Genomic DNA, 62,832 nt, shown 5'->3' with positions numbered 1-62,832 from the left:
ACTATCAATGCTTCACATCTAGGAATTGCACAAGTTATTATATTAAACAGCAATATTTTAAAAATACTGAATTAAAAAATAAACATTTTACAGTAGCTTCAGAGTTTTGACTGTCCAAAAACAACCTCTAATCAACAATGACAAGTAAGAGATTTATGCATTTTTTTATTCTAAATTTTTTTGAGAAATTTTTATCCAACTTTTTGTAATTCAATAATTCCTACGTTTTAATGTTTAACGTTACTTTGCACAATCCGCCAGTCAGGGACTGCAGAAGCTTTGATTCTATGACTGATTCTGGCATGTTGTTGAAGGACGCGCTGAAGTACTCATTTTAACTAATCTGGATTGTTCTTTTTAAATAAATAAAGGATTTTAACATGAGGACTGCACTCTTTCTTTTTCTGCTCCTCCTTCATCCAACGTGTTGGTATTTTGGTGCAGCTGGTGGACTTTGAAGATGGCTTCCTGAGAATGAAAAATACCTGTCCTCAGGCTAAATCTGAAATTTTAATGTCCGCATCATCAAGCTGGGATGTTTTAGGCTCTGCAATTTATATGATGTAGTTTCTGATCATAATTTTATCATAGCCTCATAAACTTACGTCTTTAGGATGTGTTGTGTTTTCATAAATCCTACTTGAAGTATGAAAAAGTTCTCCTGCTGTTATTAATTTCCTGTCCTCTTCATTGCAATTATAGTTTGTTTTTTTCTTTTTCAAGCCCTGGCAGTTTTCATGGCAACTTTAATATAGCTAATCTGGGAAAGTAAATTTCTCCATTATGCATTACATTTGATTTAAATTAAATATGTTCTCTGGGGTTCTCTACATCCACATTCGCTGTAATGAATCAATCCATGTGTTTGTAGAAAGTTGAAAGCAACCAACAGTCACTGATAGGTGTTTTGCTTTTTTTTTAAAAACATTATTTATGTAATAGTACTGAACACAACAAAACTAGAAATAGCCCAGGCCTGGAGGGAAAAATATTACGTCAAGAGATAATTAGGAGAGCAGACTCTATAGCCATGCTTGGCTGTAGTGGTTCTCAGGACAGTTGACTACAAAGAGAAAAATGAATTCATCTTTAATGTAATGGGCAAATTCTGCTTTGCTGTTGGATATTTTTTTTTTAGTTCTCATTAATTAGGATTAATGCAAAAAAAAAAAAAAAAAAGTTGTAGAAATGTATTAGCCAGATTTCCTCAGTTTGTGTCCTTCAGATCTTTAAGCTAACTGTAATAACCACAGCAATGCCAGATTACTCCGTGACCTGCATCATCAAAAGAGGCTAAAACATCCCCGAAACACCACATCATGAAAGTTACAAAGTCATTTATAATACTAGGATTTATTATCCACAAATGGAGAAACTTGGAAGAGTGGACGGCCTCTGAGGAGCCATCAGGCAAAAAGACCTGCTGACCAAAAACAAAATGAAGACTCGTGCAACGTTTTCCAAAAACGGTTTTCAAAGAACTGCAGCATGGAATATTCAGATTATTTCTTAAATTTAAAATTTAAGGCATAAGACTGGCAATATTTAATAATTTTAATACAATATTGTGACTTCTGAGGACCCTGCAGCAACATTTAAATATGCCAACTTCTAAAATATTATTATTGCACTAGAAGCTGGGAATCAGCCTGTAAAACTGCTTCAAATCACATTAACGCAACATACAAGCTTTGAAAGTCTTAGTGAAAAAAATCTAAAACACACAATCAGTTATGTTTTGAAGAAATATGAATAATTGTGCCCAGGGAATAAAGTTCATGGGTTATTTCCTGCACGTCTTCTTCCTGTCCGGCTTCTAATAAATCAAGGCCAGTAACTGTAACACTGAAACTATCACAATGTTGCAAAATGTCATAGTTACTGTTTTTAAACTTTATTTAATGTGTTTTTGCTCCCTTTTCCCATCCACCTTTGCAAAGGACAAAAGATATAAAGGAATCAGTCTTGTATATTACAATTTACTTTGTAAATGTTCATTTTTATTTGCTTCCCCTCATTTTAAACAAACTAAAGGCATGAAATAAATGAATAAAATCAAGTGATTTTCAGAAAGAAGCACCCTTTCCATTTATCTTTGCTTTGACTAAAGAGAAAAGTCCTTTTTGTCCAAAAAAACAAAATTTATTACACTTTCTGCAAGTAACTCACATCAACATGGTGCAGATTTCTTTAGAAAAATATTTGACAGTGTATTGTACAACACATCTGAATAGTCTTCATTTAGATACAAAAATGAAGAGATCTGAAGGAAACTGTGCATATTGCAACCAAAACATTCACCAGAAAGACAAAGACATAATATACACAATAGAGGAAGACTCCATATTTGGTCACACAATCTAAAAGCCGTCTTTAATTTTTAAAACCTCTTCAATACCCTTTTGTTATGAGATGAAAGAAATGGTGAGAAACATTTAGAGCTCTTCCCTCTTATTATAGGTGTAAGATTTATTAATGAAAAAATTCTGAATGACTCATCTCTTTACAATATCTCTTTATAAGCAGATTTTTAAGATTCTGGATAGAGATTGGAAATAAAGTTGTGCTTCAAGCAGTATTGATGAACATAAGAGGAGCGTCTCCTCCATGTAATAGTGTTCAATCTGTCTCGTAGTTCAGGATTTTAACTGCAGCATGAACTGGGATATGTACACACTTTGAAAAAAAAATAATAATTAAAACGCAAACTCTAGGGTTGGTTCCTTTTTATGAATAATAAAAAAAAAAACTAAATCCATACAAATTCTGTCAACGTCAAGGCATATGCAAATGATTTCATGTTTCCAGTGCAAATGAAAGGTGTCACTAAACCAGATGTCCAAAATGAGGAGAAGGAGACGGCCATGTTGGAGAACAGATGTCTCCAACACACGTATTTGATACACGGAGTCTCTTACGCTTTGCTTCAGCTCAGAAAGCTGGCATGAAAGCTTGAAATCTGGCCACAAGCCAGAGCTAAACACACTTGCTCCCTGTTGTGCTCCACCTCCATTTTGGCGTGCGGCGGCCTCTAGTTGAAAGAGGAGAAGAGATGGAGAAGCGGCCCATCTCCAGATCGAGAATTCCAGCGGAGGCCGTCTGTGAGGATCGAGGGAACATGGCGGTGGAGGCTTCTCTCAGCAGGAGCAGTTCCCACAGCCCTTCACGCTGTTCAGGATCTCCTCCTGCAGCTTCTTTCTCTCCTCCTCCTTCTGGGACAGCCGCTCGGCCGGAGGCTCGGCTGAGTTCTTGCCGGCGCCACTGTTCAGGAATTTGCTGTTCTGAGCGTTCCACAGTTCTGCGTATAAGCTGCCTGGGGTGGCGAGGAGGGTCTGGTGGCTGCCTTGCTCTGCCACTTTGCCCTGGAAACACAAGAGAGGAGCGAAAGCTCAGATTAAAATAAAGGGGCCACGAGCACGGACACAGTCGGCGGTTGCATCGTGACCGCGCCGCTAAGAGTCCGCGACGCCTCCCCAACAACTGTTGCGTTCTTGCAAAAGAAAAGAAAAAAAAACAAACCCCCCCCCCCACAAACTCGTGGACGAAAACGACAAACGCTTCCCCTCCCACGCAGCCGCACACAAACGAGGGCATCCCCTTCCCCCACCTCGGCTGAGCAGGCAGAGGTGTTGGCAGTGTCTTTAGCACACCCAGGACGAGCATGTGACTGTACCCTGCTCGTTATTTTAATGAGCACCCCAGGCAGTCCTCTGCTGGTGACACTAGCAAACACTGTGGCGACATCACACGCAGACGTGCCTCCTCGTCACAACCCTCTGATCCCCGCCATCTGACTCCGGGAACACGGAACGAGACAAGCAGTTCAAAGAAGTCTCCTCTCATTTTATCCTCCCGCTCAAGCACTGGTGGAAAATGTCAGCTCACCTGCATCGCTTCTAATATTAACTCTTACTTTCTAGATAATAACCGACTTCACTCCTGGTCTCTTTTGTGTTTTACAGCCGCGCACGGCGGCGCTTGTTTCCGCTTGCCTGGATGCAGAAAGAGAGATTCACTTCTGCCACAGTTTAGAACAATCGCGGTTGTCAGAGGAGCCATCTGAGGAGCCATGTATAGCCCTGAACAAGGCCTCATCAGTGTCTGGGAAGATGGCCCATACATTATTAGACACGGAGACAAACAACACGAGCCATCTGACCAAAACAGCCAGTCGAGTCAGACTGCTTTAATGAGCCCTTATGGAGAAAATAATACATTCTCTTCTGCAGACAGTCGTCCTGTTGTTGTTGAAGTTAATGAGAAAAGTTAAATGAGGCAGGTTTTTATCACGTACAATGAGGAAAAGGTAACGGTGGGAAATAAATGAGTGCCAAAACCGGCGCGGCGGGCTATATGCTCATTGCTGGCAGATGCGGAGCGCTGAAGGTTATGCAGAGTGCAGGTCATCGTCCTTCTCTTCAATGCAAATGTAACTAATTGGACTGGCAATTAACACTGAGGATGTTTGGGCTCAGAAAGTCACCCATGATATGATTTGCTTTTCCATCACACCAATGTTCTGAATGAGAATGTTAATGAGTGAAGGTATGCAGCCACGCTGAAGACACGCAGGCGAGAGCTCACCTGATTGAGGACCAGAATCTGATCTGCATCTACGATCGTGGACAGCCGGTGGGCGATGAACAGCGACGTCCGGTCCTTTACTATCTCCTTCGTTGAACTCAGGATGTTCTGGAAGCACAAAGAAAATGATCGAAGTCTGCAGCAGTTTATTTTCTTGCAACTTCGTGTGATAAATCGACATAATATAGAGTACATAATTGTGATGTGGAGGGAAAAGGATCCACAATTTACAAACTGTACCCAAAGAAAAATCTGAGATTGGTGCTATGTTTTAATTTTCAGCTTCTTAAAGCATTTATCATTTCCCTCCACACCAAAGAAATTTGGATGTTTTGAAAAGAAAACATCCAATTTTCTTTCCACGTGTCAACCATACACTCTTTGGCGTTGGTCTGTCCGATAAAATCCCATCAAAACACATTGGAGATTGTTGTTTTAATGTGAGAAAATGTGAAAAAGTTCAAAGGAAGTGAATACGTCAGCAGGGCTCTGTTTAACATCCTAAGCCTTACAATAGCATCTCCTAATCCAAAGGAAAACAGTTTGCAATAACTGTGGTGTGAAAAAGAGCATGAATGACAGAATATATATGAAACATATTCCCACACCTTGATTCGACAGAGACACTCAAAGTCAATACAATGTTGCTCAGCAACATCCACCTTCATTTGCTTTTCTTTCCACTGTGTGCATGATAATCTAAAAACATCTTTGTTATGAGAGGCAACAGTAAAAAAAAAAAGAAAAAAAAAAAGAAAAAACTCAATTAACAGCCACGTTTGCTGCCCAACTCATTTTTTTTTTGCTTTTGTTTTTTTTTTCTGCACAAGTTCAGAAAGATCGTGCTGAACTTTCTCATTAGATGTAACATTTACAAAGACTGTGTGGTTTAAGCTGAGCTGGAGATTAAGTGGGAGAAACAGAGGCAGGTGGCGGGGAGAGGAATGCTTTGGGGTGCTGCGTGTGCCTGTGTGTGTGTGTGTGGGAGGGTGTGGGGTGTGTGTCACAGCAGGTATGTGACGCAGGACGGAGCTGAATTATTGTGTACCTACAGCAGGTGACTGAGTGGGTGTTTGTTCTGCTAAATGTGCATGCAGACAGTGTGAACTGTTATTATGCATGCATGCCGGTGTTTGTCTCTGCGGCAGGACCGACCTCTTCTGTGATGGAGTCCAGGGACGAAGTCGCTTCGTCGTACAGGAGGATGGGCGGGTTCTTGAGGATGGCGCGGGCGATGGCGACGCGTTGCTTCTCCCCGCCTGAAATAGACAAAGAGACGTTATTAATAAGAGGTGGAGAGAGCTGTGGTGTTTGACATACGCAAAGAGACAGGCAACAAGTTGCTGTTTGGCTCGTCTCTTCATTATTGCCACAAACCGAGGGGGCCACTGCTCACACAATAGCAATGCTGCAGGCTTTGAGTGTGGAAAAAAACAGACTTTCATTTAATTGTGAGGAAAAAAAAAAAAAAAGTCAGCAGGGCTCAAAGATTTCTCCCACTGTGTCTGACTCGGCCTTTATTACATGCGAGCGGCGTGTGGCCTCTTGAAAGAAAGCGGCTTTCAGCGAGTGTAAACATGGCTGGCGGTGGAGAGCGGCGAGCACCGCGACGCACGCTGGACCCTTCCTGATCCACAACCCCTCCTCTCTTTGCTCGCTGGCAGCTGTCACATCCAGCAGCAGTGAAATTAATGAGAACTTAGTCATGTCTTTATTTTGTCCTTTCTCTCACTCACTCCACATGCTGCTGGTAATTGCGCGTCGAAGACAGAAACGGTTCACAGTCTTGTTTACGTGGGCTAAGTGAGTGACACTAAGAACCCGAAAGCACAGAGTCTCGTGTTGATCGAATTAGGACAACTTACAGGCAGTCTGCACTTTAACACACTTATGGCCTTAAAATGAAGAAATGAATGACAGCGCAGCGATGGTGGAAGTGATTAAACTGAAACTTTGATGCAGTTTGTAGCCGTTTCTCTACAGAGAGAAAAGTTATTTTGACAAGTTAGCCGTTTGTGTATCCGAGGGGAAACATTTCTAAGCAACTGCTTAAAAACGACATCGCTGCCATTTCAAAATGTTTCATCAGAAAATACAAATTATTTTTAGAAGCAGGATGTATTTTTTTTTTTATTATTATTACTTAAACTCAAAACAAGCAGGTGTAGCTCACTAAAACTGTTCCAAGATCTGGTGCCAGTTATCAGTGACTCACGCCAACAAAATTAACACTACTCATTGAAAAAAAAAGAAAAAAAAAAAAGTTAAGTTCGCTGAAAAGTTATTTAATTAAATCCAAATGTCTCGCGTATGCCTGCGGAACTTTTGTAATTGGCTTCAACAAGAATTTCCTTGATGTGTTGATCCCCACCCACCTTCGAGGCGGCCCTCTGCTCAATGCAAACACCACCAGAACCGGAAAACAACAGGGTCAGGCCCTGCAGGGCAAAAAGGCCTTAATACTGCAACATAAAAATCATGCAACCCACCCACAAAACTGAAGCTTTTCAGCCAGTCGCACCCCCTCTATGTCAACGGAAAGAAAAGGAAACAATATCTGCTGGGAAACATGGAGGAGGCTCAGTGTTATCAAGAAGCACCTTTGCTGTATCTGACAAGAGGAAAGCTCTGTATTTATAAGATTCTATTTATCTATTTGAATTCAAGTCCATTTAACTTTTAATTAAATTATTTTGCTATAAAAACAGTTAGGTGATTTATGTGCTCAAACACTTTAACAGCCTTTCTTTGTCCAGAACTGCAGATCAAGGTCTGACAAAATTGCAATTTTGGAAAACATTTAGCTCTGAGAAATGATTTTTTTTTTTATGCTTAAAGCTACACACACACAGTCATGAGAGGAATACTGCAAAACTTTTCCTAATTTCCACATCCTCATGACAAATATATAAAAAGAACCAACTTATGTTCGTTTGTCATTTGCTCAGTGGAAAAACAGAAGACATCTGTGAACATGCATGAAGGTGTGAACCTTGGCTTTTAGAGATGGAGGAACGGCTCGAGTGTGTCGGCTTATTGTCTTCCTGGATGACCTTGTTTCCCAGGAGATTCAGCCCACAGACAGATGTCCTAACATTGTTCGTCACTATTTGTGATATAATGAGAAGCTGGTTTGTTTTGTTTTTAGCAGGAGGGAAGGTCTTTAGGGAGCACAGCATGGCAGGTTCATGGAATGAGCAGATTTAGGTAATTTTAAGTTTAATTAACAATGGTCATGTATTTATTTGAGAACAGCTTGCAGAATTGTATCATAGCGTTGCATATTAATTTGCCAATCCAGCAAATCTGGATTTCTGCCAACAAAGTATTTTTCACTCTTTGCACTCATGTTCAAAGTAAAAAATTGTAATGTCTGCCACATTTTCCTTTCTGTTTTGTCCTCCAATATACTGATGATTAACGCAAAGTACCCAAAACGTTGCTGAAACATTTGTCATTCAATTTTACAATGCTCAAGACAAAACCCTAAGTTTCTAAAGCAGAACATCATTTTCTGCAAGGTTTGTTAACAAAACATTCACTAACTCTACTGACGTCTTTTATGAGCGAAATTATCAACAAGTCATATCAAAACAGAGTTAACATGCTAATGTTAGCATAGCAAACGTAGAAATGCAAGCAGGAGGAGGACATGAGGCCAGATTAACAAAAAAACAAAACTAAAATACCGTAAAAGCTTTGCCATATTTTGGTGATACTTCAGCAGCCTTGTTGGACTGTTTAGCTTGCACTGCCAAAACTTTATGCACCCAAAAGTACAACCATAAAATATACAAAAAATACAGAGGAACTGAAATGTCAGGGAGGGTTTCATTAGGAACACACAAGGAGCCTGAGTTATAGTAATAATATATATTTTGTTACTCTTCTTCAAAGAATAAATAAGTGATTAAAATGTTTCAAATCAGAAAAACAAATCTCTTCAATTTTTAAGAAAATGTATAAAAAAGCTCAGTGTTTGTGATGTCTGATATCTGATACTGATATCTAGTATTGTTTAAAGTCAAAACTTGACTTTAAACAATAGCTGTCTCATATCTCATTATTGAAAATCTCATCAAACCCACAACAGCCTGGGTTTTGTTTCCAAGCCTTTTCTGAGCTTTATCAACAGAACATAAGCTATTAGTAGCTAATTAACTGGATGACAGCTGAGCTTTTAAATTCTTTAGTTAAGACTGCAATCAGGGGAGCGAGACAAAACACACAGCTCTGGTTCGTATCCAGGGGACCACATACAATGAGTAGACATAAATGTGGAGCAGACCTGACAGCTTGAGGCCCCGCTCTCCAACCTGGGTGTCATAGCCATGGGGCATCCTGAGGATAGCATCATGGAGGCCTGCTAAACGTGCCACTTGGTACACCTCCTCCGCTGTGGCATTTATGTTGCCGTACTGCAGGTTGTAGAAGATGGTGTTGTGGAACAGAACGGCATCCTGATGATAATAAAGTCAGGGAACAAAATGAGGCTTCAGAGGATATTTTCATGGCAGCAGAGAGAGAAACAGAGGATGGCAGATACAAACAACAGGATTGGGGCGCAGAGGAAGAGGAGCAGAGCAAATGACAAAAATATGTTCACGCACCATCTGTTCAGCTCATCCTCGGTGCTCGCAAAGCAAAAATGATCATTGCTAACAATTACTCCAACATTACTCGATGCTAATCATCGTCGTGTATAATTCCCCAAAATTGTTTTTATATTACATCGACCATTTATGGACAATGATATTAACAGGGATCCTATAGATTTCCCATTGAAAATGTTTTAAAACCTTCTGTATGAAATATATTGCATCTCATTTTCATTTAAGGATAATTAACAAGTTTGGTTTTATCATATGCATTTGGTAAAGGACAAGAGGGTAACTTTAAGAAATAATGTAAGAAGCATTATAATTACGAAATTCTGATCTTATCTTTTAAGCAACAATAAAAAAAAAAAATTCTAATCCATTTTCTTTTATCCATACGTATAAGGCAAATTATAAAAGCAAATTTCATTCTTTTCCAAACATTGTAGGAATAAACTACAAATCAATGTCATTTAAAAAGAACTCTAGATGTATATAACTTGGTAGGACAGTGATGCTATAAACACATTGTTTTGGTGCTTTATTGTGTTGGTGTTTGTCAAACCTGAGGTACGACTCCTAAAGCCTTCCTCAAGCTGTCCAGGCTGACTTCTCGGATATTCTGCCCCGCGATGTAGATGTTACCCTGGTGGGGCTCATAGAAACGGAACAGCAGCCGCACAATGGTGCTCTTCCTGCAGACAGACGAGAAAAATCTATGTTATTGCCTCGTCTGAAAAAAATCAGACAGCCACACCCCCTCGGGGTTTATTGACTATCCTTTCAGTCTTTGGAGGAGTGGCGACACTAGAGATGCACCAATCAACCAACCTGAGGTAATCAGCAGGTCAAATACATGACTTCCTTCTTACTATTCAAACAATATACCAAAAATAAGAACTCCTCCCTGTTTGTTCTATAAACGCAACAATCAAAGTACAAACTTTAGTGCAACATTTAAAAAAAAAAAATGATTGAAATCAAGTTAATCGGGGGACATACAGCAGCAAATACAGAATATTTGAGCCACCGGAGACCAAACACAACACAGAGGCCAATCTTGCATGTTGTAAAAACATCCATGATGATGGGTATAATATTCTGGACGACATGCAGTAAATGAAGGAACTATGAATTCTACTTTATAGCAGAAAATCTTGTTGTAAAATTTCCTGTATTTAGGTTGTAGAGCAGGACAATGAACTAAAGTGCACCTTCACCTCCACCTCCAAATGGCTAAGAAATGAAGCATTTCAACATTTTTTTGGACGGTGTGATGCTTTTTGACAGTTGTCCAAAAAACATGAAAGCAGTTAGTTCTTGATTTAATCGTAATTTAATATTGAACAAGGTGGTTTTGGATGCCCATTTTCCATTAATAAATGAAATCATCAATGGAAAACTGCATTTTGTATTTACTCAGGTTGTCTCTCTCAAACTAATTATGATATCTAAAACATTTAACGATGTTTAGATATTTTTAAATATATAAACATTTTTACAGTAGTAAAAATCAATATAATTATGCAAATACTTAATCTACGGCTTCAATCAACGGACCTGCAACACATTGGTCTCTTTCACATCTTACAGTCCTGAGAAAAACAAAGTTAAAATAGGTTGGCGAGTTAACTTCAATCAGAACCAGAAACTGGTATCATCCAGGATGTGGCTGTTTGGTGCATCTCGACATGACAACGCTAAAGGTTTCAGTCAATTTACTTTTCAAGCCGGAACCTACCCAGACCCGCTGCCACCAACTATAGCCACCTTCTTCCCAGCGGGCACCTCAAAGGACACCCCGTTTAAAACCTTCTGACCCTCGAGGTATTCGAAATAGACGTCCTCGAAGCGGATTGTGGCGTCCTGTGTTGTGACGATTAACGGTGGGGCGAGATCCTTCTCCTACAGCAAACCAGCGGAGGGTTGGCAGACAAAAGAAGAATGGGAGAAGGAGAGAAGCGTGAGTCAAGGCCTGGTGTGATGCAACAGCATCTTCTAAAGAGGCAGAATGCAGAGACATTCAGCGCATTTGTAAGCTGTTATTACAAAAAGCCCTCAGAATCTTCACTCTGCCCTTCATTTTACTCTGCTCAAGGATCAATAATAAACTTTAGCTTCATACTGAGCTCAGAGATGTGGCCAAGGTCAGCAGTGAATAAAACTTGGTCCTTTGCCTGAGAGTGAAAGCATTTTCTGTAAAACCTACAAGAAACATTATCACCCACAATCTGCCTCTCTCAATTCATGTAAATAACCCGGAGAGCTTTAGAACGCACATTATTCCACACTCGCCAACATGGAGAAAAGCCACAATTATTATTATTCTGTTTTTGGATTGTGTGGTGCAGTTTCAAGTGAGGGGGGGTACTTTTAAATAATTTTACATCTGCATAATGGGACAATGTGTTCCACATTTAAAAAAAAAAAAAAAAAGCATTCATACGAAAATGGCCTGCAGGGCAGCACCATTCCACAAGGAATCACAATGGAGAGGAATATTACTGATGAGTGGAAAAATAACTGGACAGATTCATGTCTAGCACTGTAATTACAGGCTGGAGATGGGAATGGCCTTCTTATTGTCGGGCGGCAGACACACATTTGCACTTAAGTGCACTCTTATGACGCAGGATGGGCTGTCATGTGTTTAAAAAAAAAAAAAAAAAAAGGGAGAAATGCAGCAACATTTCCAACACAATAAAACTGATAGCTGGAGAGAAAAAATACAATGCTATACATTTACACTTATTGGCACCTCTGGTAAAGATGTAGAGAAACATTGAAATGAATTCAACTTTTATTGCAATGAAACTATGCCACATTAAATAAATGAAATAAAAAAAAAAACAACTTTAATTTGAGTGCAATTATTCAACACATACTGAATAGGGTTGTTTTATTCTAAATCACTGGTGGAGCAATTATTGGCACTACTGCTAACAATCCTTTGCACAGACAGCAAAGTCTTTTCTCCCATGTAGTTTCACAAGGTTGAAGCATACAGAGAGGGTGACCTTTGACCATTTATTTTTGCACAAAATCCTTGGATTATCCAGAGTCCAGGAAGATGGTCTTTTGTTTCTGTGGGATTATTGCTGTGTTTATTTCTTCAAATGTTTGGAATTATTCTCCTAAACGAGGAAGTATTTTAAGACTTAGGCAAAGGATTTCAAATCCTTTAAAGTATTTCCAGGAGTACATGACACAAGGTACCCCTGACCTCCAGAACAGAAACAAGCATCACCATTCTTAGGAGCGTTGGACTGCGAATGGTTTATACAATGAGCTCAGCAGATACGCAGTTCCACCACATGTTTGCCAATTGCTGCTGCCACTAGTCTGAAGGAGCTGAGAGGGGAAGGCTAGGGGTCAGCTATAGGGAGCCTTTAGGCACCCTGGAAAAGCTGCCACAGAAGATCCCAGATATTCTCAAACATGCATGAAAGATTCAAGGCAACATTTGAGGTAGGTTTTGGATATAATATTACGTAAATCTAAAAAAAACCTCAATTTTACATAACATCCCAGCATGCAACACTATTTTTCTAAAATATAAATGAGCTTTGCAGTTACAGTTAATTTCAGCATACAGTCCAGTTTAATAAAGATTCAGTCACATTCCCGCCGAGCTCTTTCCCTACCAGTGCCAGATGCCACCAGTGCAGCCAGTAATGTCAGGCACTACAGGTGGTAAAGATGAAGCAGCCTTCGAGTCGCACCAAGCACGTAATTAGCTTGTTTGACTGCAACCCATCATTTTTTTATGCACACATCTTGTGGATAGATAATCTAAGTCAAGCAATTATGAAAACTCTTTCAGTCCAGGACTAAATTGTAGGTACTGCTCTCTGTGTTACTGTGGTAAAGAAAAATAGGGTCTTGCAAAGAGGCTTTTGTATTTTTCTTTGCTCTTTAATTTCAGTCCAAACTCTTAGCTCGCTTGCTGCTGTGCACAAATTCATCTTTTCTGTTCTCCTCTATTAGAGCATACCAGCATATGAACACAAAGAAATCTCTGTTTTAAAGGCAGAAAGTTTGTGTCAAGCTGACACGTTACCTTGATCTTTGTGTCGATGCTGAGCAGGGTGAACAGAGTGTTCATATCGATGAGAGCCTGCCTGGTCTCTCTGTACACTGTGCCCAGGAAGTTGAGGGGAAGAGAGAGCTGGAAGAGCAGGCCGTTCACCATCACCAGGTCTCCTACGGTCATGGTACCTAGACGATGGCAACAGAGCAGCTCACAGTCTTCACAGTGCTTTGCAAGACTATTCATACTCCTTCAGCTTTTTGTCATTTTATAACTGCAAACTGTGATGTATTTTATTAAAATTTTATGTGATACACTAACCCAAGGCTGTGTATACTTGTGATGTAAAAACAAAAGCATTCACTTGTAATCAACCCACTTTAGTCTGATAGCCTTAAAGAAAGTCAAGTGTAACCAATCTCCTTCAGAATTCACCAGTTTAATAAATATATGCCACACGTGTCTGTTTTAATCACAGTATAAATCCAGCTGTTCTCTGAAGGCCTCACAGATTTGCTAGAGAACATTAGTGAACAAACAGCATCTTAAGAAGAACAAAGCAGACAGAATCAGGGATAAAATTAAACAGAAGTTTGTGGTAGAAACAAGATAAAATGAGAGAAAATGATAGATTTGCATTACTTTTGAATAGCTCTATCATTGCATCCATCTTTCAAAGCAAGACAAAAACAAATAAAAATTGCCATCACTTTCTCTTTCAAGTTGCAGTGAAAGCCGACTGAGCAGCTCCTCACCCTGTGATTTCATTTTCTGCATCAAGGCCATTTTATTTCCTATTCATGCCACTTTTTCATGCATGCTGTGCTTTGTTCTCATTTAGTTTCTATAATGGAGTTCATTGTTGGTTTTATTTGACGGTTTCATCTGTCTGATTTTGTTTTAAGTTTTCTCTTCAAGCATTCATATTGAAAGATTTTATTTTATGGAAACTGCAGCAAACAGAGTTCAAATTTAGTTCAGATTCTTTTTTTCTGCTTTTCTATTTACTATTCCAGTAAATTCAAGGATGGCCTTAAATTAAGATAGTTCAGCATCAATGTCCCAAATTAAACCCACATATTCACATAATCATTATGAGCTTTTAAATTACTCACCTGCTGAAATGCCTTTGCTTGCCAACAACATGATTGCAGTGAGACCAACGCTGAAGATTGCACTCTGGCCAAAGTTGAGCATGGCGAGCGTCGACGTGGTTTTTAAAGAGGATGACTCATAGATCTTCAGGAATTCATCATACCTTTCCGCTTCATACTTCTCGTTATTAAAGTACTGCAGGGGAGACGACAAACATGAGGAGCGAGGAGAGACGGGAGCAGAGGCCAGGGAGACGAACAAATTCGCAAAAGGAACGAAGGGAAGTGCAAGTTTGCAGGGAAAAGAGGGGGAGACACAAATATGGTTGGGGTGAAAGGTTAGGGAAGCATGGAGAGCAGTGTCAGGCAGACACACACTTTAGCTGTAGTCTGCCTCAAGGCTGCATTTGTTCTCAGTGACCGCTCCGAGCGGAGACTGTGTCTCAGTTGGGCTCTAAAGCACTTTTTCATGTCTGTGTCTTCATCTGCTCCCAACAGATTTTAAAGGACATGAAGGCGATGGAAAAGAATCCAAAGCCTGCTTTGCTGAACTGGCAGCAGATCTGAAACTGTGACAGAGCAGAACGACTGTGGCACAGAACAACAGTTACACATATTAGACAGCGAAGCCTAATCATCACTTCTGAACAAGAATTACAGCCGAGCGTTCATCACTGGAAAATTTTTTCTTTGTATTTTCATGTGTAGCAGCTTCCACAGATGCTACATTAACAACAGGGCACATAATGCCGTCATAAGTGTTATCCTACATAATTATGATTAATATCATTAAGAGAGAATGGCTCGTGCATCAGCCACAAACACACTTTTACATTTCACACATAAAATAAATAAATAAAAAATAACAGTCCACAACTCTGCTGCCAATTACTAAATATTGTTGCAGAACTGCTGTTTGTTTAGTTTGCTCCATTGTTTTCCAGCTCCAGTTTAGTGGGCGATTTGCTCCTGTAGCTAACGGCAGTGAGGCTGCACAGCTACAGAGTTCCTGCGGATTTGCATATAAGAAAATGCAGTGAAATCGGAGAGGAAAATCAGAAAGTAGCACATGGAAGACAGGCGCTGCGTTCAGGTTCTCGTACAGCCCTTTGTGGAAGTGGAATGAATTTCTGAGTGGGTGGAGATCTAATTACATATGCACACTCACAGCTCAGAGTGATGCTAAATCTGGCCGCATTGACACAGATGACACAAAATAACACAGAACAAGATGTTAAGGAAAACAGGACAAAATTACACAGCAAGGAAAATAACACCAACAAAATATATTTGGAACGGCCACTGCAGTGCTCAAAACTGTCTAGTAAAACACTGTGTGCTGCTTTAAATTTTATTGAAAAAATAAGAGAAAAATTTGAACTCAGATATTTGAACCTGAGTTCACTGAATATTATTAGCTTAGTAATCAGTATTTATTTTTCATTCTGTAACTCCTCCAGATAAGCTTTCTTGAAAGCTCTTCAAGCTAGCGAGGAACTGAGAAATCAATTGGTGATCTGGCCAACTGATCAACAATTTGCTGATCGGTCCAGCTGAAAATCGGGCCTGACCAGCGACCAGCCCGTCAGAACCGAAACCAGGAGTTCACGCTGACAAAAACACTCTTTGATGGGGAGGCTGTTTCTGACGGAAGAAGATAGCTAATTTCAACTGTCGGTGAGACACAAGTTGCTATTTAAAAAGGAGATTATTTTTTTAACCAGGCTGTGCGGAGGTGAGAGAGAGCAAGACTTCAGATTCTTTTGAGTTCATACATCCATCACGGATTTAAGCGTCAGCACAATAAATCAATTTAGGTGTTTTTAGTTGTTAGCAGCTGAACAGTAAGAAGTGCAGCCCAGAGGTCAGACCTTTTACATGTGATAAAAGGTCTGAGCCTGGGAATCAGACCTAGGACAGCTGGGTTAAGGACTACAACTTCATGTTGTGTCTATTCTACCACTGAGTCACCAAGCTGCCCATCTTAATTTTGCTTTAAAAATAAAACTAAAACAGTTTTACTGCATTATATGCAGCTGTATAATGTGATACAGCTGCATCACATTATCTATGTCCCTGATTTATGTCCTCCCAGGGCAGGAACACAATATTTTCTTACACTGATGTTCTAAAAGAGAAATTAGAGTTGTATAATATCAGTACTGACAGATCAAAGCCTTACAAAAACCACACTGGACATAGTCCACAAAGCAAGTCCAACTATAAGAAACTATTTTTAGACAAGACCATTAAAAACTAACGCTGATGTAGAATGAAGATAACTATCTGACACAGACAATAAGAGCAAAAGCTGTAAAACAACGTTAACACATCACCAGTCGCTGAGCACCACGCTGACATTTCTGGATAAAAACAGCCTGAAATAGCAGACGGCTGTGCCAAAACAGTAACCTACAACATTTTTTGTATCACTGTCTAGACCAGGGAAAACATTTCATAGAGTCCAGAAAAGCTCTGTAGATTTGTTGTGGCTGGATCGACAAGAGCTAAAATAAAACGGATCATTTTAAGCTGGAATTAGGAGGAACTTTAACAGAAGAACAAAATAAAAAGTTACAGTTGAGTCAAAACAGGTTAAACTTGAAGATAATTTAACAAATTATTTGATTGATCATCAGTGTTTAAAAAAAAAAAAATCAAGAAAAAAGTCAGGAGACACAAGGCCAAGAAGAGCAAACAGATGGATGTAGGCGTGGTAACTTACCTTCACAGTCTCGTAGTTAAGCAGCGAGTCAATAGCTGCATTTCCTGCTTCATTGTCTGCTTTGTTCATCTCAATGCGGAAACGAGTCCTATGTGCCGACACACATGCATGGTGATCTGAGAGCTTTCATTATTACGCTGCAGCCAGTAGGTGACTTTTATTTTTTACTGGTAGCACATGGAGCCACTGAGATATTTACAGAGCTTGTCAGGGAATAACAATCCTAACCTACAGACAGACAGAAAAGTCACAGAAATCTTCCTACCTCCACTGAGTAACAAGAATTGTGAAAATAGTATACGCTGACAAGGTGCCCAAGGCCACTGCTGCAAACTGTCCGCCACACTTGTAATACTGTGGAAAAGAAGAGCAAGACAGGCCATCTTTATGTGCAGTAATTCAACATTTTTGGAATAAAATCCCCAAAACCCACACCATGCTCAGTGACCCAATGCTAGTATCACTCAAGGTTTTACGAGGGTCTTGAAAACTACAGGAAGTAATCGCATTAATACTTACAATTTGGGCAATATAAAAATTACAAATAGTCTGGTAGTTTTCCTTCAGCAACAGGATGAAATCATAGAACAGTTTATTTTGGCTTGAATGGGAAGCTGCTCCAAACTTTGGGATTCATCAGTGACACTAATGGACCACATTTCCAAAAAAAAAAAATTGAATTCCATTTGCAATGTAAATGAGACAACATCTCCGAAAATAATTTGCAGACAATCAGCTGCGAAGATTGTCAAGGTGATGCGAGGCCCTGAGAGGCGAAGAGCTGAACGGCACAGAGAGCAAGGTGGAACAAACCTCCTGACGCCATGACACCCAGAAATATCCAAAATGATGGACCTGACATTCTTCGGGTATCCATTCGGGGGATTTTTTTATTTTTTGGAAGTTCAAAACAACTAAACCAGAATTTATTTAGCATATTCTAGCTTTGTGAGTCATGGTCTAAAATGATTTTTAAAATGTAAAACACACATTTTATACAAAGAAGTGGAAATTAAGTTTAGTAATCAAGACCGTCAGGCATTTAAATTCAGACAAACCTTATAAAGAAATAGAAAATTATCTTTTCAAATGATCAATTTAGTCATTATGTGCAAAAAGCTTTAAGCCTGCTGAACCCTACGCAAGAAATGAATGTCTTCTGTTGACCAATTATCGTTAAACCTGAAGAATTAATAAAAATAAGAATAATGCTTGTATAAAACTTACTTACCTAAAGTAGGCTACAGACTCAAAAAATAATAATTCAACGTATCATGCTATGATTTACAAAGAAATCAACATGTATTAGTCTAAAAATGCTTCTAAAGCCTATTTCCAATGTATCACAGGAAACATTTTGTGGCTCTGTTTCAGCCAGCTGCACGACAGTGAGCAGTAATATTTGCGTTACTAAATCCTCTTCATCCATACAGCGAGAGATAACTTTGGTCGTGTCGACTCTGACAATGGTAAATATTTTTTGTTCTTAAAACAGTAACTTTTTTTAAATAAACATAAAATAAAGTGATCAGAAAACACATTGTTGTATCTAATCACTCATCATGCTTACAAAAACAAAAATTCTGTGATACGCACATGTATAAACACAGACAGTCAATGTAAGAAAACTGAAGGAGTGCCATCAAATACTTTTAAGGTTATGCCGTTTTAAAACTAAAACTGATAATTGCACACAGCTTGCTTCTAACCTAGTAAATAGTCTGACAGCCAACCTAGTTTTCTCTATATATTTTGAAAATTAAACATTTGAAAACTACTACATAGGAGTATGAATTTGGTTGGTGCCCATTCGACATTATTGTTCAAATCAATGTATCAAAAAACTCCCAAAACATTCTATTAATTGTCATTATCAACACGTTGTATTATTTCTGCAGCAGTGCCAATAATAAGCATCGTATATAAAAATAATGATATTGCTTTTTGCATAAAACTTTGGGATCAGAATAGTGAAACAGTTCAACTTGACTCACGGTTCAGAACCTCCCACTGGTCCATTATTACTAAAAATGCTCTGTGGTTGGCGAACACTTTCAGTGCAGGACTCCATTTACAAAGAAATGTGTAGTTTTATCTTTCAGGAAAAAAAAAGAGTATTCCAAGCAAAGGTAAACTCTGTAGTCATTGTGTCAAATCCAAACACTCACCAAAATACCACTGACCAGGCCCATCTCAAAGACTGTAGGTCCTAGGTTGAAGACGAGAGCGCTGAGGACGAAGGAGATACCCCTCGTGCCGCGGTCGATGGCCTTTGACAGCGCCCCCGTCTGGCGGCTGAGGTGGAACCCCAGGTCCAGGTTGTGCAGGTGCAGAAAGACGTTCTTAGCGATGCGTCGGATGGAGCTTTGGGCCACTTTGCCGAAGACCATGTTCCTCAGCTCGTTAAAGAAGGCTGCACAAGCCCGAGAGACGCCATCTGGAAAAGCAGAGATGGGGAGTTTTAAGACACCTGCTGTGAAAAGCAGGAATATTTAAACAGTACTGAAATTGTGTGTGACAGTGATCTAAAGCACACATAATGGTTCTGAAATAAGACAAAAATGTGATTTTAAACGTAAACACCCCAAAATAAATTACTATATCCGGAAGCAGATGAGATTTTCAGGCCTTTTGACTGCAGAAAGGAAGTATGAGTGGAGGTGGAGGGACCTATCTTTCAAATCATCTCTGGCCTGTAAGCGCTGCAGTGCTCCAGCAACAGCCTCCCACCAGTAATTACATACTATGACGCTCTGTAAAGCCTCAATACACTACAGACTGGAGACAGGGAGGATATCTGAGCGTGCTCAGAAATATTGTGTGAGCAGGTCACATGTGTGATCAGAATACAAGAAGAGGGAGGCGGACTTAAAGAGAATGTCACGGAAAGTTTTCAATTACCAGGATTAATCCCAACACTTTCTCTAAAGGATGAGGGTGGATGCAAGGGAGGCAGCCTTCTTTACACTGTTTTAATTAATGCCTAATTTTATACTGAACATAATTAATCTAAACTAGCTCAGTTAAATAAAATTAACAACTTAAAAATTAAGGTAATTATTTGATCTCACAAAACACATATAACTGTGCTACAATGACTGTCTCAAATTGATAAGTTTGTGTGCTGCCTCTAAGCTGTGCGAACACACGAGCAGTTTGTTGAGACCAAGTCAGAGTGATAATCTCTCTGTCTGTTGGTCTTCACGGGGCTGTAATGTGGCGTTAAATAGGAATGCTCAACTAATGAACAATGTGTCCACATCTGACAAGGTAGGACGAGCACTGTGCAACCTTGACAGCAAAATTACACCAGTCACTGCAGGCTTCAAATCCAGAGCCCAGAGTGTCCAAAAGAAGGAACAAAAACAACGATTTCTCTTATTTAGAAGGTTCCCCACGTTCCTCTTAAATGGGCAACACAGCATCTTATAAAGTTTTCATAACTTTCGCATTTCTGTCAAACCTCAAGGAATTTTGTTGAGCTTGTATGAGACAGACTAACAAAAAGCACTTTTTTTTTCAATAAATCTTAAAAAGAATGGTCTTTGGATATATTTATTCCAATATCCTTAAATAAAATAAAGTGCAATAAACAGTTTTTCAAATTTACATAACGACTTCATCGGGTAAACCTGTAATACTGCAAACATACCAAGGCATGACTCTATTCTTGTCAGCCAGGAATAGAGCGTTAATCTGACAAGCAGCCAAGAGGAATGTGATAACTCTGGAGGAGCTGCAGAGATTCTGTCTACTCAAAGGACAAATATTAAGCCAGAGCTCCTCCAATATGTGTGTTAATTGAAAAGTAGCAAAAACCAAGTCATTGTTGACATAATGCCATGAGTAATGTTAGCATCAAACGAGAGCTGCACATTATATCAAATCACAATTGCAATATTAATGTGTGCAACATCACAAAGGACTGTTCAGATTTAATGTTTGGTAGAATAGATCATTTTAAGTGCCGTGCATTAACACTCAGTACACCATTAATACATTTTGCCATCTGGACAGTCTAACGACTCTTGATGTTCAAACATGATGTATACTTTTAATGGCATAAAGGTCCGACTACATAATGTGGACATTAAGTCAAATCCATGCTTTGTACACACTTCTCAGATATCAGTATCGCATATAATTTATCTTCCACCCCAAAATAATGTGCTTAATGATCTGTGATCTGTAACATGGCGATAAAATAAATTTTTAGCTATAAGTAGAGTGCAAAGGGTGTGAATATTTTTGCAAAGTACTTTAAGTGTACTAATCAAAAGAAAAGGCTGCTTAAGGTACATTGGTATAAAAATAATCAAAGTTGAGATCAATGATACTGTTTGTTGAGGTCATAATTTCTTGCCTAGAAAACCTTAAGATCTGAAGCTAAAAATATCAAAAGAACATGAGATTTATTAACCTCTCCTTTAAAAAGTGCATTATCTTCTATTTACATCTGAAAGCCCTTTAAGCCCATCATATGGATGAGGGAGTTATAAATAGACACAAAGTCAAATGCAGAAAATAGCTAATAAAGTTAATAACATGCAGAAGAGGTCGCATAGCAGCATTCATGTGAATGCTGTTGGAAAGGTCAGCATGTACACAACAGAATCCTGCAGTCTCCTCGGATGAGCACAACACCTGGCAGCGTAATACGAGTCTTGGACTTACAGCCAATCATCATGGCCGTTGCCATGGTAGCCACTGTGCTTGGCGCGTCATTCAGGTTCAGCATGTGCCCCGACATCTGGTTAAGCTCGTCCACTGCATACTTAAACATGAAGGGCACGATCACATTGGTCAACTGGGAGGGAAGAGAAATAGGAGGTGAGAAGGGGGAAAAAATTTTAAAATGTTCAACATAAGTTTCTTAGGGAGACAACTTACAACCACCCGGCATCATAAGACCAATCCACTTTGATTGTTCTGTAATGCAGCTGGGGTTGTATTGAACTTCAATCTAAGTCTGCATAATTGCATGGTACTGGAATTAACTGGATTCATTAAAGTTATTGAGTTGAACCCAATATGGACCCAAACAATTTCATAAGAATTGTATCTCCTATCTTGAAAAGTGCTTTGAGATAACATCTGCTATAATTTGATGATGAATTCATCAATGAAGCTAAAGGTCAATCAATCTTGTCACACAAACACTTCCCAGAGAAGTCTGGACATCAAAATGTCATTGAGCTATGCTATGTTGCCAAAAATACTCACTCATACACAAATAAACTTGACAACCATTCCTTTCTAAGTCCATGTGGCTTATTAGGATGTTGTTCCAGCAGCTCTACTATGAAGGCTTTCCACAATGTGGAGTGTATTTATGGGAATTATTGATCATTGTTCCAGAGGTGCATTTGTGAGGTCAGACAGTGATGTTGGATAAGGACCTCTGGCTGGTTTCTGTCCTGATTCATCCCAAGGGTGCACTATCAGGTCAATCTGTAGGTCAATAAAGTTCTTCCACACCAAATTTGCTCATCCATGTTTCTATGAGCTTTGTGCACTGGTGTAGAGTCATGTTAGCACAGGAATCCCTAAAATGTTCTTGCAAAGTTGTCCAAAATGTCTTGGTACACTGAAGAATGTAGAGTTTCTTTCACCAACTCTTGAAAAACATCCCCACAACTTTGTTCCAAGTCAATTTCAATAATCATGAATACTTGCACCACCCCTGTGTTTGGAAAATTATTCTGAGGGTTTTTTGAAGCCAACAAAACAAGGCTTTTATTTTTTTATTTCAGCAATCCGATGAGTAACTCTTCAGTCAGGCTTTCAGGGTCATGCTGACCTCAACTGAACCCCCAACTGAGGCAACAGCTATTAAAAAGTTTTGCTGTCTTCTCTTAGCTCTTTGCTGCTTTCTGGAAATTAATTTACTCTCACTTGTAGTTGCAAGCCAGATGTTTAGAGGAGCCAAGAACCATTAAATATGATAATACAGAAATAAAAAGTTGAAATAAGTAAGTTTATGTTTGATAAAGCTATGTAATACATTTAACTTTTGAAATAAATTACTGAAAGAAAATTTATTTTCAGTCATTTTCTGAATTTCTGTAAATTGTATTTAGAGGCAGGAAACTGGGTTGGTGAGTGAATGAAATGCCTAATTGAAAAATGTGTTTTAAAAACATGTTGAAAGCCAAAATTGTAAAAAAATTTTGAGCAATGATGTCCTATATTATCCTATACTGACTTAGCAACATACTGCTTCTTTATGCCTCTTTTATTAATGCACACCTCACATCCCCGAAGCAGAAGTTTACAAAGAAAATCTAACACTGATAATGTAAGTGCATTTTGGGGAAATGTCCAAGTGCCCACAATTTTGTGTAATGTTACTGTGTATACATGCTCCGTTTTTCTTTTTGACTGGCTGTAGTAGTTCTGGAGAGGAGCTGCTGCCTCCTGCTAATGGAATTGAAATGGTTATTAGGGCTAATTAAAAGCGCAGGGACAGCTGTGTGAGTCAGTCTGGGCGGTCCGCTGCACATTAGGACACACAACGAACACCGCATCACACAGCGTAGCGTTTTTATTTTGAACTTTCAAACCCTGAACACAGGAGGAGGTTTTTAGGCTCCTTTTTACTGTCAAGCTCTACATTAAATAGTCGACAGAAATTGTGCAAATCAATGAAAAAAAAAAACAACAAAAAAAAACCGTAAAAACAAACCTATTTATTCTGCCAAAAGCCATATCCCCATGGCTCCTGCTTCATACACTTGGGTATTACACTCAGACAATAGAAGTCCTCTTAATCCCCAAAGAAAAAAAACAATATCTGCCACTTTGCTACCAAGACAACAGAACATGACACAAAAATAGCCTGAGCCTATTATCAGAGGCAAAACATGTCCTCAATTCTGCCACTAATACATGATAAGGTTGGATGCGCTCTTTTAATCCATTAACGACAACCACTGGAGATTAAATTGACACTGTGTCAATCTCTACCTGGCGATATGTCACCCCGTAATAGAGATTCTGTGTCAAGTAGCAGAAAAAGGCTCCGGGCGATGGAGAATTAGCTTTACCTTACGCTACGAAACACAGACGGGCACCGAGACAAAGAGGGCTTCATTCGAGGCCAACTTGTGTGTAACCATTCATTTGAAATGAAAATGTCACTGATAATGTGGCTCGCAGAGGTGAGATGCACTGTAACCACGTAATTATTCAGTTGATTTAAAAATTGCATCCACACAGCTGGTGGTTTCGGTTCAAACAGACAAATTGGTAAAATGGAGGTTAACTCCAACCACGCAGGAAAATAGAAGGAGTCGATTGGATTGTATGCACTCGCGCCACACTCTTTTAGTACACACCAGAGGGAGCCGTGCTGGGCGGCAGCAGGACACACTTATTTGGGAGCTTTGAATTTGTGATTATTTTCCAGGGTGTAAATTAGAGACTATCAACAAAGGAAGAGAAAACACATCACACACTGATTGATGCATGCAATTAATTATTTAAAAGACTGCTTTAAATGCACGCTGCTTTTAGTTTTACATGGCGTCTTCTCCAAGTGCAATCACTTAACGCAAGTGCTCATGATGTTTCAGCAAAAGGTGCAGGGAGAGGATTTGATTAAACGGGAATATTTAAAACTTAACCAGTGCTTCAAGTGATCTGTTTTGCAACAACTTGTAAGTATATTCCTAAATATCATCAGCCTCTCGACACATTCTGAATTTTTACTTGTTTACACGTTCTTACAGATTTTTTCTAATGATCTGATAACATTCTGGACATATGAATACAAATATTAACCTCTAACAATTAGAGTAATCAAATCTCATCATTTGTAGGTAGCACTAATTGTGAAACAACAATGCCCTGAGAATGGCTTCAGATTTTTGATGCCTTATTTCTGCCTGTTTACAAAAACGGAAAGAAAACTCTTTTTTTTTTTAATAAGCAGAAGCACGGGTCCAGAACAACTGGCTTTAAAGTTTTCTACAGTCGAAAGAACTAGTATATTATAATATTTTTCCACAATTATTCAGACCTGAAACATGCTAAAATTAAATTACACACTTCTCTCCCTTCCTCTCCCTTCCTTTAAGAATATTATGAAATGCACAAAGGCTAGACATGTAGTATATTCACCACTTTATTATTCTTGATTTGTCTTTCATTTAAATAAATACTGTCATTTCCATGGACTTTGCTGTGTTATGCTTGGTGGAAATCAACACCTTATCACAGCACGACAGCCTCAAATTACCATGCTTTTTATTGTAAGTCTGTTTTTTTTTCCAGCAACAGAGAGAAACAAAAGCAATGTCCTTCTGACAAATAACAAAAAAAAATTGTTTGTCTGAAATGGTACAGCAGTCCTTTAACACCAATCTTGCTGCATTCTTTTTAAGCTTTTGGTTAGTAACAGCTTTAAATTCTGAATCTAAAAGGGGTTTCTGATCTTTGATATTCAAACTGGCATTGTGTGCAGCACTGCAATGTGATAGCTATTGCTCAGTGTATTAAACTGTTTGCACTTTAAAGTGATTCAACAGATTTCTCACTGTATGCTCCAGAGAAACAGTGCCTTGGATTTCACAATCCTCTTTGAATGATTTGTTGATGCTAGCAGGATTTTTGTTCCTTAGTCATCTATGTTTATTATACCCATACTTAATGAACAGAATCTAAGTAAATCTAAACGTTACCATTCCTAATTGAGAAAATTTGTCCTGGTTTATCCTTCTTTAAACACAAATAACTTGCATCCTGTAGCACACAAAAAGACCCACATCATGTCTGATCACTTCCAGCAGTGCCCACACTGAAATAAGGTTTTTGGAGAGACTAAGATTGAAACGTGGCTGACAGTTTGTCACCACTGGTGTTCAGGCACATACTGTTCTACGTGGATTAGTCACTGCTGTTTGGTGTCCTTGGATGATGTGCTGCATGTTTTAGGGCAGAGTTATTAGAATTTTTTTTTTTAAATATGCCTCAAATAAAGTTTACCCACTCAATCACAAGTCTGTGCTGTTATATTTATCTTTAGATTTTTTTTGCATGCCGTTGCTATTATTAAGGCCTTTTGCTTCTTGATGCATTTGGGATTTCTGTAATTGTACAATCAGAGCTGCACAATTTCTTCCATTGCAAATATGATCACAATATCAATATATGCAATGCTGCAATTGCAAAAGAACTGCTTGAATAGAATATTTGGCTGCATATACTGTATTAAGTGCCATGCATCCAAATTTTTCACCCCAGTGCTCCATTTGCCCAGATAGAGGACTTTCACTGCCCACACTGGATGTTTGAGATGCTAAATTTATTGACGGAATCTGACTTGATGTTGTGTTTTTATTGTTGATTCTATGTTGCATTGTGTTTTTGTGTTTGATTTGATGTAAAGCACTTTGAAATGCCTTGCTGCTGAAATGTTCTATACAAATAAAGTTTGATTTGATTTGATTTAAAGCTCACAGAAATATATGATGATAGCAATAGAAAGAAGAGAGTCAGAAAAATTTGTGGTTAATCATAATCTATACAAGTATCACAATACCCGATAGCATAGCATATAGAGGCTATTAATCTGAGATTTTACAACACTAGCCAAAAGAATTTAATCTTTTTCTTGCTTTAAAAGAAATAATTGTTTTCCAGGAGAAAGCATTGATGGACCCAGGCCAAGGGCAGTAGGTGCCAAGATGACAAGAGGGAACTGCATGGACCGGTCTTTTTAGAATAAAAAGAGCTGCACAATTCACTCCCTAGGAAGGCGTAATGAATTTCTACCATATTTAGTTCTACGGGGCAGCTGATCTCTGGTAGTTTGTGTTTCATTATTACTCATTTATGGAAGCAGCAGTTAATGACATAATAAACTCAAAGTGCTCTAGCAGGTTGCTTCTGACCCTGTGCCTGTAAAAACAATTTTCCCTCTATTTAACAAGAATACCTCTCCTTTACTGCCATCACTCCTGCAAGAGTCCACTGACTGATTGTGAAAGACTTTGAAAGATTTATTCCAGTCACAAGTAACTTTTGGCTTGACTTTTTTTCTTTTACTTTTATTTGTTAAACAATGACTCCCATTTTCATCCAGTAATTGCCAACAGAAAACAGTGCAGTTGTTGCCGTTTCTACACACAAACCAGATGAAGTAACGTGCACCAGGAGTTTCTGAAAATTTCAGTAAGTTGAATGTAGGACTTTTACAACTTACTTCAGAAAAAACATGAATTAAACACAACCCAATAAATTACTTAATAACAGAAACAACTTAAATAAAATCCTGGTTTTTTCTTTTGCAATGCCTGTTTTCAAGCCAAATCTCCTTGTAGCTGCAGTATGTAACTTTTATTAAAACATTTGAATGAGTATAACGTATTTTATCAGGTGGACAGACTTTCATTGTCCTTAAAGTCTCTATGTCATGTATATTTTCAGTGACAGGGGTCACACAGAGTGATTTTAATGAAGGAAAAGAAAGCAACGAGAAAGGAAAATATTACTAATACTCAATATAATCATTTGAATATTTAGCATTAGATTTGCAAAAACACATTTTCCTGATGCAGTGCGGTCTTACCGCTGATCAAAATAATGAAAACTCTGAGGGAATTGCTGCTGGTTGATCATATTTATCAGAGTAACACATACATTCCATAAAATCCATTATAGATAGATTATGGAGATTTACTTTTAAGTAATTGGTTGCAAAAGCAAGTACCACACTTCCCAAAGATGAATTAAAATTAACAGATATGGCAGTATCAAGTGGCTCCAATTTACACATAAAATAGCTAAGCATAAAACAGCTCAAAGAGGTCCATCACACACCAAGTAAGGAAGAGCAAATAGAGCTAATGTCACCAAATTTACTAGCATAAACTTTCATAAACTTACTTTAGCTCCAGCTAGGAGGCCAAGCGAAATGGCAACACGAGCCCGCAGATCTGGTCGGTCCTTTGGCCACACGTAGGCCAGCATCGCAGACAGAATCTTGGTCGAATTCACTTCTTTCAGCTGCAGCGAATCAACAACATAAACAAAATGTTCAATAATTTCCCCAGGTTTTCAGCTTGTCTTTTAAAAAGCAGGAAACATGGATAAAATCGTGCTCAGGATAATTTTAACTTTCTAATCTGCGTTCTGTCTGAAAATATTGGGGAGTAATGCTCAATCTGCATTCAGTGTGACAGTCGCAGAAACCTTAAGACCAAACTGTGGCAGACACATGGAACATCAAATGTCAGCAGGAGTCCCCCGAGAGATCTGACAACAGCAATGAGAGAGTCTCCAGGTGGACTTGGGCATCCAGTCTGACACTACAACTCCCAGGAGACACCTGGGCTGTCATCCCAGCTGAGGCAGAGACTCCACTGGTGCCAGCGCGGCTGTTTACCCGCACTTCCACACACATCTGCTGTGGGGACTCTCGGCAGGCTACAGAATATGCGGTAATTCCTCTAATCCACTCAATATGGTGGCAACATGTTCCAGCCCTGCTGTGTGGCAGCTCCTTGGAGCAAATTACAGAGAAAGTGTATCCATCACCTGGCTTTAATCAAACACAATCAGGCAAAGTGTTACACTGTAAAGACAGCACAACTGATTTATATGCAACTTAAAAGAGCCTTAATATATCACAGTATGTAAAAATTTAGACCGTATACGATTCTAATTTATTCCAAAGCCGCAACAATAACTGACCAGATTAATTGACAGTGAACTGATAAGCACAGATATGAACAATGACACTGTATTTAGATGCAGGTTTACTGGAAACACATTTGCTAGTATTGATCATCTATAAGTTGAAGTGATGAAAGGTTTAATTAAGTTAGACAATGTCAAATCAATACCCTAAATACCCACTGACACAGGCACTTATTTTACATTAATTTCTCATTTACAACTTCCAACTATCGTTTACTTAATTGCTATGAATAAACACAGCAGCGTGAAACTTTTCGTCGCTGATTGGACCACTCACCACATTTTTTGGGTCTGCACTCAAACCTCCTCCTGCATTTCCATGCCAACATGTCCGCTTGTCCATGCCCTGCAAATGCTGTAGAAACACAAATAGAATCACTTTGTAACTTCAGCTTTGACTTTGTAAAACACACTTATTTTCAGTAGTTTGGAAAGTACTACTCACTTTTAGCCCCTCTAAAATCCGACGGCTGCTCTCCAGTCTGTTTGTGCTCCATGTCGCTGTTCGTAAGTGTGGAATGGAGCTCAGCTGAAACACAAGAGATGCCGTATATGACTGTTGTCTTATTTTTGTTTACAGAGTCGTTTTAAAAATTTAAGCATGCTGAAACAGAATAAATACGGGGCTCAGAAAAATTTGCTCCCCTTATAGATTTCATACTTTAAACTTCCAGCCTGAATTAAAATTCAGGTTGTAAAAGTCAAGACCAGAGGTGCAAAAGTCTTAAATACTTCATGACAATAATCACTTGTTCAAATAGAGACGGGTTAGTTTGAATAGCTTTTCACAAATTACATTATCTGAAATGTTTTGTATTTATCCAGGTTATCTTTGTCCGATATTAAAATACTTTTGCACTCTGAAACATTTAAGTGTAACAAAAACGCAAAAACAAAAGAATTCTGTAAGACAAAAACCACACAAAAAATTGAACAAAACAAAAAAGGGATTTTTTAAGACGAGGCAAAACAGAAGTGAACACTTTCTGAATATTTATAGTCATATTGTTTATTTTGTCAAAGTGTTAGTATTTTACCAGAGATAGAGTTCAAGTCAGACTTCCTTTACAAATCTCCAGTAAGTGCTTTAAACACTGGCTATGTTTACACATCATCAAGGAAGCCTCTGTTTTAATCCTTAAAACAATGGGTTCAATACAAGACTCAAACATGTCAAGGCACGTTCCCAAGACATTTCCGAACTTATGAGTGTAAATCTGCAACAGAATTTTGTTTTAAGAACACTTTCAGTAGACGTAGGATGAGAGCTACAAACACGCCTACAGAAGCTGGGCTGACTGTTAACACAAGATATCTTGTGGGTGGATTAAGAAAAGCACATTGATCTTAAAGTAAACCTAACCCATAGTGACCCGTTTCTATTGTTGTGCATAATTCCACAGTTGAATATCTATATATACACACACAAGACTGTTGAAAAAGTGAGTGAGCAAATATTGAATCCTTTTTTTCCTAATTAAACTATTTTAGCTTTAATAATAAAATATATAATGATTTATTGCAACTAAGTTTAAGTTAGGATGCTCATGAAGTGTTTTTTTTTTTTTTTTTTTTTTTGGTGATTTTACTTTCATATCTGACCACTCTCACTAGAAAGTTAAGACAACACTGGAATGAATTAGAAAATACATGTAGACCAATACAAAAATCACATTGTGATCATCTATAGCATAAATACCTTGGTTTTCAAGGCTGTAAAAATGTTGCATTATTATTTTTGATTTATAGAACAGTCTATAAATGTTTTGGGGGGTGTTTTCATAAATACATCTAAGCAAAAACACAGTTGTGTTCTGAATGGGCTCAAGTAGTTTTCAAGAATATCAGGAATAATATGCATCCCTCCCCATTCTGCTCAGGTGGCCAGTCTGGTGTTATTACTGGTACTTATTTATTTGAGATCTTTGATATTTATTTTACTTAGTTATACTTGCGTTTTACTAGCTAAATATTTATGCATATCTTAGCAAGACTTTCAGTATTAGAAAGTCTTGGTAAGACAATAATATTGGTAAATATTGCACTGATATCAATTGCTATAAAAGTCTATTTTGCTCTTCTGTTTCTATCTCATGTGTGTTTCCATCGCTCTGTGACCTGTAGCACTATGAACAATGTCATTTGTGTCCTGTGTGAGCATCTGTTGCTGTCAGAAAGCCTTGTTACTAAAACGTGCTACACAAATAAATTTGACTTGAATAAATATTACATTAGCCCATACTATTTGAAATATATTAGACAACAATTATTGCACTTTAAACACTTATTTGCAATATCAATATTGCAGACACCAATACTGCTATGATAAATTAGTTACAAAATTCAACCCAACTATGTTTCACCTTTTAGCAAGATTTTTTTAAACTTGTTTGTACCATTTTTATTTACCTTTGTGGTGAAGTTTTATCACATTTCTATGTTTTATTTCACAGAGGTTATGGCAAGGAGAACCTTTCCTTAGGTGCCAGATCCATCTACAACTCTGCGTACCTCAGACGTTTCTGTGAGTGGATGAGTTTTTATGGATGTAGGCAATCCGGTAGTAAAGAGGGCTTATTGACTTTTAATCCTTTATTTTCCAGTTTCTCTTGACGTGTCTCTAATGACATACAATAAATAAACTCTGATTTCGGTCGTTGTCTTTACCAGTAAGTGCAGAAGTACTTTCTGAATTAAAAATTTCAGGAAAAAACTGACGGCAGAGTTTCGTTGATCATTGCCAAATAATCCATAAATTTGTTGACATAAAATGACAGTCGTATCAGCCATATCACAAGTGAACCCGGGTGGGACTGAGGGTCTTATCTAACCTGTCAGATGGAACAGGAGACACGTGACTGGGACTACCGTAAGGTTGCACGGTCAGCTCACAAACAGCTGATACAAAACGCTAATAACCTGCCGCATGGCTCGTTGCTTGCACAATTATTCCCACGTTTGATAAAGACGCAAATTGTCGGGTAATAACTCAAAAGAAAGGTTAAAATGAACTTAAGATAGCAGTTAGCTATCTCAAACTTTAACAACAAGCTATGAAAACAGTAACTCCTGAATGCCAGCAAATATTTTAGCAGAGAACTAACAAACGACAACCAAACACTGTAGCCGAATTATTTTATCTCACACTAAAAGTTAGTTATAGAAACTTTTATATCTGCCCTTGCGTAAAAAGTGTGTCCTCTCCGACCAGACGTCCAGTTTTACTCACCACATATGTGTCCTGTCGTTTATAATTCCTCCCCTCTTCAGCGCCGTTTTTATTCCAAACGTGATATGAACTGGTCTGGCGAATAAGAAAGGCCAATTTTCTTTTTTGGAAGTGAAAACCGCATTTTAGCGGTGCCAATATCGGCGCCATGTTTCACAACGGAGGAAGACGATCAGTCAACACGCCGGGTTACGCGTCACATCCGGCTTACGTTGACATCGGAGCGTAACTGTTAATAGCAGTCAGAGGCAACGAGGGCTTTTTCATCCTGTTTTTGTCAAGTGGAAGAGATTGAGCAGACTTCGACAAAACGCGACAAAGTAATTGAATCTATTTGAATGCGATTCTCACAGATCCTGTCCGAGTGGTTGCCGTGTCAGTCGTAGAAGTTTGAGTTGAAAAAGCTAAAGACAGAGCACGTTTTCCCCCCTGTTACCGCATTAGCGTGGCGCTCTCATTAAGACACGCTAGCTGGCATTAGCATTGAAACGTTTTGACCTCGCTGTCAGGATGCCATGCCACAATCAGCAGCTCAACAGTGTCAACAGTGGCCAGGAGCACCCGATGAAGCAGGTTCGGTTTGCGAACAGCAGCAGCAGTGTGCCTGCGGTGCTGAACAGCTCTGAACCGACTGATGTCCCCTCGCAGCCGGTCAGCCAGGACAGCCTGGGTCCTCAGCTGAAGCTGCTCCCTCTGAACGACCAGATCCGAGAGTTACAGACAATAATCAGAGACAAGTGAGTCCCCGTTCTTATATCTGCGACTCAGCACCTCATACGATTTGGTAATATGGCCTCTGCAGAGGGAAGTTGATGCCCAAAATAAATTGACTGTTCATAAAACTATTCTTGTAGTGAATAGCATAAGTATAAACACATTTAAAGGGCGATTGTTTTTGATAAATAATTTCGATACTTTCCCCAAATTTCACGTGACATCCTGAGAGATGGTCTCAGGTGTATTAACCAAAAGATAAAACACTAATATTTACAGTAGTTTAATTTTTTTTAATTATCAAACATCTTCACTTAGAAATATTTTGTTTCTCTGCAAAGATTATGCAGATCTCGGATTGTTAGTGTGGAAGATTTACACATGTGACCCCGTCACCTCCAAAGCATGATGCTGCCACCTCCATACTTTACTTGATAGCAACAGATACGGTGTTGCTATCATTTTTGCTGGAATTGGTGCCAAAACTTTTCAGACATATGGAGAATACAGTAAAATGTTGGTAAATGATGCATTCATACCCCTGGCAGAATGACATAATGTAAAACAGAAAACCTGAAATAATCCTGAGGGAAGCTCTATGATTTTGATACACAGATTGAAGCAAACATATAGAAGCAACACCAGCATCTTGTAGAGTTTGTTATTTTTGAAGTAATCAAAAGGTTGGGGTTTTTTTTGCGTGTGTGTTGCACGTCTTTTCAATTTAAATTGATCTAACCTCTGCTGAAAAAATGTCAACCTTACTTTGTCCAAGCTGAAAAAAAGCACTACGGTGTAAAAGCGGAGGTTGATCTAATCAAGTGCTTATTTATACTTTCAGGACGACCAGCAGAGGAGATTTTGTTTTCTGTGCAGACCGACTGGTGAGATCATATACTGTACAGCAGCACGGCAAAGCCATTTGTTTTCAGCTTTCTGAAATAGTTTTTGTTTTCTCCCCAACAACAGATCAGACTAGTAGTTGAAGAAGGCTTGAACCAGCTTCCCTTCTCAGAGTGCACCGTCACCACTCCCACAGGTCAGATGGTCTCAGGTTTAACGCTCCAGATTTGAAAACATGAGCCAAAACACTGAACCGGTTTTTCTGCTCTGCTCTGTTTTTATATTTATTTTTTGCAGCGCTAGTCAGTACAGCTCCATTTTTATGTCCGTGTTTCATTTTCCGCCCCTTAGGGTACAAGTATGAGGGAGTCAGGTTTGAAAGAGGCAACTGTGGAGTCAGCATCATGAGGAGCGGTAAGTGAGGCCCATTTTAAGGCTTTTAAATGTGAGGACACTTTAGTCTGTCAATCTCTACTTTTATATTTCCGCTCGTGCTGGACGTTCCCTGCTGTCACACCAGAAGATTTTCAGAGTTGTTTCTTTTATAGTTAGCAAACAGCTCATAAACTTAAGGGATGAGACAATGTTTTCTACAGTCCTGACACAAAATTGATTGTAATTTGCCTTTATAGGCACTGTACATCTAACAGTCTGCCACAAAGATGTGTCTAAAAGGTAATTCCTAAAGAGCTGTAAGCTGAAATATTCGCCTTACGGAGGGAATCAACTAAAAGATCTCTCTCTCGTGTCTTGTCACATTGAATTTATTTCTTAAACATGCGACTTTCAGATACTGAAGGTCTTTTCTAGATTTCTCGGTCCTCATGCTTCTTCTTTTGCTCCTCACCTTCCTCCTACCTTTAAGCTCGCACGGCACAATGTGCTGTCACTGTCAACACAAGATATGAGCAGACAATATGTATAAAGAAAAACCCTGGAGGACCTTCAGAAAGCTGGTGAACTATATTGACAGAGATCAATTTAAAAGGTTAGACTAAAGCCTGCTTCTTTTTTTTTTTTTTTAAAGCAAGTAATGAAGGACCTTGGAGAAAGTTTTTATTTCAGATGTTATATCTGTAAATGCCTGTAGTTAAATCTACAGCGATAGACTTGATTGAGCGATTGAATTGATATCGTACTGCTTTATTGTCAGTGCATACCTGAATTTTGTCTTGCATAGCAGCAGTTTTGTTCACAAGCATACATAGAGACACGTGAACAGATAGAATCCACATGTAAAACCAATTAATCAATCACATAATGCATTAAAATAAACTGTTTTTATTCTGATCATTGCTATGTTTTGAAGGGTAAATTTGTTAAGTAATTTTTTACTATTCATTCTACAATAATTAGAAACTTTATTTTAGATTATTTTTCCCCAGATTTAGATAAGTGTGGAAAAAGACAACTGAGCTCGGAAACGTGTGTTTCCAAACTCTGTTCTCTGTCCTAATGTCAGAATATCCCAACCATTAACTGATTTGTTTGTTCATCCATCCATTTAGCTGAATTTCAGCCATCAATCCCAAATTGATTGTTTAGAAATATCAGTTTGGAGTTTTGTGATGACGAAGCGTGTGGGAACCTTGCCAACAGAACTATGTTTGGTTTCCACAGGTGAAGCCATGGAGCAGGGCCTCCGGGACTGCTGCCGCTCCATCCGGATCGGAAAGATCCTCATCCAGAGCGACGAGGAGACCCAGAAAGCGAAGGTCTACTACGCAAAGTTTCCCCCGGATGTGTACAGAAGAAAAGTGCTGCTCATGTATCCCATCCTCAGTGAGTTGCTGCAGGCTTAGCCCCGCTCCGGTTAACCACGTCCGGTCATACAGAAATGTCAAAACGCGTCTAATTTTATGCAAAAAAAAAAAAAGAGAAAAAAAATTGTATTCATTCATTGTAAGTAATCTCCGTTGAGTTGACCTTCACTGCCACCACCAACTCTGCATTGCCACATCATACAGAACCATTCACACTGCTCTGATAATTATAGCTCTGATGGGGGAAATTATACACTGCCTCCGAGTTAGCCACCAGGCTGCAGAATAACATAACGAGGACCAATGAAAATAGGATCCTAATAGTCCTGGTTTCCTGATGTCACAACAGGCATATTTCTGCTGTTACTTAAAAATGTAATAGTGGCAAAGCTTGGTTTAAAGATAATTTTTTTTTTTTTTTGTATCACAACAATGGATTAACTAATGCATACAAGAATGCAATTTTTTCCATCAGATGAAGGGTGCAGTGTAACCAGGCAGGTGAAAGAGCACGTCTAACCTCGAATCTGCTGCGTCTGCAGGTACAGGGAACACGGTGATCGAGGCCGTCAGGGTGCTGATAGAACACGGAGTCCAACCCAAGCACATTATTCTCCTCAGCCTCTTCTCCACACCTCACGGTAAACCAGCACACAGCTCACAACCCCGTTTTTCTTTCCGTTTCTGCTTTCTCGTCTCTTTATATGCATGTGAAGGATTGTTCACTGGTGCTTTGATGGCTTTTGACAATATAAGTTTGGAGGTTCTTAGTAATTTCTGTAGTTTCTATAGCTACCATCCAGGTTACTGTGACATTTAATGTGGATGTTAAAAAAAGGATTTCAAGGTAATTCGACTTTGTGACCTTTCCTCCTGTGGATCCATCCGGTTAAAACTTAAACTTGGACATAAGACATATTTAAAGCTGAAGGGCACGATGCTATAAATGCACTCTGGGATTCTGTTTTTTTTTTATTAAAATAATTGTTTTTAGCACAGTTAGGAAGCGTGAGGTTGAAGATGAGACAATGTGAGAAAAAGAACAGAGAATTGACATGTAGCCGATTCAACCTGCTGGGAACGAAACCAAGAACCACATTCCTCAGTTCCTTCCCAGTTTTCCTCTTGAAGCTGCATCTGAAATCTGTTTTTGTTAACTTTGACCTGCTGTTACTGCTTTTAGATCATGTTAATTATAAGTTAGAAAATTAAAATACAAGAGTATTCAAAATCTTTTTTGTTGCCATGATCTGTTATCAGACAGAAGCAATGTGATAATTTCAATAAAATGAATGGTAAGTTGAGTAAATTAATGTGCTGCTTTTCCAATCTTACAAACTAACCATTCGAATCGCTTGTCGCTAAAGGCAGCAGCAGGAATTTAACACACAACGTCCATATTGCATGTCTGCTACTCTCCACTGAACCATAATTTGCTCCAGCAATACGCCATCTCAGTTTTAGCATCTTATTAGCAATCAGCATCAACAAAAATCAGCAGCCTTCGCCTTTATTTTCTAGAGCAGTTCTCTACACGTTTTGATGTTTCTGCTCCGGAGCATGCTATCACACTGGAGCCAGTTTATCACCCATTTATTCAAATATAGAATTTTCTTTTTATTGCAGTAAAATCCTTACTTAAGCCACTTCTCTCAAGTTGCAATTTAAGAAGAAAAGTTGTTTACAGGTTTCTGAAATTTTAAGACCTTTGAGGTTCATTTTCTGTTGCATTTTGTGCATTTAATAATCCATTAAAGGTCTGCGTTCATTTACGTGTCACTGCATTAGGACGTTGCGTTGCCCATTTTAAAATATAATCCATGTTTCCTTTAGGAGCCAAGTCCATAATCCAGGAGTTTCCAGACATCACCATCCTGACCACAGAGGTTCACCCAGTGGCGCCAACACATTTTGGACAGAGATACTTTGGCACTGACTAAACAGGACAAACTGCTTTTGGCATATTTTCTGCAGGCTTTGTCTCTGTATCTCATAATATCCTTGTGTCATGTAGTACTATTTACTCAAGTTGTTGAACTGACACCTAATGATTGACGTCATTACTTGTATTTATTGCTCTATTTTATTTTTTTGTGTGCTTTCTATGCTCAGACTGTAGAGAGAAAACCACAAAGATTAAAACATGAATCGTTTTATTTTGCGTTGTATGAACAGATGAATCAATAAAGAATTTATATTTGTTTACAGACAGGACAATACATGAAAGTGGATCGAGGTGTGGGATTTTTTTGTACGTTAATGGTTTAGAAAAAAAAAAATCAAAAATCAAAAATGTGGAAGCACCGTTCACCATACTCGAAACAGTTAAAGAGAAAGGAACCACGTTTAAATTTATCTCTTAGCTGCAAATAATCTCATGGATTTTATACATCATGGTTTAAGAAAAGCACACCACTTTAAAGTTTGTCTGTCACAGAAGGATCAAAATATACAGACACTGCCTGCAGCAGGTATAAATCAGTGAACCAACATACAGGAACAAAGGAATGTAACAATAAATAGACAAGACTATATGATACACTTAACATCAACGTCATCAATATTTCATTATGCTTTATACACACTTTGAACATGGTTAAAAAAAAATTAAATAAGTATTTGTCACTGGAGCAGCATCAGATATGGGTTTAAACAGCTAGGAAGCATCAAAGCTTATTAAAGGCCAAACTCTTATTTTTAGGCTTGTAAGTAAGGTTTAAGTACATAAATTAAGAGTTACACAGGAGATCCAGGAATGTTTTTCTAAATTATAAAAATTTTACAAATTTGAAAGCAATGCAGAATATCACCCTCCTCCATCAGTAAGTCGATGAGAACAGGTTTAATAAATATGTACAATAATGAATGAGGATAGCTGGTATGATGGAGGATCAACATAATAGTCATGCCCAATGAGCACACTGCAGAGTTTAGCAAACAGCATCTAAGTCATGATATACAAGATATTCAGAATACAACTTCTTTCAAAAAGAAGAAACAATATGTTCAGCCCGCAAAGAAGCCGTGCTGTAAAAAGCTTAATCGGTGCTTGCTTATAGTTTTTATGTTTGTTGTGATATGCCCAATCAGTTAACATTGTTGACTTCACTGCTTGGAAAACCGCTTCTTTCTCTTTTTTTTTTTCTTTCAAAAACTCCACAGTTTGCCTGGAAAGGATGATGCGATGATACATTCTCGGGAGACATTTCTCCAAAGCACACAGGAATACTTATGTAAGGCGCAGGTCAAGTCAGAGCTTCTAATATGCTTATAACCTTTTGTTATAGTAAAATTAAAACCTACGTTACACTGGGGGACAACATCAAACTGGTTGGCCAGCTAGGTCCCTACGTTGGACCTCCGCAGGCCTCAGGGTGGATTTTAATACCTCCCCTCCTGCTGAGAAGGTTTGTTAAGGTGCAACACTGTAAACGCAGCCCAGCTGTGAAACAGAGGCGTGTAAAATAGCACTGAACCACACAGCATCACCAAGAAACCAATAATAAATAACACATCCTTTTTACTGAGGTAATAGGTTTTCTTCCTAAATAAACCATTATTTGTACTGCAACTTGTCATCCATCTCATCATGTAAAACCTAATTAAAAATTGGCAAAAAAAGAATCAGAATGCAGACCGTCTCCCACATTTCCCTAACTTCCACATTATTTGGAATGCTAACACATCATAACAAAGTGTCTGATAAAAGTCAGTGTTATCTGTGCATGTGCAGGTTAGTCGTCCATCTCGATGGTAACAGAGGGGTCTGCGTCCTCAACTGGAACAAGAGAAAACTCATCTTACTGGGCAAATCAGGAACCTTTTCCAAAGGTTATGTTCTAACTGATGGATTTCATAATCAGGGAGGATTGTTGCATTGTATCACCACTAGGTGGTAGCATAATATTCAAACAGCTGAGCATGTGACTGATGCACCCAGATTATGCTTTCATAGTTCATATCTACAGTATAGAGTTATGATAAATAAGAAAACAACAAAAACTAAGGGAACTAATCACTTTAGTTGTTCCGCTGCTATATTATTGAAAACTATTATTTATTAACAAGGGATCCCCGCCGTTCCTAATTTTTCAGTGAGAGATTTTGCTACAGCAAAAAATAAATAAATAAAGAAATAAAATGTTTATTTAAGACTATACATTGTTCTCCCTGGGGTAAAGTTTAGAGAGTGCTGCACAGTGTACTGTATCAATATCCAGCTCCTAAGGCTAATCAGTGGAGCTATTGAAAATGATTGTGTAGGGGGGAAAAAAACTTTAAGAAAAAAAGATTCTGGAGCACATCCGAGTAATAAACAGAAAAGAGGACTTACCCAAACTTCCTTCTGAACCATCATCTGACTCATCCCACATGTCCTCGTTAGCTAACAAGGGGTTATGGGACTCAGAGCTCTGACTCCTTAAAGGGAAGTAGTGACCATTCCCTTGGCTGCCATTACAACATATGAAAAAGGAAATTATTCAGTGTATTTTTGTTTTGTTTTCTTTTATTGACATGCAAAACTACTTTCCTATTTTTCTTAATAATGATGTTTGACGTCTCTGTGATCAGAAATTTACGGTCTCCTATTGTAATTACCTTGTGAAAACAGGGATGAACCACAGTTTGCGGTTTTCTCCAAACACTTGCAGCAGGTTTTTGTGTAGGCCAAGACTGAACCCTTTTCTGTCAGGTCCACTGACAAATACTGGAGCTGAGAAGGCCTCTACAAAAGGGAGAGGGAACTAAATTAGAGTGTGTTTTCATGCCACAATTTTCCTGATTTCCTTGGATTAAGAAATATATATACATCGCATAAATGGTTGGATATTCCCTTAAAAAAAGTGTGTCACCTCTCACCTAAAGTGGATCTGTTCTTGGCCACTAACCAACAGTGGTAACTGAAGAGAAACATGAGACTGACAAAGAACATGAGTGCGACAAACATGAGGAAGAGGATATGGAACTTTGCAGGTCCGTTTGGCAGGTCCCCCTAAGGACAGAAAGAAACAAGAGACATTAGTTCATGGGAAAACCAGTGGCAAAAAGGACAGCTAACCTAAACAAACTTTACAGTAAGATTACACAGCAAAATATATTTTTAAAATTGAACAACAACAATGACACTCACCACCCAGAATTTCAGAAAATACTGAAGGACTGTTGCTGTGATGAAAACACAGTACAGCATAGAGTAGGCAAGGAAAAGTAGGAAAAATTTGTAGTTGGAAAAGCCGACACAGTTGTTAACCCTGGGAGAAAAAATAAGATTTGATTATTAGGGAACAGGAAAAAAAAAGATCCATGCAATCAATCTACAAAGTGCTGTAACTTCCAACTTACCAGGGACAGTGATGGTCCATCTTTAAGACGCAACTAAAAAATAAAAATATACTTTTTATGCGTCACTTCCAACAGGGATTGATCTTAAAAGAGTACATTAAGGTAAACGCTCTTGAATTATTGCGCCAAAATGAAGTTTCAAGCATAAATGTTCTTTGTGATAATTTTTTCATCCAAGTCTCATATTAAATAAAATATATTAACTGTCTAACATGTTTTTTTTAACAAGCATTTCTGGCGTCCACAGTGTTTGGCAAAATTGTCCACTTTCATGTCCCGTCATATTACAGCCACAAACTCCAAGTTGCCACACAGTTGGAGAGCTTTTGGTGTGTGTGTGTGTCTCAGATGTGATGGAAAGAATCTGTAAACAACAATTTCCAAGTCCTGTCACAAATTCTCAGTTTGATCTAGGTCTAGACTTTGACTGGACCATTCCAACACACAAATATCCATTGCAGTTCTAAGCGCATGTTTTGAGTCATTCTCCTGCTGGAGGGTGAATCTCCTCACAAACCTCAGAGGCTTTCACAGAACAGCGGGATTAATACTGAGATTAAATTCCATACTTATGGACTACATTTACTAATTACATCACTTCTGAACTTGCTGAATGGATTTTCTTTAGAAATAACAGAGTAAAATGGGCTGAAAACGAACACTGTACTTTAAATGTTTTTTTTTTTTACATGTAAATGATCTTGAACTTTCTCTATAACTTCCTTCTAGTTTACAACTATTACTGTGTTGACCTAGTTCACAAAATCCCAACGAAATAAGTTGAAGTTCGTGGTTGTAGTGCGACACAATGGGGGAAAAGTTCAAGAGGTGGGAATGCTGTCTGTCTTCTTCAGCCAAAGCAATACACTGATTGATCCTCAGGATTCTGTTTCAAATGAACAGAGCAGCGTTCTCCTAATTATCACAACACCTAATATATCTCCTTGCCTGAGGGTAGTCTCTATAGATTAAGGTATTGGGGAGGAAAGAGAAGCTTACGTTTCACAAACAGAGCAGTGGTGACAGCGGTCGGGCTTCAGTACCTGGCAGCGGTCACAGAACCTGATAGCTGGAGACAAGAAGATGGACGAGTTGAATGGGCGACATTTGAGCTGAGCATCCCCCCTTCACTCACTTCCTACAGCCTAGATTGTACTCGTAATCAGCACTAATGAAAGAGATGCATCTCCTGATTACTACTCAAGAGAGCCTACAGCTGATAGTCCTAACCTACTTGTTTTTAATCAAACACAGATAAAGTGAGACAGCTCACCTCCAGATTGGGTTCGGGTGAAAATGGGTAGTTTCTTTGCGATCTCGAGGAGGATTTGCTTCTGAGCGTCTGGTCTCTCCTCCATCTCGTATCGTTGCTTGTCCGAGTATGAAAGCTGGAACTGGATCACAGCATAAAAGCAAACTGATCATATTTCTCAAACTACATGCATGTATGGTAAATTTATACGGACAAGCTAGTGTTCGGTCTACCTTTTTGCATGGTGTAGCAGGAGGGGTGAATATGGACTTCCAGTATGTCCAGGAGAACATCCCAAAGCAGACATGAAATACCAGCAGATAGACCGCTGTGCGTAAAAAAACACAGAAATCAACAAGAGCCGCAACCTGAAAATCTGAGATATTAAGAGTTAAAACTTAAAGAGAGAGCGCTCACCTTTCTCCAGTGTGTTACTGATTGTAACTGTTAAAAGGAGAAAATTGGAAATATTTAGAAATTCGCTGAAAGTGGCACCAATTGTTCAGAAGATACACATTATCTGAAAGCTAACACAACTAGCCAGGGAGTAGTTAGCTAAGAGAGACAATAACAGCAGCTTCTGTGTGAAAACTAGTTATCGCTAACCTATCAGAGGCAGCATTACACAAACATGAAACTAAATCGAATAACAGCAAACATTAAAAGCCACTTCCGCGTTGCCCCATCTACCAGTCACCTTATTATTGTTTAAGTGCTCAGCGGTAATCTGCGCCTTTTGTGGAGGAAAGAGGTCAAAAAACAGACAAGCAGTCCGTCACACTTACAAAGACACAGCTCAAACACGTAAGCATAATAAGACCAGAGCACAACGGCGGTGATAATGAGGACAGGGATCCAGGAGAAAACCCTCTGACAGCATCTCAAACCCCTGGAGAGAGCCATTTCCATCTGAGCTCCGCTCCTGCTCTGAGCTCCGCTAGCCTCCCTGGCGCTTTATCCATCAGCGTCATCTGCGAGCGATTCACTGCCCTGAACTCATCAGAGCTGAGCGCTAGAGGAGAAAAACGTATTTTATTGATTAGCACAACAATGTATTTCAAGCATAGTTTATAAAAAGTAAAAACTCAGTTACTTTTACAATTAGAAAAGTAAGTAAGATCCTTTTTTTTCCATTGCTGAAATGCTAACCTACTGAAAACCATGTCCACGTATTGTATTGTTTATGAACCGAATACTTGTTATGGGCTCATTTTGCATGAATTACTCCATCAACCTGGTCTGACCTGGACGCGATCAGAAACTGCTGAGTGATTTTTTTAATGACCCTGATGAATAAAAGTGTTTCCCAGTATGACACTTCCGATGTTGCTGGGATCTCCACCTTACCAGACCTTTGACCTTCTCCGTGCACCTTAGGAGACGGTGAAGTTGTACCAGAAATATTTGGATCTCCGCAACTTGAGCAGGTTCCAGATCCTGCAGCTGGATTTGTCATTTTGTATATAAAAATAAGAATCTGGTGTAATTTGCAGGGCCGTCCAGAGGGTGGCACTGTGAGACCTTTTGAAAACGACCAACTCCGAGTATCTTTCAGCACATCTCTTTCTGCGGCTCTTTAAATCTGTAGGCTGCGCGTACGGGACATCTTGCTTTGCAAGTTTTAGTATCCGCATCAAAGGAGTCTGAAGCTGAGTGATAGTGTTTGTGAGGATCAAAGTATCCAGTTGCAGACTTGTTTGAACATAGATTAGTGGGGGAGGTAGAAGGGGGAGTTCTTGCTCGGAGTTGAGATTGTGGTAAACAAAAAGGAAACACTGCAGAAGATAATAAAAAAAAATATATGATTGTCTCACCATATATGGTTATGAGTGTGGATTCGTCGTCTTTCATATTCCCCCAGCCGCCTCAGATAAATGTCTAACGCTATAGATTTATGGGCCTGTCGTCATCCTCTGACGTAACCCTTTCAACACCGTGCATAAAAACCTGTAATTGTCTCCGTGTTACTGATTGCACTGAAACCTTTCATCGCGTCATGGACCTCCATGTTACTGAACAGCGGAGAGCATCTTTGTTCGCCTCACACTACCACCTGCCCTCCCCATCGTCACATAACGCAGACTCCCTCTCTGGAGCGCCCTCTGGGAGCAGGGTGTGAGGAGAGGTGGGTTGCACCCAATTCAATTCAAGCCTCTTTCTCTCTTCCCTCACACATGTGCTCCGCTCTCAGCTTCCAGGCCCCCGGTCCCTCTCCCTGACATCTTCTCCCGCTTAAGCACAATGTGTTTCACTGGCTCTCCATCCTGTTCCTGTTGCACCGCAGCCACCGCCCCTCCTTTTCCTCTCTTCAGGCATCAGTGTCGGCGGCGAGGCGATGACAGCTCCGCTCTCATTCAGCCGCTCACTGGAGGCAGGGAGCGGCAATCCATCCGTCAACACGGCAGCAAACCCCTCCGCTACAAAGTCATTGTGACTAGCAAAATAGTAACGGCCTTTTAATCAAAACATTTACCCGTGTGTGCAGAAGTAAAACACAAACAGCCCGGTATCAGCAGGTTGAGGCAGACTCCTCGGGCTCGGAAGGTGTGTGCGACGGGAGCAGATCGTGCTGGAAGTGCATTCCTTGCCGCCTTGGTGGCAGTCAACACAAACAGGCAAGTCGAGCGTGGCGGCTGGAGAGTGCGAAAGGATCAGGGTGTACAATGAGCCGCCACGCAGGATGGGATGGAAAGAGGCGCACAATGGTCCAGTCCAGTGTTTTACTGCTTGATGTTAAACCATGAAGATGAAGTGGCACTTGAAGTGCCCCCCCTACCTCCCTCGTGTCAGGCAGCTGTGCTGTGCAGGCACGAGTGATGCCGGGGACGATGACATGATACATTTGGGAGCTTGTGTTTCCGTGTGTATTGTCAGGGCAGGAAGATCAACAGTGGAATTGTTTGTTTTGCTTGCCTCAGTGAGTTGATGCAGTAAGTTTGATAGGATTTCCATTTCATTCCCTGCATGCTTGTGCGTCTGGACGGGGAATTCACCCTGCGTGCATCCGTTTGAAGTTAATCTAGAGCACATATTGGAAAGTCTGTACTCATCGTGGCATATTGTCATTGGCAAGGCCGGCCCAAGAAAAAAAAAAAAAAAAAAAGGACTTGATAAGGGGCCCCACTAATAGGTCTTTTAATGCTCGATCATTAAATCTTTGACGTTATCAAGCAAATGTTAAGACATGCTGAGCAAATGCAAAGAAGTGATTTTGTTTATTGTTTAAGGGGAAAATTATTATTGTCAAAACAGGATTGGAGGCAAAATTAAATCAAGGTTTATGTTGTAAATTAACACATTTCAACAACAAGACAATTCAAAGAGCTCTCTATGATAAAAACATAGGTCCAAAATCAAAATTTCCCTTTTTATTTGTTTAAGAAACAGAAGAGACAATTATTTTAAATTTGCAGTTGCTTCTTTTTTGTTTATTTGTTTGTTTGTTTGTTTAGCTGCAAATCACAAGGTAATCATTTAATATTTTTGATTATTTTAAGTGTTTTTGTGGTTGCTTTATAATGACACTTGAAATGCTTAAATGTCAGGTTTTGTGAAGTAAAAATCTGAGACGACTATAAATTCTTTCTGAATCTTTTGCCGCCTTTTTTGACCTGTAACGGGTATAATGCAACAACAACAAACAAAAAATAACCAGATATCTGATGTGCATTACTGATTTTGCACCAAACATACCATTCAGAAATACAACCAAACAGTGGAGCCTTGATTTCATCCGTCCATAGTACTTTTGACAACATGCATTTGGGAGACTTTTAAACTGGTCTTGCTCAAATCCAGTTGAGTAATAGGTTGAGCATGGCTTCTGTCTTTCGCCCCTGTGCCGCTGCCCAGATTTATAAGGACTGAGAGATTGTTGTCACTTGCATCACACAGCCAGTATTTGCCTGAAATTCCTGCTGCTCCTGTACGTCTCCTGGCGTCACCCTACACCACTTCTTTCATCAGCTCAGGAAGGACATTAAGTTGTGCCATATTTTGACCTCTTGATGATGATTGTCTTCACTCTCCACTATGCTATATTTAATGCCATGGATATTCTTTATTTTCCTTCTCCTGACTTTAAAACAGCTCTGAAGGCAATCACTTTTTTTTTAGATGTGACAAAAAAAAAATTGTCAGGAAAAACTTTGTAGAGCTTCTTAACTGGATTTAATTAGAGGCATGAATGTTAGACAATTGGACTCATTTTTATGGCTAATTGTGAACACAGCTACATCCTCAGCAGAAAGTTTGCACACTTTTCTGTTAGACTCAAAACTAGAAGCTCCATCAATGAACATCGAGAGGAAGTCCTTAGAACAAAACAAATAAATCAAAACTGGTTAAAATCAGAAACAGCAGCTCAGACTGCAACGTAAACAACAAATTGGGGGCATCAATTTGAACACAAAATGGCCATTAAGCTCTAAAGATTATTCTTGCAAATTTCTCATCAAGTTTTAATATAAAATAAATGTAACTTTTAAATAAAAAAGAAAAGAGTTCGTAAAAGTGGATCGATTTTAAATATCTGCAGAAAAATATAAAGTTTTGACTATTTAGCTGTGTGAGAAGTGGGGGAGTCCTGGAGGCGACCTGCTGACTTACAAGTTTTGTTTTCCTATATGCCTCAGGTTTAGATCAAAGAGCTGCTGTTTTTAGTAGCACACATTCAGACGAAAACGTGTGTGTGCAAAAATCAGACATAAGCAATAAGGTGTAATTAGAAAAGCAGACCAGTGCGAGAAAACACAGCTATGAATTCACAGATTACAGTCACACAGATCATTAGCAATTAACCTGAACACAGCACAGAAAAAGATTACTTCAGCTCTAAATTTACCTTAATAGCACCAGTGCATTTCAGGGAAAAACGGCTTGCTTTGCCGCCGCCTCATGCGTGTGTGGATATGTCAGGGAGAATAATATGCACCGCTTCTGGATTTTACGTCACACGGCCACATGTTCCGACTCTGACAGCGGCTGCGGAGCCTCAGGGGTCTGATGGACACGGTGGGCTCGGGGCGTCTGGAAAACCGCGGAGCTGCTGTGACATCAGCAAACGGCCCTCGGCGGAGCGGGGAGAAGCCGGTTAACAGGGTTAATTTCTGCAGAGCCTCTGCTCATATTCACACTCAGCAGCAGAACAAACAATGACAGGGCAGGGAGGAATTGCAGACACCTCACCCAGCATATGTGAAAATAAATCTGCTCATGGGTGGAGACGTGTTTGTGTCTTCGACAATCATGGAAACTTCAATGGCCACGCCACATAGGAGAACTATATGCGTTTTAATAAAGGAATTTCATTACACTGCAGACACGTCAGGCACTCGTGGGCAGTTTCTGTGTGTTCCTGAAGCCCTCTGTGGAGCTCTTTTAATGGCTTTGATGGAGACGGGATGTGAAGTGAAAATTCATTTCACCGCTATCATCGTTTGTCCTCCCTGTGCTTGTCATCAGACAGCTGAGCTATACTTTTGCCTCATGATATAGCGACACAATGTATTTAGCCACCTGGTTATATTCAGAGTAGAACTTTGAAGGAGAGACGAAGGCACTTTGGTGCATTCAAGGACCTTCTGGAAAGCCGGAAAACTGCCGCTGCCTGTCTAAACTCTACTACCTCATCGGTGCTGGAAACAACTTATGGAAAAAGTGGATTAGCGATAACCCTTTTCTCCACAAACACAAGGAGAACAAAAGGCAGCCCACTTATTCAGGCCTACTTTCATCACCTTCTGACGGGTTTCCATGAGTACAATTCACGGGAGCAATATATGCTATTTGACTGAGTAAATAGGAAGTGGTTGTTAAGTGGCACCAGTGAGATACAAGCAGAGCAGCACTGAACACATATGGCAGCTGGAAAATCTATCATCCCTTAGGTTTAGATGCTGTTTGCTTTGGTATTGTACATCTGCCTCGAGTCACCGTCAAGGACACAGAGTATCTCTTTGGCAGAGGATTCTTTCCATTGAACATAGAGGCAATAAACAGCCATGTTTATCCAAAAAAGTTGCAGCTCTTTCTAGAATTTGTCTACGAGATTCATTTTCCATTCAGGCCTTTTTTCTGCTCACACAAGGAGCCCATCCCAGCTGCACTCAGGAGAGAGGCAAGGTACAGTCTGAAACACATCGGCTGTCAGTCCCAGGCCAAGACAGAGACACTAAACCATTCATGCACACGCTTCCTCCTTCGGTCAATTAAAGAACACCAATCATGCATGTTTTTGGACTGTGCGAGTAAGCTGAAAAAAAACAAAACATGCAGGCACAAGTTGAACATCCAAATAACACACGCTGTAGTCATAACTCAGAGAAATCTTCCATTCATATTAACGTAACCCCAGAAGTAGCACATCAAAGAGTTGAGGTGAGTTATTTTTGCACAAAATGAGTGACTACTTTCAGTTTAATACCAGCAACGTCATCTTTATATGCATGTTTAGGCGTATTAATATATGCAAAAGAGATTGGCTAACCTTCCTAAAACATTTTCCATGCTCAGAAAAGAGACAGAACCTTTCCCCCAGGTGCATATACTGCTGAGGAAAATTGATTACTGAGTGATCTGGCAGTGAACAAACGGAGGTAAAAGTAGGAAGGCCTCAGTAGGTTCTGCTGATCCCGTGCTGATGAACGGACAGTACATCAAGTTCACCTGAGACCAAATCAGCCTTACTGCACCACCAGTATCTGTCACTCATTCTAGTGAATAAACATGCGTCTGCCCCACATATATCAGTCAGCTGTTTTAAGGACTAATGATACCGAACTATTGGAATATGCAATTTAATATATTATGCCGACAATACATATAATCTTCACAAATCTTGAATGTTTTCATCTCTAGTCACATTTCAACTACAAGGTTCAATGTATGTATTTCACTGAGGTGTGATGTGACACAAAGTGGCGCAAAATTGTAAAGGGAAAGGAAAACGGTGTATGATTTTCAACATTTTTTACAAATAAAAACCTGAAATGTTTGATGCGCGTTTGAATTCAGTGCCATTAAGTTAATCAAACAGATGATGAACGGCAGGAACCAATTACAGGGGAAAGATGACACAGATAATCAAAAGTACCAACTAAAAAAAACCAAGACAACCCAGAACCACGACAGTGTTTGGTTTCATCTGTTTTCCCATGTACACCAACCAGGTTACTATTTCATTTCTTCTTGACACAAATTAAAAAGTCCTGATTTGTAGCATCCATTGGCTAATAGTGTTCCTGCCATTAAATTTTCCCACCTAAGCTCTTTGTTCAATAACTTTCTCCTAAAGTCTTCTGAGGAACATGGAAGAGCTTGATTTGTAATGTGAATAAATCACACACAAGAGCTGCAATTCTGCCTTGCAGGTAATTGGTCAAACTGGGTCTTATTTAGGAAAATCAGAGTGAAGGGGACTGAATGTGTGACACATTGTTCAGATTGTCCTGTGTTAAAAAAAGAAAAGGAAAATATATAATTGTCCCTCCACCTAGCAGCAATGCACTTCTTTGTACTGGTCTATCACACAACACCCTAATAAGATTGCCTGATAAAGGTTTGTGGTTGTTGTGACTAAAAATATGAAAAAGTTCAAAAGATATGAAAAATTAGCAAGGCACTCCAAAAACAGTAAGTAATGAAAAGGTCAGATAAAGAGCAATCTAATCAAACATAATAATCTCCAACTGTTTAATCAACATCACATGCGTGTTGCGGACTCCACAGCTTTCCGAAGTTGTTCATGCTTTTGCATGAAGACAAGAAGGTTAACTCAGTCAGGAGCTGAATTATTCCAGATGTCCATGACTCCATTATAGCTTGGTCATGCAACAAACCGAGCTCCGCCAGACCAGTAATGTACCATAAAGAAATCCAAGTGACAACAGCTCATCTGTCTTTTGCTGCAGCAGTGAACAGCTATTCATGAGTAGCTTTTTTCTTTTTTAGCCACATATAAATGAATGCTTTCCAAGATTGCATGCTCATAAAAATCACAATGAGTACTTTGAGTGAAAGGATGATATTTAAATTTGTAATTTCTCATTTTTTGATGGATTTTTTTTACTATATTTTTTTCCCCTTCCTCGATATAGACGACCGGTTGGAAAGCTTCCCTGCACGGAAAGCGTCTGGAGTTATCGTTGTACATGAGTTTTCAGAACAGGTAGTACTTGAGGGAATCAGTTTCTGTTCTGCAGCTTAACAGAGCAAGAGAGAAAGAGTGAAGAAAAGGACAAAGATGAATGTGGGAGGAAGAGAAAAAAATGACGGAGGAGTAATGAGGGCGAGGTGTAGACAGGAGGGTAAACAAAGCACAGGTAAAGAAGATTAAGATGCAAGAATGTAGGGCTGCCGCCAAAGAAATACCCAGATAGAAATTGAAAGCATATGGGGGTTGAAAGGCATTTACTGATGTGGCGTTGCAGTCAGAGCTCCCGGCACAGAGAGAGAAGGCAGCCAAAGGTGGCACAGTTACTGAGCTGGAAATGATATTAAGTAATCCCAAACTTTGCATTCAAAGCCTTGTGATGTGGCCACTGCTGTACTTCCTGCCCCAGGTTACCAAAACAAACTGGGTGACCGTGTTTTGCTGTGTTTGGCGAAGAATGCAACAGATGCAGTCTGGAGCCGCAGGGGGGCTGGCTGGAGAATATGTTGTTGACCTCGTGCGCACCCCTGAGAAACCTGGACCGGTTTGCTGCATCTGATACACGCCTTTGAAGTGCAGAAAGACAGACAGACAGACAGACAGGAAAGCGTATACCCAAGACGATGCTTATGCCAGCAGGAACACTTCATTAGCTGACATTGCTTGCAAAAATAGAACTGATTCCTTATCCATGTGTCGTACAGGTCGATACTCATTCCAAAGAAATTTGATGTCATGTCAACCTCCTCGTGTCGGAGGAGTTGGGCTGCGTAACAAGCTGTGAGGACAGAGACTTGACAGAGCTGTGAAAAAGTTTCTCTCCGACAGATTCTGCAGTTTCTTTCCTCCGCCTCCTTTCTTAAATATTTCAGAGTTTTGCAAAAGCGCTAACATCAGACAAAGACAATCTGGGTAAATGCAAGAAGCAGCTTTAAAATGCTGGTTTCCTATGTTAATAAGTGCTATCCAAATTAACCTCTCCCCATGTCAAAGAGATTTGTGATAATTCTTGACGAGTCTTTTCTATTAACATGAAAGAGGTTTGGCAGACCCTTCTTTGCAGAATCATTTTAATTATGCCATATTAAAGGGGAACACCATCTGAGACATTGGCCACTCCAAAATCTTGATTTCGTGTTTTTTTTAACCATTCAGAAGAGGAATTACTGGTCTTCTTCAGACCATTTTTCTGCTGCATAGCATAAGTGTACTTAATGTTGAAGGCCAGACAAAATTTACCTTCAGACAACAGAATTTATACTTTCATCAAATATGGCAAGACATCGAACTATCAGTAGGATGTTTCGTTTCTGAACATGCTGTGCTAAGTATTAGCTGCTGAATTTGTGGCCAAAAAAGTGTTTTATTTAGTGAACGTGAAGGAAAAAGTGTTCTTTGGTTTGTAAGGATTGCTTAATATTACAATAAACACTGTCTAAAACTGGGGCAGACGAAAAGTGATGAACATATTTATTAGACATGACAGGACTTGGAATTTCCACAAAATATGCTTCAATTCTAAGAGTACAGCTTCATAAGACGCATATTTTCACATAAGCCTAAAAGTGTGACGGCAGTTTTTGTGCAGGGCTGCACGCTGGTGAGATGGTTTGTGCTGAAATAAAGCAGAGAGATGCAGACTTTACATGTTCTCTTGACCCGTCCACGCGTTTTAACCCGTTGCCCAGATACCGATTCAGAACTGAAAGTAGAAATGTGCTTTGACTATTTATGGTCGCTTGCACTGCGATTGACAGCTGACCTTTTCCTGTTGAACGTACGTCTTACTTCAGGTCAACAGCACCTTTTATCAGTTCATGATGGAAAGTTGGTTTCACTGAGGATCTTTCCACTGATGCATTTTAACCGGCCCCATCTTTCCATTGGCAGAGCCATGCAAAGCCTGGCAGCTGACTTTGTTTCCCTTTGCAGCGGTAGAGTCCCGCTACAGTCAGGAGCCACCAGCCAGACAGACCAGCAGCTGTCTGCGGAGATATTCTCATGTGTTGAAACCTATCTCAGTCGGGGTACTATTGGATCTCAGCAATGACAGCAAATCCTCGTTCCGTTTATGATGTCTGATGTTCCCATTCCCAGCAGACAAGCTCGTTCCTACTGACTACAGACTGTACCCACCGTAACCTGAACACCAGCTATGGCATGCTATTCCAAACACTATTATAAATTTGACAACATAAGTAATAACTGTCAAAAGAGTGCAAACATAAATTCCTCTTAATGTGTGTATGATTCATTGATGGGAAACAGCAACTGAACGGGCAGAAACATGTTTCTCTTGGATGGTCTTGCAGGTTCAATATTATGAGCAAATGTTGTACATCTGGCTTGGATTGACTTCAGATCATGAACAATGCCACTGCTGCTGTTACAATTTACTTTATGTTCGGTCAAATTTTGTGCTATATTTGGCAACTGATGCATGCGAAATACAAGCAGTTGTGTCAAAATAAATCGGCAACAGTTTTTGTTGTTTTTTTTGCTTCCTCGCGGCCACAGATATGAACTGTATACATGACGGTGTTTCCATCTCCATGACAATAAATTCAAGTTGCCCACAAGCCATCAGGTGGCTGATAACGGATTTGTATTGTAGTGATGATGTCACTGTCTCCATACAAAGCAGAGCTGCAGCATTAAAGAGAGTGTGGAAGAGACTTCTCATTTGCAAAAGAGCTCTGTGTTGAGTTAGGGGATTAGAGGGTGAATTAAAGTGCCGATGTCACCTCCAAACAGTTCCCCCATCCTTTAAAAACACATAAAAACTTAAATCTATGCACACAGGCAGCAACGAGAACTTTGTTACATTGGATTTTCCATTTGGGTCCAAAAGCCAAGAAAAATATGGCAGAGCCAGCAGTACTACATCAAAGTCAGGAAATTTCAAAAAGGAAGAGAGGGAAAATGAAAGCAGCTACAAGAGAGGAGGGCAGTGTTCATGCTGGTACTGTGAAATTTACTCTTCCAGACTTCTGGGAAGTGAACAGGGATGTTCTCTAAATGTACCAGTGTTGCTTCAGTAATGGACCCCATCATTTCTTTCCACAATCTATTAGCATTTAGCCCAACAAACGCTCCACCTGTGGTCATTCTGTGATTTTCTGCTTTAAGGCTTGACATTGAAAAGACAGAATCCATGAATTGGGCATTACAGGTGTAAAGACACATCCAGATCACAAGCTGAGACAGCAGATGATACTGAGTTAATGAGTACAGACAAGGTACTTCTTTTGTTTCACAAGTGAAGTAAGGGTTATACAAATCAGAAAACCAGTAATTAATTTAAGCTTTGAACAGCACTTCAGTTTTCCTTCAAGCCAAAAACAAAAACAACAAAACATAAAAATTCAAGTTTCTTATAGCAGTGTATTTTGATAAAAGTGTATAAATATTGAGTTCATGCTTCAATAGGCAAAGCACTTTTGGATTTTTAACTAGCAAGGAACAAATACAGTCCAAATGACCAAAAAACAAACAGCAAAACGTTAGCATCTGTGAAGCAGATGCTAACGGTAGCTTTTTTAGCTATTTGCAGAATTCACACAGTGTTTACAAACTAGTTGTATGTTTCACTTCCTCTGTTGAAGTTTCTTTTTTTTTTTTGCCAGATACCCAATTACTGCCAAACGGACAAATAAAAAATTAAGATAGCGTTTAATCAAGAACGGCTGACTTTGACAAAAATATATCACATTATTTCAGTATTGTCAGATCTTGTGTCAGTAAATCTCGTTAGACTCCTAACGAGAAATCCTTCTGAACTTGAGTAACCTCAAGATCTACCAAACACCTCAAGACTTCAATCTATCAATCAAGTTTATTTGTGTAGCACATTTCAGCAACAAGGCAGTTCAAAGTGCTTTACATCATAAAAACACAAAAATACAAAGTCACGGAACACACAGTCAACTACAATTCATATTATGTGACTCAGAAGAGCGGTAGATTGGCAAAACAAGTTAAACGTCAAGGAAAAATAATTCAGAAGAGCAACCTGAAGACCACCCATGCTGAAGGGAAAACAGAGATGATTCAAAGAAGGCCAAATGTAGTCATGTGCTTGTTCATGCTTTGATGAGATTTTTCTGCCAGTGCTGGATGTTAGAAGGACCCAAACACAGGCTTAGCAACAGGAGACAGGTTAAAGCTTTATCAACAAAGGAAAGCTAAAGGCCTTGCTCAAATTAGTAAACCCACAAACTTATATCCACAAACAAACAGTGTTAAGTGATGACACACAACGAAGGCATAGAACAGCTACCACACACAATGATCTGACAATAAGTAGAGAAAATACGGCGACTAAGCAAGCTCTAGAAAGAAATAACTACTGGGTGTAGCTGTGGCAGTCACAAGCTGAGGCCTTACCAAAAACAGGAAGTAAAGGTGATAAATCCGGACTAACTCAAAACAGGAGCACAACTAAACCCCAGATCAACGCAACGTCATCAGCTACAGAAACTGTGAACCAAGAAGAGAAAAAAAAGGAAAAGAAAAAAAAGACGGTGCAAACCATCTGCAAAGCCTGGAAGCAAGTCACTTTGTTCAAATCTTCTAGCTTGATCGCCCAGATTCAGATTTTAATAATACTGATGAATCACATTTTTCTTCACAATGCTGGTCATGCTGCAGTGAAAAAGCCCCAAACTATAACACTCCCACCACATTTCACAGTCTGGGGAGAGTTCTTTGTACAACATGAATTTTAAATCTTCCTAACATGAAAATGTTTCTCTGATTTTTAAAAGGCTGTCAATTATCCATGTCAATGGAGTTTTTCCCAACAGAAATAGACAAATAATCATAGTGGGTGACTCTTTAGTCTGATGATTAGACATGTTAATGTCAGTGTTGGTTGACAAAGACGCGAAGGAATCTGACTGATTTTGTGATTTTAATATCCAATAACAACCACCGAATGAAATGAAACACTATGAGAACTGGCAGAGGAAAACATCTGCTGTAGACAGGGAGAGTTTTTTTGAGCAAGAATTTATCAGTACAGCTGTCAGAACAAAGACACCTTTCATGTAAGTGGACTAAGGACATCTAGCCCACAATCCTGTCTTAGATAGCGTGAAAAAGACACATTAGGATTTTTTTCCCCCATCACAAACACGGCAACTTTTCTAAATTTCTTTCTCAGAAGATCAAACTCTTCAGAATTTTTTCTGTAAATCATGCCTAATGAACATTAACGGCTCTGTTTTTAAGTCACTGGAAATCTCTTTTGTTCGTGCCATGATGCACTTTAACAAATATGTGTTCAGCAGATTAGGGTTTGATAGATCCTTGTTCGTTAAATAAAAGTTGTTGTTCACTTGCAACTAATTCATGTACCGCTGATCAAAAACACCTGACTTGGTTTTACCTCCACAAAACAACTAATTTTAGAGTTTTGCATACCTCAGAGTTATTTCACCTATAAATATAAAATACACATAAGAGCAAAATATATATTTTTTTGCTCATTTCTTTCATTTTAAAACTCAGGGAATATTCTCAGAAATACAAAACACATTAAAAAAATCTAACAACTTGCAATTTAGGGTTTTGTTGATCAGCCTTGCGAAAACATTCATATTCATTCAACTTCTTAAAATGTTGTCACATTACAGATGCAAACTCTATTGTATTTTTATTTGGCTTGTATGTGGGGGAAACACAAAGATGTGCACAATGGCAAAGCAGGAGCAACATGGTTTAAGGTTTAATATTTTCTTGCAAATAAAAATGTCAAAACATGTGGTGTGCGTTTGTTTCAGCCCCTTTGACAGTGATGCCCTGAAGCAAAGTCAAATGCCTTTAGAAAAAAGATGTAATTGGTAAATAGAGTCCAGCTGTGTGTGATTTACACTGAGAACATTAGTGAACAAACAGCATCACGAAGACAAAGGAATAGAAAAGACAGCTAAGCAAGAAAGTTATTGAGAAGTTTAAAGTAGTGTTAGGTTAATGTGTTCCAGGCCTTAAAGATGTCACAAAGAACTGTTCATTTTATTATCTAAAGACAGAAAGAGCATGACGCAACCTACCAACCCAAGTCTGTCCACCTAAACTGACATGTAGGGCAGGAAAGGCATTAATCAAAGGCCTACGGTAACTCTGGAGGAGCTGCAGAAATCCAGAGATGAGTTGGGAAATCTACTGGTCCTAGACTCTACAAACCTGGATTTAATGATTAGTGCAGGCCACACTAATCATGATTTCAATTCTAAATACATATTTAAAAACCATGTGTCTTATTCGCTTCCCACCTATGGTACTACTTTCCATCGGTCCATATCACATAAACTCTGAATAAAAGACTTTAAGGTTTGTGACTTCAATGTGTCAAACAGTGAAATCCTGTACGGGTTATTAACACTTTTTCAAGGCACCGTGCATCGTCAACAAGACTGATAAAATAGTGAGACTGTCTGCAAATATCTTCATGCTGTTTAGTCTAAACATGTCAGTTTGGTTTTTACTTCCCCCCAGAAGCTGACAAAAACAGTAAACGCATGTTTTCATTGTCTTGTACAAGTTGTTGTTGTTGTGACTCAGCGTGATGAATTATTTTGTCCTCACAGACAATCTACGTAAGAGTTAGGAAGAGAGACACGCAACACCCACAGCTGTCAGGACAGCCTTGCTCAGAGGATGAATGTTTTCAGTCTGATAGACTCGTATAATAACGCTTCAAAGCCGAATCTGCTGTGTCTGTGTATAAAACTGGAGACGGCACACACACACACACACACACACGCAGCTCTGCACACACGTCCACACTGTATTTTTAATGTGCGTTGTCACTTTCACTCCATCCTCCACAGATAGCGATGAAGCTGCTGGTGTCTTGTATCGAGCTGAACTCGGATGCCTGGCCACGCAGAGGACAGCCGGGGTCACGGCACCGGTCAGACAATCCCCATGCCTGACGTCTGCATTCTGCTCCTGATAGAAAACAGACGTCATTAATAGCAGATTCCTGTCTGTGATTGATGATATTGATTCAATTTTCCCTGGGCTGTGTTTTCTCCTTTTCTCCTTCTGAAATATTTCAGCAGCATTGCCATGGATAATTAGCCTGATTGCTCTGCTCTGGCATCAAAGCCAGCTGGAAGAATATAACTGATGGGTGTTTAACATCCAAAGAGCCTGGAAAACAAGTGCAGAGTCCCTTATCTGATGTTTTCTCACATAATCAAAGAAGCCTCAGTGAAAATGTCAGCTATTCCAGCTATGTCCTTATGTTGAACATGCATGAACCACTACACAGACTGTGCTCTTCATTAAATGGCCACCAGGGGGGTGAGACAAGCGTCCTCTATTACAGGAATCACCTTTTATTGTGCAAATTCAAATGTGTTCAAGTTGAATATTATCGGTCAAGAGATTAAAGGCTAAAGCAGACATCTTTTTTCTTTTTTTTTTTTAGAGATGAATCAACCACAAGGAAATGTCATTTATGTGGGGATTTCCAACTGCAGCCACCAAAGGACAAAAGGAAACAATCAGATGTGAACCAGGAAGGGAATTGACCAATGAACCATAAACACCTACAGTTTTTACATTGTGCTGAGCCACTGGACCGTCCACAGCTAAAGGCCCCTGATACATGTTAGCGAGGGTCAAAACTGTCATAAATGTCAGGGGACAAATGTCATAAAGAAATCTTTGTACAAAGATAATCTGATCGCAAATGTGGTTCTAATTATGAACATGTTTACTTGATGCCCTTGGAAAAAAAAAATACATTGAGTTAGGCAGTTGCATCAATTTTTATGTTTTTGAAATTGTCAAAATTTTACAACACCACACCAAGATGTGTTAATTTAGGATTTTATATGATTAACGAGGGGTTTACTACTCCACTTCTCAAGGGCTGGTGTCCTACAACATTTAGATGCGTCGCTGGTCCAACACACCTGAATCAAAGGATTGACTCACCTCCTCAGTACAATCAAGTTTTCCAGAGTCCTGCTAATGACTTTATAATTTGAGTCAGGTGTGTTGAAGCAAAGACGCGTTTAAAAGTTTGCTTTGTAAGATGTTTTAAAGCTAATAAAATTGCTTTGCAACATAATTGGATTTTAAACTGCTCCAATATTTTCTCAGAGTGTTCCTTGTTCTTCATGCTGCTTGTTCACCAATGTTCTGTAACAAAGCTCTGAGGCCTTCACAGAACAGCTGGATTTATAACTCTTGAAATCCTAGAAAATTCCCGTCTTAATGTAATCATCCATAAAAAGACCAGCTTACATGCTCAATAAATTTATATCAAAGTGAAATCTATTACATAATCTAAAATCACAGGGTTCTTTACTGCAACAAACTTCCAAGGTGTAAACACATATTATTCAGCAGGAATTTTCATTGCATTGTTTTGTTACATCTGCATACATATCACTAGAGGCTAATTACTGCCGACTACTGAGCTGACATGCCTTCTTTTGTAAAAACCACGACAAACTCCACATTTGGACTTCAAGTAAGGACACTGCAACTTGCATTATTGTCACGAGAATTTTTTTAATTTATTTGCTTTGGTATCTTTGCAAAATGTTTGATGGAATTAGGTCAATGTAAAAAAAAAAGGCTTTATTAAAAAGTAAAATAATAGTTATATTATTATAACCTTATGGTTGCTTTTACTTTTTGTCTTACTTGTAAATATTCCTGTTGGATGCAGACTTACTTCTATAAAGAAAATATATAATTTTTTTTTACACATTTGTTGAAACTTTCTCTATGTCATGACAGCATAATATGCGAAAGATACTCTGAAATTTTTTTTAGCTCCTCTCCCTTTGCCCAGTGCTGACTAACAACCAATCAGAGGCAGGAGGAGGGTCTTAGTGCTGTCAATCATCCCATCCGGTGCAGCTCACCTCCCACCTCACTGCAGCTTTAACAGATATAAACATTAATGTCACACTGCTTTGAAAATGCACAATATGCTGAATAGTACATTTGCATTGAAGAAGTGATGCGAGTTCAAATATAAATTTATGGTTATTTTGGGCGTGCTGTGGTGGCGTAGGGGATAGCGCAACTCACATTTGGAGGCCTTGAGTCCTCGAAGCGGCCGTCGCGGGTTCGATTCCCGGAACTGGCCGATATTTGCTGCATGTTTTCCCCCCCTCTCCTTTTCCTGTCAGCCTACTGTCATATAAGGTACACTAGAGCCCACAAAAGACCCCCTGGTGGGCGAAAAAAAAAATAAAAATTATGGTTATTTCTGTGTAACTTGAAAACATGTTTTAACTGGACTGGAATTCGTGGCCAAAAACTTCACCAGTCATGTTGCGTTTTGTGACTTCAACATTTACAGACTGATTTTACATGTTTTCATTATATACTGCAGAGCAAATCCAATATTTCCAAAGTGCCAAATGATTTGATTAGCCAAATGCATGGAATTTATATAAAACTTGATCTTTACTATGCTGAGCTTCTTATTCTTGGTTTCTATATTTTTGACTTGCCAGTTATCAGATTATTGGCCAAATCCTGACGGATGGTGATCTATTCTTGCTTCATAAGAGCTTGGAGTTGACCAAGTTTATTTGCCTAGTCCAACAAACTTGGGAATTTACAACAGCTTCTTAATCTTGAGAGTTTCTAGTCCAAAATTATAGATTATCAGCAAACCATTCAATTAAATAGCAAAGAATAGAAATAACTCTTAACTCCAATGGATTCTGACATAACAAGCACCACGTTTTAGTATGTTTTATGCAAAACAATAATTTCCCATGGAAATAATCATTGACTTTTATGTAAATAACCATTCATTTACATTTCTACTTACAGTTTCTTCCTCTAGCTTGTCTCTCAGATAAACACAATTAACTCCTTACAGTCAGAGTGTAACAAACTAAGCATGTTTGCATTACCACAACCTGCCTTTCTATTTTTTTTTAAATTGGATATACATACACATGCATGTATATACTATTACTTTTATGTTTTCTTTCCTCTAGAGTTTATATATTTATACTTAATGTCCACTGTGAGCGCTTGAAACCACAGTCAAATCCCTTGTTTGTACACACAAACTTGCCAATAAAGCTGATTGTGGTTAAGGAACAAATATTTCTTACCTCCAAATAAATGGCATTTGTACACAGGAAAATACAGCCATGTGTTGTTTCCTTTTATTGGAAATGACTTCATAGAAACTTTCATCACAGGTTTGACCTCTGTAATGTGCTGTCGATTAAAAATAAATTACCTCACAACACAATGTGCAGCTTGCAGCTCAAGACAACATACGGATGTGGATGGCAAGAGAAGAGTTGATGTTCATGGAGCTTATTGTGTTCAGATTCCTAATATAAGTTATGGTGTCTTCTCTGTCATCTTGGTTATGAAAGTGGGATGAATTGGAATGTACCTAAATGAGGATCAGGTTGCAGTAGAGAAGGGGAGACATGGTTCTCTCTTAAGCCAAATGATGCATTGTCATGTTGCAGTTGCCTTACTTAAACACAGAGAATCAATGTTTCTGAGAGCTGCACATTTGTTGCACAAAGCTTTATCGATTTGGTTATGACACTCTGATTCACTCTATCTCCAAAGGGTGCCCCACCCTAACTCGATCCAGATGAGCTCCATCATGTCATAGTTGGAGGGGAACCAATCTTACATGACAGAAATGGGTGGGTATTTCTATACTTCTGATAAAAATGACTAGAGTAGGAAAGAACATTTCTTAGGGGACCCTCTATTAAAGAACAGACATGAGGCCTTTTCCACAGCTGTTTTGCACATTGGCCTGAGCTAAACAGCTCGACTGGTAATGGAGTGATAGGCTGTGTGAAGGCTTGCTCCACTGAGGGCCATTTTATGGTTTTCAGGGTGTTTAAGGAGTATGCTAGCAGGACCGCACACAATCTGAGCGTTCTCTGTTTGTTTCTCACGGAAATGCAGCTGGATATCCAATTTATTCGTATTTCAAGTCAATTTAAGTCAAATAAACACGACAAGAAACAGAAGATAATTTCAATCCTTCAGTGGCTGTAATTGAAAGCTGGACACATGTCACCACTGTTTGTGACTGCAAAGACCAAAGGAAAATCTTGTGAATACAGAAGCAGCTTACAGCCAGGCCACAGCTGGGAACAACGTGATCCCAAGAAAAAAAAAAAAAAAAAACTCCAGCAAGTTCCAGAAAGTGTACTCATGATTTTGCATTTTTTCATCTGAATGGCAAATCAAAAATGTCTTTTTATGTTTCCCTTGAAAGGCGTACCGAGAAAAGAAGAACAAACTCCTGAAAATAAAACATGGGAAAGTAGATGGACTGGAAAGTCCCCTATAATCTCATAGGCTTTGTTGTCCATGATACATAAATTATTGCATCAAAATGTATTTATCAAAGAATTATTTGATATTGTTTTACATATTAAATCTTGAATTCATCATTGTTTAGAACTCCACACTTCCTCATATATATCAAAAATCCTTGAATCTCATTCTTTGTGGAATATACTGACATCTAGGGACTCAAGTTGCAAACTGCAACCAATAGTATATCTTCTTCTAAATCCCAAAAGCCTTTTTTCCCCTTGGTCTATTGCAGCCACATGACAGCACATCATATTGGACACGGGATAAATAAAGCCTATGGCAATTATTTTTTTTTTTAACTTAAGCAAACGGTGAAGTATAACCACAACAACCACATATTATTTACTCTTAACACTGGTTACCTAGTGAGACAGCTACTGTTACTGTCCTGAGTGTTCAGGGATCAGGGACACACTTTACTTTTCCATTACTGTTCTGGCTCCAGTTTAACCAGTCCACACAGCAGCAGTGAGGACTGTGCAGCCACAGGCCTAAAACATCTCAGACTTTCTCTGTCCACAAATTCCCTAAATTTAACAGCCTGGCACATAAAGGAGACGTATTCCACAACTGTGCACTTCAACGTTCATTTCCGTTTTCACACACACACTGATTGCCTCACCCCTTCTTTAAAGTTAAGAGCAATACTAAAACAGGCTGTACAATTAAATTTTCACTGAAATGTTTAACACAGCTTGAGATATCTGCTGTGCACCAACACACTTTCCCCGTTTCATTGTCAAGCTTTGTATCATTTTACTCTCTGCTGCCTTTTATGTTAGGAGTTTCGCATACTCCAGCTGTGTCGCATATGATTAGGAGAAAATGGCCGACACCACCATAGGGTCAAAGAGCTCAGCCTTCCCCGTGTGTAGAATCTGCTCAGACCCTTCCTAGCAAGTGTGTTCAAACTTAGAATCACACATCTCATTCCTCTTGCTTTGAATATGATAGAAAAAATGTCTAGACCAACAAAATAAAAATTTAATCAACAAAAAATTTTTATTGTGAAGCATATGTCTTTCTTTTTGCAAAGGAAATAAGTGTCCTGCCCAGTCATGCCTAGGTCTAATTACTGCTACATACTTAAAATGTAAAAATGACCTCAAATAACCTGTTTGACAACAATGAGTAGGCTAAAAGACCTCAAAAGTCACACAAAATGTCTCAATCTGAAAAAAATCAAGAACAGACAAGAATCAAAGTGATGGACATCCATCAGTCTGGGAAGGATTGCAATAATGGTTTGAAAGCTTTGGGAGTGTAGCAAACTACAGTGAGATTATCCACTAATGGAGGAAACATGGAACGGTGGTGAAACTTCCCAGGAGTGGCTGGCCAACCAACAAATTTCAAGAGCAGACTGATTACATATCCAGGAGGTCACAAGAGAACCCAGGAAAAGCATCTAATGCACTGCAGACCTCACTTGCCTCAGTTATGGTCAGAG

At 39.1% G+C, this 62,832-nt stretch overlaps 3 protein-coding genes across 3 annotated transcripts; 1 reads left to right on the top strand and 2 right to left on the bottom strand.

Annotated features, from left to right (window-relative positions):
- Positions 1-2,711: 2,711 nt before the first annotated feature.
- abcb7 (ATP-binding cassette, sub-family B (MDR/TAP), member 7) lies at positions 2,712-32,110 on the bottom strand. The gene is made up of 16 exons (XM_044127708.1): positions 31,961-32,110; positions 29,177-29,260; positions 29,009-29,086; positions 27,919-28,038; positions 21,706-21,838; positions 19,200-19,468; positions 17,297-17,385; positions 17,032-17,119; positions 14,328-14,502; positions 13,243-13,400; positions 10,924-11,087; positions 9,748-9,877; positions 8,873-9,044; positions 5,740-5,843; positions 4,585-4,692; positions 2,712-3,362 (listed from the first exon to the last, which is right to left on the bottom strand). Exons 1-16 carry the CDS (start codon positions 32,108-32,110, stop codon positions 3,138-3,140), a joined length of 2,247 nt encoding a protein of 748 aa, XP_043983643.1. The 3' UTR covers positions 2,712-3,137.
- On the top strand, positions 31,633-37,506 carry uprt (uracil phosphoribosyltransferase (FUR1) homolog (S. cerevisiae)). The gene is made up of 7 exons (XM_044127711.1): positions 31,633-32,697; positions 33,516-33,558; positions 33,644-33,713; positions 33,869-33,931; positions 35,138-35,299; positions 35,823-35,921; positions 37,114-37,506. The coding sequence occupies exons 1-7, from the start codon at positions 32,471-32,473 to the stop codon at positions 37,218-37,220; spliced, it is 771 nt and encodes a 256-aa protein (XP_043983646.1). The 5' UTR covers positions 31,633-32,470; the 3' UTR covers positions 37,221-37,506.
- Positions 37,417-42,842, bottom strand: zdhhc15b (zinc finger DHHC-type palmitoyltransferase 15b). Its single transcript, XM_044127710.1, has 11 exons — positions 42,661-42,842; positions 42,293-42,319; positions 42,109-42,203; positions 41,897-42,017; positions 41,623-41,692; positions 40,624-40,656; positions 40,412-40,532; positions 40,141-40,273; positions 39,880-40,006; positions 39,614-39,729; positions 37,417-39,058 (listed from the first exon to the last, which is right to left on the bottom strand). The coding sequence occupies exons 1-11, from the start codon at positions 42,782-42,784 to the stop codon at positions 39,015-39,017; spliced, it is 1,011 nt and encodes a 336-aa protein (XP_043983645.1). The 5' UTR covers positions 42,785-42,842; the 3' UTR covers positions 37,417-39,014.
- Positions 42,843-62,832: the final 19,990 nt, after the last annotated feature.

Source organism: Gambusia affinis, linkage group LG09, assembly GCF_019740435.1.
Source record: "Gambusia affinis linkage group LG09, SWU_Gaff_1.0, whole genome shotgun sequence".
In the NCBI taxonomy this organism is placed as follows: domain Eukaryota; kingdom Metazoa; phylum Chordata; class Actinopteri; order Cyprinodontiformes; family Poeciliidae; genus Gambusia; species Gambusia affinis.
Note: the sequence above shows the minus strand (reverse complement) of the source record. Positions and strands in the feature narration are given on the sequence as shown.

What these genes read in the sequence shown, in the direction of transcription:
- abcb7 (XM_044127708.1), bottom strand. Translation starts at nt 32,110, where the DNA reads ATGGCGCCGATATTGGCACCGCTAAAATGCGGTTTTCACTTCCAAAAA. An exon ending in GCCTGGTCAGTGGTATTTTG is followed by an intron (nt 17,386 to 19,199) that starts GTGAGTGTTTGG and finishes TCTTTTCCACAG; the next exon opens with TATTACAAGTGTGGCGGACA. An exon ending in ATTCTTGTTACTCAGTGGAG is followed by an intron (nt 17,120 to 17,296) that starts GTAGGAAGATTT and finishes GTCGGCACATAG; the next exon opens with GACTCGTTTCCGCATTGAGA.
- uprt (XM_044127711.1), top strand. Translation starts at nt 32,471, where the DNA reads ATGCCATGCCACAATCAGCAGCTCAACAGTGTCAACAGTGGCCAGGAG. An exon ending in CAGACAATAATCAGAGACAA is followed by an intron (nt 32,698 to 33,515) that starts GTGAGTCCCCGT and finishes TTATACTTTCAG; the next exon opens with GACGACCAGCAGAGGAGATT. An exon ending in CACCGTCACCACTCCCACAG is followed by an intron (nt 33,714 to 33,868) that starts GTCAGATGGTCT and finishes TCCGCCCCTTAG; the next exon opens with GGTACAAGTATGAGGGAGTC.
- zdhhc15b (XM_044127710.1), bottom strand. Translation starts at nt 42,784, where the DNA reads ATGGAAATGGCTCTCTCCAGGGGTTTGAGATGCTGTCAGAGGGTTTTC. An exon ending in CAGTAACACACTGGAGAAAG is followed by an intron (nt 42,204 to 42,292) that starts GTGAGCGCTCTC and finishes TTTTACGCACAG; the next exon opens with CGGTCTATCTGCTGGTATTT. An exon ending in CACTGCTCTGTTTGTGAAAC is followed by an intron (nt 40,657 to 41,622) that starts GTAAGCTTCTCT and finishes TTTATTTTTTAG; the next exon opens with TTGCGTCTTAAAGATGGACC.